Source organism: Topomyia yanbarensis, chromosome 1 (genome assembly GCF_030247195.1).
Source record: "Topomyia yanbarensis strain Yona2022 chromosome 1, ASM3024719v1, whole genome shotgun sequence".
Classification (NCBI taxonomy): domain Eukaryota; kingdom Metazoa; phylum Arthropoda; class Insecta; order Diptera; family Culicidae; genus Topomyia; species Topomyia yanbarensis.
The window spans coordinates 147,564,977-147,636,056 of NC_080670.1; the positions used below are offsets into that span (position 1 = coordinate 147,564,977).

General features: G+C 38.6%; 7 protein-coding genes and 2 long non-coding RNA genes across 11 annotated transcripts; 5 read left to right on the forward strand and 4 right to left on the reverse strand.

The window, feature by feature from the left end:
* Positions 1-8,261: 8,261 nt before the first annotated feature.
* On the forward strand, positions 8,262-9,176 carry LOC131676894 (MICOS complex subunit MIC19). 2 transcript variants are annotated; one of them, XM_058956296.1, is made up of 3 exons: positions 8,262-8,476; positions 8,642-8,847; positions 8,914-9,176. In XM_058956296.1, exons 1-3 carry the CDS (start codon positions 8,356-8,358, stop codon positions 9,130-9,132), a joined length of 546 nt encoding a protein of 181 aa, XP_058812279.1. In that variant the 5' UTR covers positions 8,262-8,355; the 3' UTR covers positions 9,133-9,176. The 2 variants fall into 2 exon arrangements, with proteins under 2 accessions (XP_058812279.1, XP_058812270.1); XM_058956287.1 differs by having other exon boundaries at positions 8,265-8,476; positions 8,603-8,847.
* Positions 9,177-9,248: 72 nt separating this feature from the next.
* LOC131676003 (uncharacterized) lies at positions 9,249-10,060 on the reverse strand. The gene is made up of 2 exons (XM_058955128.1): positions 9,958-10,060; positions 9,249-9,899 (listed from the first exon to the last, which is right to left on the reverse strand). The coding sequence occupies exon 2, from the start codon at positions 9,867-9,869 to the stop codon at positions 9,249-9,251; it is 621 nt and encodes a 206-aa protein (XP_058811111.1). The 5' UTR covers positions 9,870-9,899; positions 9,958-10,060.
* A 15,334-nt stretch (positions 10,061-25,394) lies between these two features.
* Positions 25,395-26,540, forward strand: LOC131676913 (translocator protein). The gene is made up of 2 exons (XM_058956320.1): positions 25,395-25,804; positions 25,866-26,540. Exons 1-2 carry the CDS (start codon positions 25,478-25,480, stop codon positions 26,061-26,063), a joined length of 525 nt encoding a protein of 174 aa, XP_058812303.1. The 5' UTR covers positions 25,395-25,477; the 3' UTR covers positions 26,064-26,540.
* Positions 26,541-27,253: 713 nt separating this feature from the next.
* On the reverse strand, positions 27,254-29,080 carry LOC131676907 (zinc finger protein 124-like). Its single transcript, XM_058956307.1, has 4 exons — positions 28,895-29,080; positions 28,278-28,841; positions 27,578-28,213; positions 27,254-27,524 (listed from the first exon to the last, which is right to left on the reverse strand). The coding sequence occupies exons 1-4, from the start codon at positions 29,009-29,011 to the stop codon at positions 27,351-27,353; spliced, it is 1,491 nt and encodes a 496-aa protein (XP_058812290.1). The 5' UTR covers positions 29,012-29,080; the 3' UTR covers positions 27,254-27,350.
* A 3,577-nt stretch (positions 29,081-32,657) lies between these two features.
* LOC131676924 (protein Notchless) lies at positions 32,658-34,532 on the forward strand. 2 transcript variants are annotated; one of them, XM_058956339.1, is made up of 5 exons: positions 32,658-32,717; positions 32,836-32,997; positions 33,052-33,850; positions 33,910-34,387; positions 34,444-34,532. In XM_058956339.1, exons 2-5 carry the CDS (start codon positions 32,845-32,847, stop codon positions 34,454-34,456), a joined length of 1,443 nt encoding a protein of 480 aa, XP_058812322.1. In that variant the 5' UTR covers positions 32,658-32,717; positions 32,836-32,844; the 3' UTR covers positions 34,457-34,532. The 2 variants fall into 2 exon arrangements, with proteins under 2 accessions (XP_058812322.1, XP_058812313.1); XM_058956330.1 differs by having other exon boundaries at positions 32,683-32,717; positions 32,811-32,997.
* Positions 34,533-40,132: 5,600 nt separating this feature from the next.
* Positions 40,133-40,775, forward strand: LOC131676938 (small ribosomal subunit protein uS14m). The gene is made up of 2 exons (XM_058956369.1): positions 40,133-40,357; positions 40,413-40,775. Exons 1-2 carry the CDS (start codon positions 40,292-40,294, stop codon positions 40,734-40,736), a joined length of 390 nt encoding a protein of 129 aa, XP_058812352.1. The 5' UTR covers positions 40,133-40,291; the 3' UTR covers positions 40,737-40,775.
* Positions 40,776-41,078: 303 nt separating this feature from the next.
* On the reverse strand, positions 41,079-41,716 carry LOC131676936 (iron-sulfur cluster assembly scaffold protein IscU). The gene has a single exon (XM_058956354.1). It carries the CDS (start codon positions 41,617-41,619, stop codon positions 41,167-41,169), a length of 453 nt encoding a protein of 150 aa, XP_058812337.1. The 5' UTR covers positions 41,620-41,716; the 3' UTR covers positions 41,079-41,166.
* Positions 41,717-53,885: 12,169 nt separating this feature from the next.
* Positions 53,886-55,755, reverse strand: LOC131676952 (uncharacterized). Its single transcript, XR_009303262.1, has 3 exons — positions 55,557-55,755; positions 55,230-55,498; positions 53,886-55,166 (listed from the first exon to the last, which is right to left on the reverse strand). It is a non-coding gene; the product is annotated as an uncharacterized LOC131676952 (long non-coding RNA).
* Positions 55,756-61,153: 5,398 nt separating this feature from the next.
* Positions 61,154-62,050, forward strand: LOC131676379 (uncharacterized). Its single transcript, XR_009303167.1, has 3 exons — positions 61,154-61,288; positions 61,572-61,834; positions 61,950-62,050. It is a non-coding gene; the product is annotated as an uncharacterized LOC131676379 (long non-coding RNA).
* Positions 62,051-71,080: the final 9,030 nt, after the last annotated feature.

The following is a 71,080-nucleotide window of genomic DNA, read 5'->3' on the forward strand; positions in this document are numbered from 1 at the left end:
ACTGGGGTCGAATCCTGGCCAAAACTATTTATTGCGGCTATTGCTGTTATTGTACCTTAATATGAACTAAAAATAGACAATAACTAGTTTTTGGGAGAATTTGGCATATATTCACCTACCAGTGCAGGGGTCAATTTTCTATGTCCTTCCGAATACTAGTATTTTTGAGGTGATCCTTGTGAATACATTTGTTTTCCCGTTGCATGAGCAATTGGTCAGTGGAAAAGCAAGATGAAAACGGATGCCTGTGCACATATTCATAGAGATACATTTTGCCAAACATAGTATTTGGCCCTACAGCATTTCGGCGTACCTCAAATTAGTATAAATATCAATATTTTCAAATCGCTTTGAATTTGTGGATCGGACAAGATCGGAAGAGATTTAATGTTTTTTAGATAGCCAGAATCTTGTTTTGTAATGTTGTTTCAGCAACATTGCCGGATCGTGCCGTATCATGTAACTTTTTTCACATTCAAATTTGGAATAAAATGTTAAAAAAGTTTTTTTTTTCAAGCTGGTCCAATATACAGCAACACTGTTTTTTCAGTTATTTTTAAGCTGAGGTTATACAAATAGTTATGTTCACCTACGTTTGTTATAATATTGTCTTATTGAACACAGTCATCATCATATGAAAGCGATTTTGCTGGATACATAACAAAAAATGATTAAAAACCCCTTGAAATATCACTATTTTGCATCCATGCAAAAATTCTTTAACAATTTTTGACATACTCTTTGTTTTGCCACATTATGCAGTATGCTTTTAGGTATGTAAAAAAAATATAACTAATTTAAAAATCGAAAAAAATATTGTGGTTATTGGCCAAGAATTTGTTTTAGTTACTTCTCTGTGCGACGTCCGCCAATATCGTTGATTCGATCCAACCACAAATGAATCGACCTAACGAAAGATGTTTGTCGGACGATTTTTTCTGTTCGCAGGAGTAGACAGAACCCACCGCTGAATTGTCAAACAAACGTCTAATGGATTGCCTAATTGCAACATTTGGGCGATTTGCCGCCATCATTTTTTGCCAGCCTACCTGCACCTAAATTGCCCTCGGAACGCGCCATTTAATCGCCCTCAATTGCTTAATATAAATTATAAATACTTGTTTGCGGAATCATTATCTACTCACATAAACTTATCAGCATACTAGGCTATCACTAGAGACGGTTGGGTTCGGGTTTTTCTCGGGTTCGGGTCGGGTTCCGGGTTTTCAAATTTCAATTTCTAGGGTTCGGGTCGGGTCCGGGTTTTTGAAATTTTAAACTTTCGGGCTTGGGTCGGGTTCGGGTTATTCGAATTTGGAATTTTCGAATTTTAAACTTTCGGGCTTTCGGTCGGGTTCGGGTTTTTGAACAGATCACACCTGACCATTTCTTGACGCTGTTTGCGTCTACACACAACACCCAGTCTCCTTTTGTAGTATTAACTTTATTTATTTTACTTTACTTCGTGATACGAATGGATGACACATATAATCATACTAAATTCTCCCACCTTTAAATCGCTAGAATTCGTTATATTTTCTGATGATTAACTATTTTATTTTTTATTCATGTATGAAATTTCTTCTCGCAAACTATCCGAATTATTTTTTTAAAACGATTACTCATGAGAAAACATTTAATAATAAGTGTTTCGCGTCTAAAATCTCTATGCGATTTACTTTTCATGATAATCATCAACCAAGTCAAAGTAAATTTTTCGGAAAATATATTGGTTCAAGCAAGAATAATCTACGGGAAGTAGAGACAATCTATCAACGATGGCACTCATATGGTAATGGTATGCTAGTGCCACTATCACATCAGTGGTTTATATATGAAACAAGCACTTTCTGTCAGATTGTCCCCGGGCTAGGCCGTTGCATGATTCGGAATTCTTCATGAAAATACATGAATTTTCACGATTTTAAGGAATTGATCGTAAAATATTGTGTGCTCTGTTCAAGACATGAGCGAATTTGTAGAAGTTTGGAGTCGTGCTGAGAACTCCATTGGAGATCTCTACTAGCGCGCACACTGTACTAGTTAATGATGTGACATCAAGAACGCGACAGAGAATCTTGATTGACACCCTTAGACACAAGTTTAAGTTTGACCGTACCAACGTCGTGTAAACTGTCGAATACGACTTGCCAAGTACATGTAATAAATTATACAAAACTACTCTTGCAGGAATGGTTTTCGATAAAAAAAAACTAGAAATTTTGGTTAAGTACGACGGGCAAGGTTGTTTGAATCTTTCATCATTATGCCTCTTGTTTCCCCATGCGTTAGCCGTTAGCCGATTTATCCTACTTTCTGATTAAGATATCGACGATTTATAAGTTTCTCAGAACATTATAAAAGCGACTTAATAATACTAAATATAAATTCCAATTTCTTTTGCCAGTAATTCGTTTTGTCATAAGTAGATATATATGGTGCTACTTCAGGTTCGAGTGATTCTATAACTATTTTGGATGAGCTTTGGATGATACTTTTGGATGATCCTTGGATCCAGCTCGGATGCCTAAATTCAAAAAATTCTCGGGATCTTTGGTTGAATATCCGTATTAACAAGTCCGGTTCAGATAGGGTTTTTCGAATTATAAATTTTCTGGCTCGGGTCGGGTTTTAAAATTTTGAAAATATCGGGTTCGGGTCCGGGTTTTACAAAATTTTTATTTTCGGGTTCGGGTCGGGTTCGGGTTTTTCTATTTTAAAATGTTCGGGCTCGGGTCGGGTTCGGGTTTTTCAAACGTTAATATTTGGGATTCGGGTCGGGTTCGGGTTTTTCAATTTTCAAGCTTTCGGGTTCGAAAAAATTGAAACCCGATCATCTCTATCACCACCGCACTATGCTGCCGCTATACGCATAACTGTCCCATGCGCTATGGGATCGCCTATATACATGGGATAATTATGCGTGGAGCGGCAGTATAGGAAGAATCAATGGTGAAATTGGTACGGCACATTAAAGCTTCCCACTTCGTTAAAACTTTAGGTCAGGGATCTTCTGAGTCAGAATCAATGGTGAAATTGGTACGGCACATTAAAGCTTCCCACTTCGTTAAAACTTTAGGTCAAGGATCTTGTTCTATTATACTTACAAACGATTCCACAATTTTCACATTCGTTGGCTAAATGAAGTGCACTAGACAAACAAAATACAAGCGAGAACGCACGAATTGTTTAAAAAACAATTTTAAGCTTAAGACAAACATGAACCGCCATGTTAGAGAACCGCGAAAAACAACCAAGCCATTTCAGCCGCCAGAAAATTTGTAAGGCTAGTTTACAGTTCGGAATACGTGTCATAGAATTTGGGTCACTGTGTATTGTAAATGAAATTCGCGATTTCAAATCCACAGGAAAATGAGTCTACATAAAAAATGACACTTTTCCTGAAGTGTAAACCCAAACTCGGGAAACATCACGGGATTTTAAAACTCTCCACACAGAAATCCGACCGGGAACAATTCAACACAAATTGTTTCCGACGGGGAAAATAGTATTTTCATTAGGTTTTCAATTCGCTGCAAGTTGGATACTGTTTGTACTTTTAAGAAACAGCAGAGTTTTTGGTTTGATAGTTTGGAGAGATCTCGACGGGAAATTTTTCCTGACCAAATCCCGTGTGAAATCCCGTCACCCATTTCCCGAACTGTAGACTAGCCTTAAGTATAGAAATTGACTTTAAATCGCATCAGCAAATTGCATTTGTTCTTAGTTCAAAGTCACGTAAATAAAAAAACAAACAATTTGTAGCGGCATTAGCACAGGCGAATTGAGTCAAACGTCAATGTGTTTAAATCGTCTGACCATTAAGATTTCTGACTGCTCATTTACAACAACAGATACAAACTCAAGTCAAAGGAAATTGGTTTGTTTTCATCAGGAAATACCTAACCTCAATCGATTTTTGCACGGCAAAGTATTTTGTTTTCATCACGAAATAATTCAGCGCCTTTTCTTTTTCAACGGGAATAGAAAGGTCAATTAAGATTTCTGACAGCTCATTTACAACCACAGATGCAAAGTCAAATCAAAGGAGTTTGGTTTGTTTGCCTCACGAAATACCTAACCTCAACCGGTTTTTGCAGTGCAATTTTTTTGTTTTCCTCGTGAAATAATTCGGCACCGTTTCTTTTTTAACGAGAGTAGAAAGGTCAATATGTTATTGATATGTACTTCCGCTTTTTTTTACTGGGACATTTCTCGACAAACATATATAATTACGGCGTAAAAGCCAACTCTCGAAATTCGCTTTGAGCGGAAATTCTGAACCAAATTCGACATAGATCTTTCATTAGGGCTTAAATCGCAAATGTAAACAAACTGCGTTTTCGCTATTATGACATTATGCGACAAAAATACTACAAGATTGAGGTGAAAATTAGTTAAAATGGTTTTTAGTTCGATTTATAATTAAAGAAAACAAAACGGCGAAACATGCATTTTCTTCGAGATTTCGACTTAGGCCCTTCTTCTCATATGGAATATAAAGGCTAAACTTACATTTTTTGACAGAACCGCGCGTACGGTTATTATTCACAAAATTATTCTTTAAACGGCGGTTCTATTATATAAATGATAAGCAATATCTACTAGGATCATGTCTACTCGATAGTTGTTGCATATAAACATTCGAATATTTCGATATTTTCATGAAATTCGAAGAAAAGATGCACGCGCCCTATCATTTACATTGGGTTTCTATGCGCCCATTTGCTGAGCCCTATTAAAAAGTATACTGTCAAGCTCGCCCATTTACCCAGCCCTACCCAGCAAGACAGAGTCAGTTTAGCCCTTTTACCGCGCCCTTCTGAAAATTATGTACACCGTTTAGCCCTTCCGCAAATGGTGGTTGCTGAAGGGCGAAATCACGACTGGGATGCAAATTGGGCGTAAGCATTTTTTTAGTTTCTACCCACTAAAAGCACATAGCAATTAAATTCTTTAATATATTGTCATAAGGTTTAACCAAAGATGCTTCCGGAAAAACATGGTCGTAAAGTAATTTATACCTACAATAAAAACTACATTTAGAAAAGCATCGCCGTATATTGAAACTGATTTTTCTCCATTTGAGTACATTGCGACTTTGGCCCTATTGAAAGATCTGTGTCGAAATGTTACTCTCCAAGTACAGATCTCGACAAACATATGATTACGGCCTAAAAGCCAACTGTCAAAATCCACTTTGAATGGAAATTCCGGACAAACCGTTACACGCCAATCACAAATGTTGGTAGTAAACGAAAGAGAAAAGTTTTCTCTTTCATAAACTGTTGTGAACTGTGTTCGACTAGTAACGGTTTGTCCGGAATTACACGCCAATCACAAATGTTGGTAGTAAACGAAAGAGAAAAGTTTTCTCTTTCATAAACTGTTGTGAACTGTGTTCGACTAGTAACGGTTTGTCCGGAATTTCCATTCAAAGTGGATTTTGACAGTTGGCTTTTAGGCCGTAATCATATGTTTGTCGAGAGATGTTGCGAGTAAACAATAGAGAAAAGTTTTCTCTTTCATAAAGTGCTGTGAACTGTATTCGGCCATTCGGTTTGTCCGAAATTTCCCTTCAAAGAGGATTTTGACGACAAACATATGATTACGGCGCAAAATCATGCTGTCAAAATTCTCGTAGAGCGAAAATTCCGGACAAACCTTTACTGACGGAATACAGTTCACTGCAGTTAATGAGAGTAAACTTTTCGCTTTTGTTTACTACTATTGTCTATCCCGAGATAAACTAGCATTTCGTCGATTTGTTGCTATATGTTTCTCACATGAGTGCGAACGAAACAAAAATGTTTAAAAATGTCAATTCTTTTTTTCGCTTGCACTAATGCAAAGTGAATAGGTGCGTGATTCGGCGCACGGCTTGGCGGCGTATGGCTGATATGTCACGATGTGGATTTTAGAAAAGATAACAACTGTGATTAACGACTAACGGTTTGTTCAGAATTTCCTCCTAAAATGACAGTTGGCTTACACGCCGTACCCGAATAGAAATGCACAACAGTATTAAAGCAATTTGTATTGTTACATTACATCGAAAAACAATGTTATTCTGTAAAATTTACAATGGAAATATAATCAGATTTGCTGTTTCTACATCCAATTTCATTGTAAACTCGATTTTTACATGGAAAAAGGCGGGTCGTTAAGGGATGTAACAATGAAAAATTGATCTTTTCCAATACATTCTTAAATCAGAAACATCGATTTACATTGTTTTCCCGTTGTAGATTTTGGAGGCACGAAGGACTGCATCATAAGTACATTGATGTTACAAGAAAAGTTGTTGTTAACAAATAAAACTGTTGTAAATTCAACATTTCTACGATCAATTTCGATATTACTTTCTGTTTGGGTAATCATTAGGTTTGTCAAGATTTAAAAAACTACAAGGGGCAGCCCTATGGGGTTGCACGAACTGTAGACGTAGGACTATACTACTTAATATAAAATATTTATTTTCTTAGTATTTAGTGTGTGGGAAAAAAATACCCGAACCTGTGAAGAAAAATCAAATTTTAGACAATATAATCACATCTCATATATAGAACAAGCTTTCTAGTTGCTCTCAAACAGATCCTAAAAGTTCAAACACCCATGGATAACCCCAAGTTTGTAGATGTGTTTCGATGCCACAGGATTGTAAATTGGTTAATATTACGTCATGAAAATTCAATTCTTCCGTGACAATTTTTTTTGGCCTGCAAAATGCGCTGTGTGTATGCAAAGCTCATGATTTGTTGGGATATTAGTATTGATCGGAAAATGCTTTCCAACGCTGCGCATTGCATACATACAGGACATTTTGCAGGTCACCAGAAGCTGTTCATTTTACCACCGCCACATGTTCATTTTACCCACTCGCTATAAACATGTCTCATTTTTGGACATGTTTAGAAATCAAGAATCATGTTTGAAAAAATGTGTTTATGACGAAGTATTTTTACCAGATATGTACAAAATATGTCTAACAAGAAACATAAGGTGATTGTAATATCTCATTCACTTATTAGTTAGAAAATAATGACTTTGCTTAACGTGTTCATTTCACCGCCAGTTCTCCTACCTACCAACACATTCGCATACATACCTACCAAACATTGAACCCAAGCGTACAATGCAAAATGAGTCAACGCTGATGATGATGGGTAGAGCGAAAGAGACAACTAGTACTACCACGACACTATTAGCGCATTTCACCAAAATTCCACGCGGCCTTTCCCGATTGAAAGGAACGGCCGCGCTTAGCCCATCTGTCATAATATTGTGATTTTGCATAGCGAAGGGCTGAATGGTAACACATTTTGTTCCAAAAACAGCCCTGCGTTATGCAACACTTTGTGCAAGTTGATTATACCAGTTGCAAGTGGGGCCAAATTCATCAAGTTCCGTGAAATTCCTTTCAAATTACAGAATTGATAAAATTGCTTAGATGAGCTAAACTAATTAATCAAATCCTGTTTTAAAAACTGTCCTCGCGTTTAAACCAAAATGAGAAGCTTATTACTACCACTACATTACTTAATTTCAAGCGCAAATAGCAAATACATGTGCTAGTTAAACCAAAAATTTACTGGCAACATTACAGCGGCATTTAGGAAGCAGTTGGAGCGGTCGCCTGTTGGACGACACAGGGTAGCGTCCCTCCACAGCCAGTGTAACGGACTTCTAGCTCAGCTACACTGGCTGTAAAAAACACAGCACAGTGATCTGCTTCGCCAGCCGTTCAACAGGGAACTGAGCGTGTCTGGCCAAGTCCGTTCTTTAAATAGTCGATGATGACGTCATTCATAGAAGCGTTGCGCGCTAGGTACACCAATCCGTCGTACAGGGCTTGGGAAGCGCTATCTTCTGGGTGTTAATGCGCGATATTTTGACAAGGTTGTATATTATTTAATTTTTTAATGCTATGATATCAAAAATCTTTGGGTTTATCTGTTGGAATCTATTCTTAGAAGTATTTCGGGGCGATTTGTGCAATAAATTTGAAAATTTATCGTGAGATGGCTGAATTATATTCGTTTAAAATTGGACCACTTTTCGTTACATACCATTTTTGTAGGATTTGCAGAGTGCACCCCCATATCGAAAACAAAGACGTAGTCCTACGTCAAAAGCATCTTCGAATATTCAAATTAATTTTTCTCCGTTTGAGTACATTGGCATGCGACTTTGGCCCCAATGAAAATTATGTCTTGAAATGAGCTAACTTCACGCGATTTTTGCTCAAAAATATCATTTATGTCAATTTTAAGTTTGGGTGCCTTTTCAGGTGTTCAGATGGGACAGTGACGGGATAAAATTGGAAATTAAAAAATTGTGTAATTACTGCTTACGATGGGTTCTTCCTCCAGCACTCCAAGAACCATCACGGTAGACAACGATTCATCGGTTGGTGTAATCGACATCTCGGATGATGTGGTAAAACGCCTTAAAACGGGAATGCCTCCGAAGGAAGGTAAATTTCTTTGTATTGAACTATTTTGAGTAAGTAAATGTCTGCGAGTAAACGATTAATCTCAGTTATGCAATAAGAAAAACAAAATTAGTAAATAGTTGAATCAAATGCTGCTTGTTTCATAAGGTACTCGGCAGCAATCACAAAGTGATCCCCAATTTGTAGATGGCAACGTTCCAAGCTCCTATCCAAACCCTTTGCCACATCCTTCAGCCGGCTATGGCGAACCTTCACTGACATCCCTACAGATACGCCGGGAGAAGGAACAAGAATTGAGGGCAAACGATATTTACTGGGCGAAACGACTACAAAATCTCGAGGCCAATCTACAAAAAACTAACCAAATATTAGAAAAAGAGTATAATGATGCGGTAAATATCATTTCTTTTTATCTTGATTTCGTATTTTATCCAATCTTTGCTTGTTTTCGGTTTTAGATAATAGACGTGAAAAAACGTTTCGAAAGTACTGCGGTTAGTCACCAATTGCCACCGTGCCAGGACCATAAGGCTAAAGTTATTGAGTGCTACCAAAAAAATCCGTATGAGACCCTGAACTGTTCGGCAAGCGTAAAAGCTTTTACCGATTGTGTAAACCTTAATCGTATCCAGCTTTTGCATGAGAAGGCGTCCGATTTAAACAAAACGGATAAATAATGGAAAGGTTTCAAAACAGGAATAAAAGAATGCTAGGACGGTAATTTATACTTGTTTATTTTGTGAACATGGTAGGTAAAAACGAGAATTTTCTGAACTTCGCCTTAGTTTTTCGTTTACCAATGTTTATGGAATAAAGAGGAACGGAATAGATAGAAACTTAACAGGCGATTTAGACCTTCTAAAGTGGCACTCATTTTTCCCAGGTTTTTCATATCATTTTCTTCCTTCTCGGATTTCTTATCTTGTTCAGCTGATTTCGGCGCATCTTTGTCATTGGAGAGTATTTCTTCTAATCTTTCCTCTAATTCTTGCAAAATGTCGTACCCGACTATACTTTTCTTTCCATCATGACCCCAGTAAACGTTTCTTTTATGGTCGGTTAAACATTCGTTATTGTGAGTATCTGAATACCTTGTCCAATCAGAATTGTCCTTTGTTTCCTCTTCTGGTGCACGATTTGCGATAGTTTGTGCGGCTTCCTCGAGAATTTCTTCAGGTGTTTTTGGCTGTTGCAAGATCGAATTACGCTTGATAATTGTGGTTTTTACGAGCGAATCCGTATCATCAACCGTTTCGTAGCTGTGCAGATTATTGAGTTTATTTTGCGATTTTTTACTGTCATTGTCATCGCTGTTTCCGCTTCCAGACGATGAAAAGGGTAGACTGTTCAGTCTACCACGAAGAACCGGAGTCAGTACTTTGAGTAGAGCAGTTTTTCTGGCGCAAAGTGCCATTTTTAGTGTTACCGTAATTTTTGAAAGTTACTAAAATTAGATTGCTATGATTTGCCTTACTTTCAAGCATTTGCATATCGGTCCTTACATGATCAACACCGTTGGTTGAAGAAAATACGACATATTTGTATTTTATTAAAGCACAGAAAAAAATATAAATTTATAATATTTTAGGTGTGTTTCAGTATTCCTTTCTTACCACAGACTAACAGACATAACACTCGAAAGCAATTCTTCGCTCGCTTTAACGGTCAATTTAAATATATTTTAGTTGGGACCAAGGTGCTTAGAGTTCTAAGGTGATTCGTCTTTGGCAGTGAGAAGTGAGGTAAGCGTGCAGGAAACTGCGGGGAAGAATAATGACAGCGAACAACTTTGTTTACATACTGAAATCCAAACAAACATGCATAGGGATGTAGTAAACAATGTTGTTAGCTGTCGTTTCTAGAACCAACATGGCTGATCGGCGATTTCGAGGATCGTATCACCTGAGAATAAAAGCTCCTTGGTTGGGACTGTGGCCGCATTTGAGATTATGACGCCTCTGATATATGCGCAAGGATGCGGGGGATAGACCACTAGTGAAAAATTGTTCCCAAGCCGGAGGGATAACCCTTGCGCAAATGAATGCTTGGGACCGTGTATCACAGGTGCAGCTAGTGTTATAGTAAAAGTGTCGGATCGAAATTTTTTAAGGAATTTACTCATAGTGTTATGTCTGTTAGTCTGTGTTCTTACTCTGAGTTTATAAGAAGTCGCTGCATTTTACACCGTTCATAAGAAAAAAAGAAACGACCACGGTTACATAAAAAATGCAGCATGTCTAGCGAACACCATGCGCGAATTTCAGATTTCTAGATCATCAATAATTTCCAGATCATCTGAAATATTTACACAGATTGTTATGTTGTTCTATTTTACATCATCTACTAAAATAGATCGATCGCAATGCTGAGATGCAGTTTTATTTTTCGAGCACTTTTTTGGATCAGATTTAAAACAGCTCGACTATTTTGTTTTAAATTTTCCATAATTTAAAACACGAATAAAACACTGTTCTATATTTTTTTCATTAGCATGTGTGACGACTGACAGCAGAAAAAAAACCTGTTTTAATCCACCTAGAGGTGCAATTGTGCCTTTCTCATTTCTCCAAACTATGATTTAATAGCTGGTTCGTACAATATAACATTATGGAAATGTCTTTCATTCTTATTACACTTGGTAAGTATATATAAGAGCACCTTTTTGCATTCATCGCGGTACCGGTTTGAATCGGAGTTTTCTATGTGATCGCACTCCACAACCCGTAACTCCGGAGCTGGAAGTCGGATGGAGATGGAATTTAATATCAGTTTCTGGGGACGCCACAAATTTCATTTGAGACTAAGTTGATCAAATCGGTCTAGCCATTTTCGAGAAACCAATATAACCATTATTCTGAATTTGGATGCTTCCGGATCCGTCGATGGTGGTCAGTGTGGCCAAACAGACTTTGAATGACTGTTGGTGACCTAGATCTACAAATTCAACAGTTGTTGGAAAAAAATCACCTTTTTACATTCATCGCAGAATACGTTAGAACCGGGATTTGCTGCGTGATCGTACGTATCACCCTGTAATTCAGGAACCAGAACTCGGATCTACACAAAATTCAACAGCAGCTGATGGACCTTTCATTTAAAATCAAGTTTGTCAAAATCGGTTCAGAAAATTCCGAGAAACTGATGTGGACAAATCAACAAATTTTGTTTTGTAACCATACTCTTCAACTCGTAATCCGGAACAAGATGTCAGTTGAAAATGAAATTCAATAGCAACCTATGGGAATATTATACCTTTCATTTGAATCTTAGTTTGTAAAAATCGGTTCAGCCATCTCCGAGAAACCGATGTGAACATTTTGTTAACAAATCCGCACATACACACCCATACATACACACAGATATTTTGCGATCTCGGCGAACTAAGTCGAATGTTACATGAGACTCGGCCCTCCGGGCCTCGGTTGGAAAATCGGTTTTTTGGAGCAATTGCATAACCTTTCTATATGAGAAAGGCAAAAGAGTAATATTTAATTAGCTTAATTAGCATGAGTTCAATGTTATCTTCTCATACGTCTCCCAACCTTTGAACGGAACGGATCGTTATATTTCACAGTGGTGTTCGGTGTGTGAATTTCAGTGATTGAAGGTCATCCTTTGTTCGTTCGTTAGCTGCCATTCTGCTGGTGCCGGCAGTAAATCCAGTACATTGTTTTCGCTGGTGCGGAACAATCGACGTTGTTTGCAGATAAGTTTTGCTTTATTTTTTTTCCTCGTTTGCTTTCTTTCCTTTTCCCTACTTTTACTCTACCTTGTAATCAAATAATAAGACACATTCCCGTTTATATAACGCTCTGCCCTCGTGCTTAAATGGCCGAGGGCGAAATACCATCTGATGTAATCATGGAAGTCCCTGATCCCCCTAATACTCGCATTGCTCTCCGTATAAAGCAGTACCCAGAAGGTTCCTCTGGGCCATGGGTGGTATATTTTCGGACCGGAGAGAAACCGGTTAATATATTAAAACTTTCTCGAGATCTGACTGCTAATTACCCGGCCGTAACTCAGATAACACGTGTTCGGGCAAACAAGATACGTGTTCTAGTGAATGATCTCGGCCAGGCAAACGCGATTGCTTGCTGTGAGCGCTTTACGCGGGAATTTAAAGCGTACGTGCCTTGTGTGGCCTGTGAAATCGATGGGGTAGTGTCCGAACCGGGCCTGAAATGTGAAGAACTGTTGGAGCACGGGGTTGGCTGCTTTAAGGACCCCTCACTTGAACAGATTAAGATCTTGGAATGCAAACAATTGTATACCGCAAACACCGAGGGAGGTAAGACTACCTACTCTCTATCAGGCTCGATTCGGGAGACATTCGCCGGGTCCTCTCTTCCCAACTACATCCTCCTTGACAAGGTTCGCCTACCAGTTCGCCTGTTCGTACCGCGGGTCATGAACTGCAGCAATTGCAAGCAGTTGGGCCACACAGCCACATATTGTGGAAATAAGAAACGATGCGGCAAATGCGAAGGAGAGCATGAGGATGACTCTTGCGACAAAGAAACTGAAAAGTGTATTTGCTGCGGGGGCCCTTCACATGCTCTTAAATCATGTCCTGCGTACAAGCAGCGCGGGGATAAAATTAAGCGCTCCCTTAAGGAACGCTCAAGGCGTTCTTATGCAGAAATGCTAAAGAATGCTTCGCCATCTGTCCTGTCCGAAAATCCCTATGCTGGTTTGGCTAACGTTGAGCAAGAATCTGACGACCCACGAGAGGGAACATCTTTGGTTAACCCAGGGGAATCCAGGAAGAGGAGAAATCCAGCCTCCCCTACATTGCCTCGTAAGGGTGCCAAGGTGTCGTCCACTCAGAGTGCGCCATCTACAACCAATAAATCCAACGGAAGTGATGCACAAAAGCCGAAGCAATTTGCTCCAGGACTTGGAAATATTAATTCTAACAAGGAGTACCCACCACTTCCAGGGACATCAAAAACCCCAAGTGTCCCCTTTTTTCAAACAGATACTCAGTCCAGTAGCGGACTAATGAAATTTTCTGACATAGTGGACTTAATTTTCACAGCTTTCAATGTTACTGATCCTCTTAAAAGCCTTCTGATACGTTTTCTCCCTATAGTGCAAACATTTTTGAAGCAGTTGACTACTAAATGGCCCCTCCTTGCAGCGATCGTATCCTTCGATGGCTAAGTCATCGAACGAGGTCACCGATTCGATCACTGTTCTACAGTGGAACAGCAGAAGTATCCTCCCGAAAATCGATTCCTTTAAATTTTTACTAAATAGTTTAAAATGTGATGCTTTCGCATTATGTGAAACTTGGTTAACTTCCGATATAAATCTCAACTTCCACGACTTTAATATAATTCGTCTGGATCGAGAAAACCCCTATGGAGGAGTACTTTTGGGGATCAAAAAGTGCTATTCTTTCAACCGAATTAACCTCCCTTCGACACCAGGCATTGAAAGTTTTAATCAAAGGTAAAGACCTTTGCATTGCCTCCATCTACATTCCTCCTAGAGCCTCGGTAGGGCACCGAACGCTTTGTAATATCACGGAATCCTTACCGGCACCGCGACTAGTTCTGGGAGACTTTAACTCGCACGGTACGGTATGGGGCTGTCTTCATGATGATAATAGATCAACATTAATCCAAGATCTTTGCGATAATTTCAACATGACCATCTTAAACACGGGAGAAATGACGCGGATTCCTACACCACCAGCACGCGCAAGCGCGTTGGATTTGTCGCTTTGCTCGACATCGCTACAGTTAGATTGCATGTGGAAGGTGATCCCTGATCCCCACGGTAGCGATCATTTGCCTATCGTGATTTCAATTGCTAACGGTTCAAGACCATCGGAAACAATCAATGTCTCATATGACCTCACACGGAACATTGATTGGAAGAGTTACGCGACCGCGATATCCGTTAAAATCGAATCCACTCAAGAACTTCCTCCGGAGGAAGAGTACAGGTTTTTGGCTGGCTTGATTCTCGACAGTGCGAATCAAGCTCAGACTAAACCAGTACCCAGCGCGAATACCCATGGACGGTCTCCCACCCTGTGGTGGAATAAAGAGTGCTCAGAGCTGTACGCGGAAAAGTCCACTGCATATAAGGCCTTCCGGGAAGACGGGTTACCCGCTAGCTATCAACAGTACGCGTCGTTAGAAAGGCGAATGAAGAGTCTAATGAATGCCAAAAAACGCAGTTATTGGCGCCGGTTCGTCGACGGGTTAACGAGAGAAACAGCGATGAGCACTCTTTGGGGTACGGCTCGACGTATGCGTAACCGTAATAGTACCAACGAGAACGTGGAATATTCAAACCGTTGGATATTCGCTTTCGCCAAGAAGATCTGTCCGGACTCTGTCCCGGTACAGAAAACGTGCCGCGCCGCGTCTCCTCACGATACCGCGAACGAAACACCGTTTTCGATGGTGGAGTTCTCACTTGCTCTCTTATCGTGCAGCAATAACGCCCCAGGGTTAGACAGAATCAAATTCAACTTGCTGAAGAATCTGCCTGACACTGCAAAAAGACGCTTGTTGAATTTATTTAACAAGTTTCTTGAGGGTAACATTGTCCCTCATGACTGGAGGCAAGTGAAGGTCATCGCCATCCAAAAACCAGGAAAACCAGCCTCCGACCACAACTCGTATCGGCCGATTGCAATGCTGTCCTGTATTCGGAAGTTGTTCGAGAAAATGATCTTGTTTCGCCTCGACAATTGGGTTGAAGCAAATGGCTTACTGTCAGATACACAATTTGGCTTCCGCAAAGGCAAAGGAACGAACGATTGCCTTGCGTTGCTTTCTACAGAAATCCAAATGGCCTATGCTAACAAAGAGCAGATGGCATCAGTCTTCTTGGATATTAAGGGGGCTTTTGACTCAGTTTCTATCAACATTCTGTCAGAGAAGCTGCACCAGCATGGTCTTTCACCAATTTTAAATAACTTTTTGCTAAACCTGTTGTCTGAAAAGCACATGCACTTTTCGCATGGCGATTTAACAACATCGCGATTTAGCTACATGGGTCTTCCCCAGGGCTCATGTCTAAGCCCCCTGCTCTACAATTTCTACGTGAATGACATTGACGATTGTCTTGCCAATTCATGCACGCTAAGGCAACTTGCAGACGATGGGGTGGTCTCTGTTACAGGGCCCAAAGCTGCCGACTTGCAAGGACTATTACAAAATACCTTGGACAATTTGTCTGCTTGGGCTCTTCAGCTGGGTATTGAGTTCTCCACGGAGAAAACTGAGTTGGTTGTTTTTTCTAGGAAGCGTGAGCCAGCGCAACTCCAGCTTTTATTAATGGGTGCAACGATCAACCAGGTTTTCACATTTAAATATCTCGGGGTCTGGTTCGACTCTAAAGGTACCTGGGGATGTCACATTAGGTATCTGAAACAGAAATGCCAACAAAGGATTAATTTTCTCCGAACAATAACTGGAACATGGTGGGGTGCTCACCCAGGAGACCTGATCAGGTTGTACCAAACAACGATATTGTCGGTGATGGAGTACGGGTGTTTCTGTTTCCGCTCCGCTGCGAACATACACTTCATCAAACTGGAGAGAATCCAGTATCGTTGCTTGCGCATTGCCTTGGGTTGCATGCACTCGACCCATACGATGAGTCTCGAAGTGCTGGCGGGCGTTCTTCCGCTAAAAAATCGATTTTGGGAACTCTCATATCGATTGCTCATCCGATGCGACATTCTGAACCCGTTGGTAATTCAAAATTTCGAGAGGCTCGTCGAGCTCAAACCCGTTTTATGTCCTTGTACTTTGACTACATGGCACAGAGTATCAATCCTTCTTCGTACAATCCCAACCGTGTCCGTTTCCTAGATACTTCTGATTCTATTTTATAATAAATTCCGAGAAGTCGACTGCGACAAAATGTTTTACACTGACGGATCAAATCTCGATGGGTCCACTGGCTTCGGTATCTTCAGTAATACTATCACCGCTTCATTCAAGCTCAATGATCCTGCTTCAGTTTACGTCGCAGAGTTAGCTGCAATTCAGTACACCCTTGGGATCATCGACACTCTGCCCACAGATCACTACTTCATCGTTTCGGACAGCATCAGCTCTATCGAGGCTCTTCGTGCGGTGAAGCCTAAAAAGCAACTCCCGTATTTTCTGGGGAAGATACAGGAGTCCTTGTCCTACGTTATCTGAAAAATCTTATCAGATTACCTTTGTTTGGGTCCCCTCTCATTGTTCTATCCCGGGCAATGAAAAGGCCGACTCATTAGCAAAGGTGGGCGCATTAAATGGTGACATATACGAAAGACCAATCTGCTTCAATAAATTTTTTTGTATTTGTCGTCAGAGGAGGCTCAAAAGTTGGCAAACCTCGTGGAGCAATGGGGAACTTGGACGATGGCTACATTCGATTATCCCAAAGGTATCAACGAAGCCTTGGTTCAGGGGGATGGATGTGGGTCGGGATTTTATTCGTGTAATGTCCTGACTTATGTCCAATCACTACACCATGAATGCGCATTTGCGGCGTATTGGGCTTGCGGAAAGTAGTCTGTGCGCTTGTGACGAGGGCTATCACGACATCGAGCACGTTGTCTGGGTATGCGCCGGGTATTGTGACGCCAGGTTTCAGTTAAAGGATTCCCTTCGGGCCCAAGGTAGACCACCCAATGTACCAGTCCGAGATATGCTGGCAACTCGTGATTTCCCCTATATGTCCCTTATTTATACTTTCATAAAATCGACAAATATCCCAATTTAGCCCCTCTCTTTTTATTTCTCGTTTTTAGAGTTTCCTCCTGCCTTGTGGAACCGATCAGCTCCAGAGTGCCACTATGTAACCGCCGTCGCCCTTACCACTACGCCTGCATAGAAGGAAACTGAAGCGAGAGCGACTCGAGGTCCGATGACTTTTGAAGGATTCCCCGCGGGTCCGAAGAATACCATCCGCCAATCCGGTACTCGACGACTTACTAGACTGAGGCGCAAATTTGTTTCGCTGATCCCCCCCCCTCCCGTTTGAGCGAAAGTTGCAAGTTTTGCTCTTCTTTCCCTGTCACCATACGCCTTCTCTCCCCTGTTCTTGATACAACTGCTGCTACACTGATGTGGAAATAAGCCACCCTCTGAATATCTTGACCAAGCATAAGTTTTCGTTAAAAAAATCAAATTAGTATTCTGTATTCCTAGTTTTAAGATAGCTATAATTTTTACTCTTTATTGAAACTCTTGTCCTCCATCTTGTAAATAGAATTGAATCCCTAGTTTTAAGATTTCTGTGAAGTTTCTCAAAAAATATTTGTTCCCCCTTTTGTGTACTAAACTATATTGTTAGTTTTAAGATAACCGTAAAATATTTCGTAAAATATTATTACTCCCCCTCTTGTATATCAAAGTGAATCCCTTGTTTTAAATTTTTTCATAAAAAAAACTTTTGGCCCTCTCTTGTATATTGAATCTTATTTCTAGTCTTAAGATAGCTGTAAACTTTTTTTTTCCTTTGTAAAAAAAATATTTCAACATTGTAACCTCCTAGTTTTAAGATATCCAAAATGTAAAAACATAAGCATTTGGCACCGCCAAGCTAACGCATTTGTGCCTATCAAATAAACGAAATGAATAAAAAAAATAATGTTATCTTCATGTGATTATATTTTGAAATGTTGGTGGAATGGGTTTGAAAGTGGAGGGAATGGGGGGTTAGTAGAGTGGTAGTGGAGGATCAGGATGCGTCAGAAATCCTTCATCTTATTTCGGTATACGGGGTGGATGAAGGAAATGTGGGCGTGAGGGTGGTCCAAGGGGAGGGGAGTGATGAAGGAGGGTGGTGTAAGGGCAAGGCGGGGGGGGGGGGGGGGGAGGTGAGGCGACGCAATACTCAACTGAATATTTTTCCTTCCATTTGAGACTTGGTTTGAGAAAATCGGTTCACTCATCACCGAAGAACCGATGTGACTTTAATTGTGGAATATGCTCGGAATTCCGGACTTCCGGAATCGTCGATAGTGGACAATATATTCAAAGAATGTTTGATTGGCAATCAGTGATCTATATCTGCGATTAGAAGTAATTTGGTGACCATTTCAATAGTTTTTAGCCTCTGAGGTATTACGATTGTACCGATTTATATGGGAAATTCCAGTTTATCCTTACTAACACCCCTGTTCCGGAAGCAAGAGTCAGAACCGAATGAAATTCAGCTGCAGTCAATGGTATTACTGTATCTTTCATTTGAAATCAAGTTTGTAAAAATCGGTAGAGAATTCGTTGGGGAATGGGTGTGATATTAGCTTAGGAACTTGGCGGGTTCCCCGGGGGCGTTATGAACCGTCATAGGTGGCCAATGTGGTCAAAGCTGCTTTAATTGATCATTAGTGATCCAGACCCGCAAACTAGAGTAATGTTACATCAATTTTAATATGTTTTACAACATTTTAACATCATGGTGGTACCAGTTTATATGGGAATTTGCTGTGTGACCGCACTCTTCAACCCGTAACTCCGGAACCGGAAGTCGGATCGACTAAAAATTCAATAGCAGCTTATGGGAGCATTATACCTTTCAGATGAAACTAAGTTTGCGAAAATCGGTTCAGCCATCTCTGAGACAATTGTGTGAGTTTAAATGACACACACACATACATACACACAGACATTTACCGATCTCGACGAACTGAATCGAATGGTGTATGACACTCGGCCCTCCGGGCCTCGGTTAAAAAGTCGATTTTTACAGTGATTGCATAGCCTTTCTTTGTATGAGAAAGGCAAAAAGGTGCAAAATCGGCAAAGTCTCAAAAAGTCGATTTTTATAAAAAAAATTTTTTTCGAGATAACATAAAATCTCGACGTTTCATGCATTTTAAAGATGTTTGGCATCAAAAATACGGATTCGATTTCTGAAATTTCATGTCATGTTTTTTCCCCCCTTTGAAAAAAAAATTTGAGTTCCGGCTTATATGGGAATTTCATATGTGACCGGACGGTTTAGTCTATATTTCCGGAACCATATAAGCGATCCGTACGAAATTTTATAGACATCTATGGGGATATTATAGCTATCATTTGGGACTAAGTTTGTGAAAATTGGCCCAACCATTTCCGGGAAACTGATGTGAGTTCGTAAATTTTGAAAGATGGCCGCTTTTCCCGGGCACTTCCGGAACCGTCTATGGTGGTTAATGTAGTCAACGAAAGTTTGGTTGGCCGTCGGTGACCTAGAACAGCAAATTTAAGTTGTTTGAGAGACATTTTAGCGAAATTTTTACCTTTTTTTTGCTTTCATCGGAGTATCGGTTTGAATCACAATTTGCTATGTGATCGCACGCCACAACCTGTAACTCCGGAACCGGAAGTCGGATCGGGATGAAATTAAATAGCCATTTACGGGGACGCAATACCTTTCATTTGAGGCCAAGTTTAGTCGAATCGGTCTAGCCATCTCCGAGAAACCGATGTGACTGTTATTCTGAATTTAGATACTTCCGCCGGGGCTTCCGGAACCGAGGATGGTGGCCAATGCGGCCAAATAGACTTTGAATGGATGTTAGTGACCTAATACTACAAATCGAAGCAGTTGTGGTCATATTTTGGAAAAAATTTCACCTTTATACATTCATTGCAGAATTTATTAAAATCGACATTTTCTGCGTGTTCGTACTTATCGCCCTGTAATTCCGGAACCGGAAGTCGGATCCATTAGAAATTCAATAGCAGCCTATGGGAACGTTGCACCTTTCATTTGAGACTAAGTTTGTCAAAATCGGTTCAGCCATCTCTGAGAAAAATGAGTGACATTTTTGGTCACATACACACACACATACACACACACATACATACATACACACATACATACACACACACAGACATTTGCCGAACTCGACGAACTGAATCGAATGGTATATGTCACTCGGCCCTCCGGGCCTCCGTTAAAAAGTCGGTTTTCAAAGCAATTGCAATACCTTTCCATTGAGAAAGGCAAAAAGGTGCGAAATCGGCAAAGTCCCAAAAAGTCGATCTTTATAAAAAAATTTTTTTTCGAGATAACATAAAATCTCGACGTTTCATGCATTTTAAATATGTTTGGCATCAAAAATACGAATTCGATTTCTGAAATTTCATGAGGTCCCCCCTTTGAAAAAAAATTTGAGTTCCGGCTTATATGGGAATTTCATATGTGACCGGACGGTTTAGTCTATATTTCCGGAACCATATAAGCGATCCGTACGAAATTTTATAGACATCTATGGGGATATTATAGCTATCATTTGGGACTAAGTTTGTGAAAATTGGCCCAACCATTTCCGGGAAACTGATGTGAGTTCGTAAATTTTGAAAGATGGCCGCTTTTCCCGGGCACTTCCGGAACCGTCTATGGTGGTTAATGTAGTAACGAAAGTTTGGTTGGCCGTCGGTGACCTAGAACAGCAAATTTAAGTTGTTTGAGAGACATTTTAGTGAAATTTTTACCTTTTTTGCTTTCATCGGAGTATCGGTTTGAATCACAATTTGCTATGTGATCGCACGCCACAACCTGTAACTCCGGAACCGGAAGTCGGATCGGGATGAAATTAAATAGCCATTTACGGGGACGCAATACCTTTCATTTGAGGCCAAGTTTAGTCGAATCGGTCTAGCCATCTCCGAGAAACCGATGTGACTGTTATTCTGAATTTAGATACTTCCGCCGGGGTTTCCGGAACCGAGGATGGTGGCCAATGTGGCCAAATAGACTTTGAATGGATGTTAGTGACCTAATACTACAAATCGAAGCAGTTGTGGTCATATTTTGGAAAATTTTTCACCTTTATACATTCATTGCAGAATTTATTAAAATCGACATTTTCTGCGTGTTCGTACTTATCACCCTGTAATTCCGGAACCGGAAGTCGGATCCATTAGAAATTCAATAGCAGCCTATGGGAACGTTGCACCTTTCATTTGAGACTAAGTTTGTCAAAATCGGTTCAGCCATCTCTGAGAAAAACACATACATACATACATACATACACACATACATACACACACAGACATTTGCCGAACTCGACGAACTGAATCGAATGGTATATGTCACTCGGCCCTCCGGGCCTCCGTTAAAAAGTCGGTTTTCAGAGCAATTGCAATACCTTTCTATTGAGAAAGGCAAAACGTATGTGTTACATAAGTGACAAACAATAACAAAATCAAATAAAACATAGCATTGGAAGCACCGTGTTCTAGATGTATTTTGACAGATTCGAATTATCCGACGGCTTGTCATTTTGAAACAAATTTACATCATAGCATTGCGAACAGCCTGATGAAAAAATTTAGAACAGTGTTCTCAACGTAGCCTTTTTGTTTGATGATTCAGAATAAGTCAGAGTGTCGAAGTGATTAGATGGCAAATAAAGCTCTTAAAAAATCAATATATTTTGTTTCAAACTTAATAAACCAGTCATGCCATTTTTGTTGAAAGCTACGAAGACAAGGTTTAATAGCTTACCAATATAGAAAATAGCGTTCTTGAGCCAAAGCTATAAAAGCGTTTCCTTCCTGCAACAGGCGGGATAGATTCGTAGTTGCTGTACGTATATGCTGAAGAATCATTTGTGCTACTCTAACCCCTCTAACCATACTCGATCACAGCACTACATCATTTCATCATCAGTACTTATTATACAGCAGCTAGAAGGTACCAAACACATTGGCCTATAATCGCCTATAACAAACACCGAAATGGGTATTAGGGACATGACCATTTGAATCCCACAATTTGCTTGGAAATAAACGTCCACCTTGCCAGAGGTTCGCTTAACACAGTAAGGTTAAGACCCACGACACTCCGTGCGCAACTAGCATATTTTAGTTCTGCCAGCCCCTTCAGTCTTCGGCACGGAGAAACACCTTGACTTGAGGACTCTTGTTTTAAGTCGCCTCTTACGACATGGAACCCAGTGGATCAATTCATGGTTGAGATACTTCAACAAAAGAGATTATAACTACTAGAGGTCGCTTGTCGCTGCTAACACTGAAAATTTATCATCTCGCTCTCACATATGCTAGGCCCATTATTTTGACACATTTTACCCCGAGTACACATGTCAAAGTAATGGGATACAACATGCTAGAGCGAGACCCCATGTTTCGGTCCGTGAATACATGGAGACAGTAGCGCTTTGCTCTCTCTAGTAGTTATAATCTCCCCCATAGGAAATTTGACAGTTGTGAAATTTCCCAGTCGACCGACTAAATCGGGTGCTTCGAGGTCGACCGATTAGTTAACCGACTAAGTTGGGTTTCGTCGGTAAACAAAAACAACATTCGTCGGCATATTAATCACCAGATTTAATCTGTGTAAATCTGGTTCCAGTTTTAAACTACCAAGTAATCGACCGATTTAGTAGGTTGAAATAGACCGATTTCAACAGATTTCATCGGACATATTTATTCGGTTGTCGCGTCGTCAGACTCCCATGTTAAACTCCCATAAACGTCGGTTAATCAATAATCGACCGATTAATTGGTGGCATAGTCGGCCGATTGTGCCAACACAAGCCGATTTAGCCGATTCTGTCACGTTCGTCCGAATGACATTCGCCCGGAAGCCATTTACCCGAAGGACATTTGCCCGAATGTCACATAAACCCGAATGTCATTCATCCGAATGCCACGAACACCCGAAAGACATTCGCCCGAATGCAACATAAACCCGAATGCCATTCGCCCGAATTCCATATACCCGAAAAACATCGAAATGTCAATTGAAAAAATTTAATTTATTAAGATGAAATACAAATTTTATTACATTTGATGATATGAAGAAATTAACACTAAAGCTATACCAGTCAAATAGTTAATCCAATCACCTGGTTTGTATGATTTAACTAGGGTTTCCAGTTTTAAGTCCTTTCGTGAGTTCTTTTTAGACTTTTTAGCTGTTGGCACCGCTTGTAGTGTACGTAAAACATACGTACTAGGGTTTTTCTCTTCAAGCTGCAACTGCTTCAACACACCATAGAATTTCCACGGCCTAACAAACCGTTCCATTTATTGTGCTAGTCTTCCACATTATTGGTGGTTCTAGGAAACTTTGTCGATACATTTTCGAAAACTGACCACGGAGCGGGGGCAAAGAAGGGTTATCGAAACTTTTTGATTAGTTTCCATCCTACCAAAAATACAATTTTTACTAATGTAATCCAAAAAATCGTCGAGAGCCTTTGGACAACTTTTCCTCAATTCTTCGAGTGCCATTGGAATACCTTGATGGGGCAAGAAAGCCAAGGCAACAACTTGTTTGTAAATTAGTTGTATTCGGTGATCTTCCGAATATTTTGTCTGACGATCAAGTTGTTTTTTTTTCTGAAAAAACTTGAACTGTCTCGAAATCCAATATTACGTAGAGAGCTATTTGGTTGGTATATAGATTCAAGAAATTGCTCTTGTTTTGAAAGAAGGAATCAACCCTTATGTTTGAGTATGCCGGGCAGACGAGTGGATCAACAGTTTCTTTGCAGACTTATTTGGCATCCAAGGATTTGTCATGTTTGAAAGAAGCAATCAACCCCTAATTGTGGGCAAAGAGCTGCTCATGTTTAAAAGAAGGAATCAATCCCTAAGTGTGAGTAAACCGGGCAAACGAGTAGATCACCGGTTTGATTGCGAGGGCTATTTGGTACACAAACTCAAAGAACTGCTCATATTTAAAGAAGGAATCTACCCCTATATTTCAGTTAACCAAGCATACCAATGGATCACAGGTTTGCCGAGTAGAGACCTCCGCTTCGGTTCCTCGACCTCGGTAATTGTGGCAAAGCCGCATCACACTAGCTTCGCCACATAACATTTATGAGCTACTATTTACTAACGGTGTAGTGCCAAATGGACTCCCACCATGCAAGATATAATTACTAATTTAATTGATTCAATTCGTTAACGGAACATCTTAATATATATTTACCCCGATCGGTTGTGTTTCCGAAAGATTTCTTATTATTTTGTCCGGTTTATCACAAGATTTCACCGCTCGAGCTGACAACTGCGTCCTATATGCATCAGTTTGCACCTGAAGAGCATTTGTGGCGTTGGCAACAGAACCTCAGTGACGTCGGATAGAACACCTAAAAGCGATGTCGCATGCCACATTGGTCAGTTTACGGTTGACTAATGTAGCTACGCCACATCGCTTTCTGGTGCACTGTCCCACTTCGCCGCCGCTCAGTCGGCTTTAAACTAGCTTTAGCCCCTATGTTTGAGTAAACCGGGCAAACAAGAGGGTCACAGGTTTGCTTATAACTCCGGCGACGGGTGGATCAACGCCTCGTCCAACGGAACCTCAGCGGCTTTGCGCCGCTTCGGATCCTTGGCCTCGGATATGCGGCCAAGCTGCATCGTACTAGCTCCGCTGTATGAGCTCGCTTGTTATTGTTCGGTTTATCAAACTTTAGTTAAAGATTTCACATTTCCCGCTCGGATTTGGTTTATTTAGGTTAAAATACATCCTTTTGGCAAAAAAACCGCGTTAAAGTCGGACTTCTATCACAAAAGTCACTAAACTAGACAATTACCGATTTTATATTATGCTTGAGTGAATGTGGTCCATTCGGGTTGATGGCATTCGGGTAAATGGTCCATTCGGGTTAATGAAATTCGGGTAAATGGTCCATTCTGGTAAATGGTTTTCGGGCGAACGTCATTCGGGTAAATGACTTTCGGGTGAATGTCATTCGGGCGAATGTGATAGAACCGTTTTAGCCGGTGTGAAAATCGGGAGGATTTTCTATGGGGTCTTTTACTTCAACCCGCCGAATGACACACGGCCAACGATAGACGTTCGGTCAACGGTTTGTTGGATATCGTCTAACGTTGGTTCAACGAACGTTCTTCATTGGACGATTTGTTAGCGGGAAATGTCATTCCAATCGAGCTGGGGCTCGGAAAGTAACGCTATGTAACTCAGCGTGTTTTGCATCATACTGACTGAATCTAGTCGAACCGATACCGATAATACATCTATCGCGCAAATTGCCATCCAGTTCCCAATAAAATTTAGGCAAACATGGTTCAATTCGACGAAGTTGCAAAAGTTGTTGGAGCAATAGTACTACCTCAACTGGGCGGATGGGTCAATGGATACCTCACACGTCAGGAAATTAAAGGTTGGTATCAGAATCTAAAATTTCCATCATTTCGACCACCAAACTGGGTTTTCGGTCCGGTGTGGACCTCCCTTTACGCCGGAATGGGTATGGCTTCGTATCTGGTGTGGAGAGATGGTGGCGGCTTTGAAGGTGTCGCCCGAGGACCCTTGATACTTTATGGAACCCAGTTGGCTTTAAACTGGGCCTGGACTCCAATCTTCTTCAAGCGACATGAGTTGAAATGGGTGCACATTTATAAAGTATGTATTGATAGATAACCCGAAATAATGAAATCTTTCGTTTCAGAGTTTTATTGAGCTTGCAGCTTTGACAACTACCGTTGCAATAACAGGAATATCTTTTTTCAACGTAAACAAAGTTGCCGGTTATTTGTTCTTTCCTTACTTTGCATGGTGTTCGTTTGCGACATTGCTAAATTATAAAATATTCAAGCTAAATCCTACGGCCACCAATGAAGAGATAAAGGAAAGCAAACAAAAATGAAATGCCAAGATTGAATGACATCATCACCATTGTCAATTACGCATCAAGTCTTCCAACAGTGCAATTATATCTATATAAGCGGTAAGGTGCTAAATTAGACAGTCCACAAGACGTTGGTTTCACAAATCAGCGGTGGGATGCTCTGGTTCTGTAAATAGAAAAAAGTCCACGAAATAAATGGAAAAAAATCAGCTGATCAGATACCGTGTCTAAAAGTAATTAATTTACGTTATTGAATCAGAAGCGTCTTATGGATTGCCCAATTTTCATTATCAATGAATGTAATATATTGTGGATAAGAGCACACATAAATTTTTACATATCAACCATACATGTTAGTACGATCGTAGGTGTAGCCCTGAAAATGTCATGTACCAAATGCCTACCAAAATAGGTTATGTTCCGTAATATTATGCATTGGTAGAAAGGGAAACATGGGATACGATAAAAGGTATATAGAAATTGACATCAATAAAATGACTATCAGCCATATTCTGTGCTATATCACCAGTTCAGTTTTCTAGCAGTTAGAATAATCGGTCAATAGTTCATTAAACTTACTGGGTATTCGTCAAATGCTCATAAAACCGGCTTTACAAGCATTTCATGTCTCTAACGAATGTGGTTCGAATGAATCATATTGAGCAAGGTGCTTAGAGTTAATTGCAAATAACTTTTGTTCGAAAAAAAAAATCCTTTCAATGCAGAATTCGGTTGCCTTAGCTGCGTTCGTTTACTCGGTGAATTTCGAGTGGAACAAACAACCTCTGGGTTTAAGGACAGGGCGGTAGTGTAAAAATGTGAGATCATATACTGCACTGAAGACTCGTTTTTATCAAACCCTTGGTGTATACACCAAGGGCTGACAAAATCGGGACTTATTTTTTCTGTTTAATAAACCAAAGCTGTTAAAATAGTATTGAATATCTAGACATAGCCGTATAACCCTGTCTGATTATTTAGCATCAATGGAAAAAAAATTGTTGCATTTTGCATCTTAAAGATAAGAAAAATATGCTCAAGAAAGGATTTACTCGTATTTGACTCGGTTCGCCTGCTAGAGCCCATCAAACGAATTTTCATCTTAGGCTGACAAAATCGGATCTTCACTATATATCTTCGGGGCCCTAAATAATACGTCAAATGTTGGGGTAGCATCGCTTTTCTTTCATGAGAAGGGCTACGACATATCTTTGAAATTTGTTTATTGTGCCGACGAATTACAATCGGATCGAGGTAAAGTCCAGTTTTAACTTACCCGTGCAGTAATTCCACCAAGACAATTTCTTACACTACGGCGTAATCGACAAACTGCTGCTGTTGCAATTGCTCGATTGGTTTGACAGTTATCTTTTCGCCAGTTGAGGACCAAGTTACCGGATCACTGGAGTGAAGTTTATAATGTTTCTTAAGCGATTCCTTCTTGGCAAAAGATTTCTCGCATATATCGCAATTGAAAACCTGCAAAATTTCCTAGTAAATAAATAGATATCTGCTTCAACAACTGAATATACCTTAACGCCCGTATGAACATGCGAGTGCTGAACCAAAAGAAGCTTGGTTCTGAAAGATTTGTCACATAAATCGCACGAGAATGGCCGAATGTTAAGGTGACTCATATTATGTGATCGAAGCGCCTTATGGGAAGTGAAAGATTTTCCACACGTGTCACAAAGAAGATTCAGAATTTTGCTATGCGTAGCAATATGATCATTCAGTTCACGTCGTGTTGCGAACGTTTGTTCGCAGCATTTATATACATAGCCTAGTTCTTCAACTTCTTCCCCATGTACTTGACTTTTATGGTTCTCCAGGTTAAATGAGTTAGTGTAAACTTTACCACACTGATCACATATTAGTTGTGGCTTTGGATTGTGCGAAAGTCTGTGCTGATAGAGCGCTCGGCGACTTTCGCAAAATTTTCCGCAATGTTCGCATGTACAGCTAACTTTTTTGCAGGCTATGTTCTGATTAATATGGGATTGCAGCTCTTCAAAGCTACTGAATTTCGATTTACAAGTAACGCACACGTAATGACATGGATCGGTGAGATTGATGACAATTCCTTTGGGATTTGATTGGCGAACTTTGGATGATACTTTTTTCTGCGGTAAACATGGTTTGGATGCTGAAAGGCGTTTTTCTGAAATCTGCAAGAAAAATCATCGCGATTGCAAAGAAATGTTTTAAATAACAGAACCTTTCACATCTTACCTGCTTTCTCCTTGGGCTAGGTTTATTGGGAATATAATCTTCGTCGGCATTGTCTTGAGCTGAATCCGAGTCATCAGTTGAACCAACATTTTTCATATCAACCGATAAAATCTTATGGAAACTGGAACTAAAATGTTCATCATCATCATCATCCGTATCATTATATTGAACAAAATCTTCTGCAGGCAAATTTTCTATCTCTTCATCCAGAACTTCCATTTTCATTTTGAGGAAAGGTTCCTCATCTTCTAGCTCTCCGATTCCACCCAAAGGATCTATTAGGGATGGGACTTTGTGTATTTTTTTCACAACAACTGACGTAGTGTTAAGTTTTTGAAGTACTTCCTTAACACTTTGCGTCGGCGGTTTGACGTTTTGAGCTACCACGGAACTAGCTAATGAACGAATCTGCGCTGCTGATATAACGCTTCCTTTGGGACGTGCCGCACGCTTTAGTAGGTCTTTCTCGACTTCACGTGCCTTCAGGACAAAAGCTTCCATTTGTTGAATGGTACTGGCGCATTCGGTACAAGACATCTTTGGAAGAGGATCGCTTGGTTCAAACTGTAAATAGGAACATTAGCTGGAAAGGCAAGGAGTATATCGGAATAACTTACCTTAAGCGGGAAATAGCTGATCAGTTTTTCACTTAACAATGTTTCAATTAGATCAACAATAACATCATTGTTACTACCACAAAAGCGGCATATTTGTATCGAAGCCCAGGATGCCATTAAAATAAAATCTTCATGCGATTTCAAATCGTAACTTGTTTTTATTTCAGCCAGACATTAAACTGTTTCAAAAATGTACACAATATTGGGTAAATATATGAATTACACATCGACGTAGCGCAAAACTCTAGGCCGCCTGTGTTTCATTTCACGAACCAATAAAATGATTTTGAATTCAGCACGCATATACGAAAAACTCGCGAAAAAAATATACAAAATGGAGTTCTTTTGACTCAATATCGTGTAATAAGGTATTGTGGTTATCTCTGGAAATTAGCAATTATTACAAAAAAACAAGGTGTCGACAAAAATGCGAAACAGCCATTTTTTAAATTAAACATTTTCAATCCAGCAATGTTAGAAACTAGGGGCAGATCAGTTGTGATGCATTTTTAAAAATCAGCGAAATTAAATGCATTTCTTTCTATCAAAATAGAAATTCGTCATGCATTTTGCATTGTGTGCAATTTATTTTGCGTTGCGAGAAAGACGTCAAAACCCTGCAAAAAACAGCCCCACATTCAACAAAACATCGAACAAAGTGGATCAGCGTAGGACGATTCTTAAGTTATCATTTCTGCAAGGGAGTGCAGTTGATGCAAAAATGGAAATTAAATGCATTTTTTCTAAGTTGATACAAATTTGTTATACATTCCTAGAGTGATCTGCCCCTAGGTTAGAAAGCAAAGAATATCGATATATGAAGTTTTTGAACGACTATTGGTCTTGAACCAAGAAAACACCTTAGGAGGATGCAAAGGAATGGAATGGGGAATAAAAAAGCTCACTAATGGAATATCAGCTAGGGGCATATCACTTGAGATGCATTTTTAAAAATCAGCGAAACTAAATGCATTTCTTTCCATCAATATAGAAATTTCATAATGCATTTTGCGTTGCGTGAAAAGCGGCCCTTACACGTTCAATATTTTTTTCAATACGAGTACTGACGATATTGCTTCAATACGTCAATCCCATTTGAAATGTTCATCGTCAATACAACTTTTTTCATTAAGTATTGACAAAAGTATTGTACGTGTAATGGAAAAAAGTTGTATTGACGATGTGGATTTCAAACGGGACTGAAATATTGTAACAATATCGTCAATACTGGTATTGACAAAAATATTGAACGTGTAAGGGCCGCTTTACACGTACAATACTTTAGTCAATATCCTACAAAAAACTAGCCTTACATTCAAAGTCTCTCTAAACAAAGGTGCATCAGAACTGTTAGTGGTAGCAAATACAAATTTGTATTTGGTGGTATTAAACAGAGACAGCCTATAAAACGTGGTATTAATCTAAAACAAGACGAGACACTGGCTTATTATTTTTGGTTTTCTTGTTTTCCCAGTAAAGGAATTCCGGTTCATTTCCGGCTAAGCTTAACTGGGTTGTTGTGCCCTGCTGAATAATTCATGACAGTTGACTGTATGCGGCTAGCGATGTTGTCAGTGCGGCCAATTTCTTTTTCAAATTTATTTATTACTGCATGTATTGAATTTTCAAGATACATAAATGACGAACTTGCACTGATCATGATGCCAACACTGCAAAATGAGCCCTGTGGCAACAAAAACAGTTTCCCATTGAGTTCTTGTCGCCCGGTCTCACGAATACTCCTGCAGCTTCCTGGTTGATTTTGCCGTCTTTGTTTATTATTTTCCACCAGCTAGTGATGTAGTGTTTGTGTCATGTGACGTGCACGTACATGAGTCGTAGGAAAGACTATTAGTCAAAATTGAAGACGTCAAATTGGTTCCACGCTGGCTCCAGAAATCGCTTACTAGTTTTGTCTTAAGCACTATTTAGACTCTCAGTGAAAATGAACGTGAACATATGTTGAATGCCTTCCATTGTTCACGGCGGAGGACGTCGTGAACAGTTTCATCAGCGAACATCGATTTCACGCTCAACTGGCAGTTTACAGTTTGACAGAATGCAATTTGGTATTCGAAGGTGAACGTTCACCGTGAACAGCGATGACATTTATATTCACCACTCCGCATCAATTCCGCCCATCGTCGCGTTTACACTCCCGGTGAACAAGTGAATTATCCACTGCGGACATATTTCGCCGTGGAATATTTAAAATGATCGGGGAATACGAATATTATTACATTGGTTAAATTATATCGAATAATTGTGCATGGATTCGCTAAGTATATTAATGAACTATCGTTTAGATCCATTTTCATCAATTTCTATGCATTAATAAGTGAGATATTGGAAAAAACAATTTGGTTCGCATCGAGTTCACGTTCATTTTCACCTAGGGTGTAAATAGGCCTTTAGGTATTAATGACGTAGACACTACCATTCACCCTTAGAAACTGTCACACATACGAGCACAGAAGCAGTTTTCGTTTTGACGCATGCTAGGACGTTCCTATATAAGGATTTTGTTCTATATTCCACAAAACGTCGAGCACAGTGGATCAGTGTAGGACGTTTGTTAAACAAACTATTATGCGAGGGATTCCAGAGATGATGCACAACTCAAGAAAAATCCCATATCCCATCCCATTGCGACGAATCGCGCGCCGAATAGCGCTACGAATCTTGCTGTGACGAAAAATAATCGTCGCGTCTCCTTTGGAAAAGCACGGACGCCAATTGACTAGTCTATGTGGAGTTGTGTTAGTGCAAGATTGAGGTTAAATCGGGTAGTTTCTTTGCCATATGAGGTTAAATCAAATGGCGAATTGAAAACATAGCGTTATATGTATGTTGTCTATACACATTGCAACTGTGTTGGTGTCCTAGACGTCAAATAAGTCAATTCAATTCGTCGCCTCAAAATGATTGGTGCGTTTCCAATGAAACCTCGATGAAACCTACACGCAGAATTTTATTTATGCATCGATAGCATACTTTTCTATCTGCCTCTCGTTTCTTCTGCTGTAAATTTTATGCATTGAACATATTCGGTCTATCCACTCATTGAATGCTTACTAGAAGTATATGCATGAAAATGCATAAAAATCACAGCAGAAGAAAAGAGACGGGAATAGAAAGTATGCTAACTATGCATATTTTTGTTTCTCAGTGTACAAACGTGTGGATTATTTTCAGTTATTGCGCACTTTCCACCAACCTGGACTCCGCACTTTCGAAGTGCGAGTGATCAAACTGCTACTCAAAACTGCGAGCTGTCAAATCACATGTATTTCAAGTGATAGAGATGGTATTTTCATGGACAGACCAGTCGAGCTAACCAGTCTATGAGAAGAATTCAATAGAAGAATAGTAAGTGCGCAGTGTGGTTAGAATCCAGTTTTTACTGCCACAAGCAATAACATCATGATCATTTTGACTGCAGCGCCCCCCATGTGTTATTTTGTTGTTAGACAATAAATACAGATTATCAGATTTTGTGGTTTGCTTCACCCAAGCAGAGATGCCAGATTTGCAGACAAATCTGCAAATTCGCAGACTTTTAATTTACGCTGAAGATTTTTTCGATGACGCAGATATTTGCAGATTTTTTAGTTTGGTTGCAGATATTTGCAGATTTTTTAGTTTGGTTGCAGATATTTCCAGATTTTTGAATATAAAAGCTTTTGGTTACACTAGCTTTCCTGACATTTTTTGTTCTTCCTAGACTTTTAAAATTATTATTGCAGACATTTGAAAAAAGTACCTGGCATCTCTGCACCCAAGTTTTTTGATACGTCAAACCGATCGCACGTGTTTGACTATGGTGTGTTTATTTCAATGATTTTACAATAATCGTAAATTATTAATCATTTAAACCTGTTTAAATTGGCCAATTTATATTTTCGGTTCACTATAGCATTAGTTCTATACGTTTTCCATAGTGATACAAAATGGATATAGACGAAAACGTTGAAACGCCTCAAACACACACCATTCAGGCGCGATTTGTTAACGATACCGGTGAAACAGCAGGACCTCCGTTAGATTTACCGATCAATGTGACTAAACAACAGCTTGAACTCATACTTAACTCTCTTAAGAATGTATGGAGTATTATCATGCATTTAAACCTATTCTTAAGTACATTATTTTTTTAGGAGGATCAAACCCCGTACCTGTTTTTTATTAACGATGATGAAGTTCGGGATACGATAGAACAAACACTCAATTCAAAGCAATTGGATGTAGAAAATGTGTTGGAAATTGTCTACCAACCGCAGGCAGTTTTCCGTGTGCGGCCGGTTACCCGATGTACCAGTTCCATGCCAGGCCATGCAGAGGCAATCGTTTCATTGGCATTTAGTCCCAACAGTTTGCATTTAGCTAGCGGATCGGGAGATACTACGCTTCGTCTGTGGGACCTAACGACGGAAACGCCTCATTTCACGTGCACGGGGCATAAAAATTGGGTTCTTTGCGTAGCTTGGTCACCAGATTCCCTGAAAATAGCTTCAGCTGACAAAGGCGGCGAAATACGAGTGTGGTGTCCAGAAAGCGGAAAGCTGCTCGGTCGACCATTGATAGGCCACAAAAAATGGGTTAACTGTCTTAGTTGGGAACCATATCACAAGAATGTAGATTGTCGATTGTTAGCTAGCGCAGGCAATGACAATGATGTGCGAATATGGGACACGGTGTTGGGCACTTGCACCAAGGTTATAGCTGGTCATTCAGCTCCAGTTACCGCTGTTCGCTGGGGTGGTGCTGGTTTGCTCTACACTTCATCGCGAGATCGTACTATCAAAATGTGGAGAGCCGATGATGGTGTGTTATGCAAGACGTTCACGGGACATGCTCACTGGGTAAACAATCTGACTCTTAACACCGATTATGTTCTTAGAACTGGACCGTTCCATCCAATCGTGGATAAAAATAAACAGTACTCCGTTTCAGATAGTAAGTATTTTGAAAAACATATTAAACCAACACATCTATCACTGATTGTTTTGATGCAGAAAAAGAGCTCCAGCGGTTAGCTTTGGAACGCTACGAAAATGTATGTCCTGACTCCATCGAATCGTTTGTATCGTGTTCCGATGATTTCACCCTTTATCTTTGGAAGTCAAACCAAAAGCAGTTTATAGCACGGATGACTGGTCATCAAAATGTTGTAAACGATGTCAAATACTCGCCGGATGTTAAACTCTTTGCTTCGGCTTCGTTTGACAAATCCGTTCGAATGTGGCGTGCCAGTGATGGAGCGTTCATTTGTACATTTCGAGGACACGTGCAAGCAGTTTACACAGTGGCATGGTCAGCCGATTCTCGTCTGCTGGTAAGTGGTAGCAAAGATTCCACGTTGAAAGTATGGAGTGTAAAGGAGCGCAAGTTGGCTCAAGAATTGCCCGGCCATGCCGACGAAGTTTACGGAGTCGACTGGGCACCTGATGGCTCGAGGGTGGCATCTGGTGGGAAGGATAAAGTGCTCAAATTGTAAGTGCAGAATCACCACTAACTTTTATAGATGCTGACTTTGCTTTCTATTTCAGATGGTCATACTAAGCACAGTCTTGTAGCTTCCTTACGGCAAACGAAAAGAATGTCAATTTATATTACCTAATATAATGAGATCGTGATACTTGTTACATTATTCATCAGTTGAGAAAGCTCCAGACTCAACCGACAATTAACTAAAAAGAAATTAAACTATGAGAATCGACTCATTTTATCTAACATCTATTAGAAAAATACTCGGAATTTGTTGATATTAGTATATTTAAATCGAAAATATGCTTGCTTGTTGAAGATACTTTCCATAAGATTTGTTAGTAGATACACGCCAAAAATTTGATTGTTGCTGGTGTTTGCTCTATCTGCTCTCGCAAAATGCATATTAGTTTGAATTATGTAAACCGTGGTATATAACTCAAATTAATGAGCGTTTTACGAGAGTGAATAAGATAGAGCAATTTATACTACTAGCGACAATCTCAATTTTGCGTTGTGTATTGAACGGCGACATTTTTCGAAAAATTGACCAAAGTGTATTTATATGTTATGCTTTGATAGGCTGTTAAACCTAATGTCGAGTTACAGCGAGTGAATTAAATGGCCGCCAACGTCTTCAATATCTCAGAGGAATACTATAAATTTTATTCATATTAGTTTAAGACATATAGACTGACCGGATGACTTGAGAAGTTTTGGATCCTATACATTTGGAGCAACATTGTATGCCGCTGAACTTGAACCTCTATTCGGCAGTTTTCACACCGCCGTCCGAGATACTGCTTGGTAAGACCATGTTCAGAGGTTAACTGTAACTTCCTCGAACTTGGGAGATGGACTTTCGAACCTAGCGAACACTTGTTTGGAGGGTCGAATTGCGATTAATACCACTTACCTTCTTTCGATGCTTCTATTTAACAAATTCAAACATTTTTTACTTTAAATATATTATAGCAACTTTTAATATGACTGTTTCCTTGAACCGCTATGTTATATTGCGCAAAGCGCGCCAAAAATGCCCAGTTAAGCTCAGCCGGAAATGAACCGGAATTCTGGCTGGTTCCAGTTCGTATACCGGCTCCAGTGACACAACCGATTCTAGTTAGAATCGGTTGTGTCACTGGAGCCCGTGTACGAACTGGAACCAGCCAGAATTCCAGTTCAATTCCGGCTGAGCTTTACTGGGTGGGCACCCTCTCTACTTCCCAGTCACCAAATTTTCTGGCAGAGCCCGGTCAAACCATTCGGAATTTGATTCGGAATCCTGAATGGAGTCAGTATGGATTCCAAATCAAATGTAACAACCGATTCTGAGTCGGAATCGGTTGTTGCATTTGATTTGGAATCCCACTGAGACGTCCAAAAAATTGTTGCAAAATCGTTCAACGCGGGTCCAACGAAGGCCTTTCGTTGAACGGTTATTTGGACGTTGTCCAAATTGGTCCAACGAACGTCCTTCATTGGACGATTTTGAAACCAACCGTTCTTAGAGGGATCCATAATGACTCCATTCAGAAATCAGAACCGGTTCCGGAATGAGTTTAACTGCCCTCTAAGAACGGTTGGTTTCAAAATCGTCCAATGAAGGACGTTCGTTGGACCAATTTGTACAACGTCCAAATAACCGTTCAACAAACGTCCATCGTTGGACCCGTGTTGAACGGTTTTGCAACAATTTTTTGGACGTCTTAGTGGGTGGGCACGAGAATCATTACCCGGTCAGCGTCTACACGCCACCGAAAAACTACCTAAAATTCAGTACTTTTGACTCAATCTCGTGGTATCGTGCAGGAAGGTAAAATTAGGTAAATCGTGTTGAAGGTAGTTTCCATTTAACTACGGCAAAAATAATAACTCTACGTTGAGTTTAATTTACTTAAATTTAAGTTGAATTTACCTAATTTTGAGTATACCCCAAACAACTTATAAGTACCTTACTGCACGGAAGACCTCGACTGAGTCGAATCTCTCGTTTTGTTTTTGACAACACTAATAAGTGCGAAAGCGACGCACAGCTCAAAAGTACCTAATTTTAAGTTAAAAGAACTTATTCTGTAGGTTATTTTCTGGTAGCGTGTAGACTGCTCTGCTAGATTTCTGCAAGTCTTGGTTTGGCAGCCCTGTCAGATTTCTGCGCACATCCTGTCGGGCTGGTTGAACTAGGGCGAACTCAGTGTCGCTCGCGTTTTCTGGCAAATATTGACAGGAATCGAGCAAAACCCTGGCATAACTCGGAAATAAATCGTGCAAAGATTCTGGCAATTCTACCCGGTAGAATTTACCACGAATCGAGCAAAACATCTGACAAAGATGTAGCAGGAAGCGTACAGAAATCTTGGCCTTACATTCCTGGCTGGATTCTGGATAAAAGGGAGCAGCATCGGTTGGTTTAACCGCTTCTGTCAGAAACGGTTGTTGCATTTGAGCGAATTCTTTGCCAGAAATCTCGCACAAATCGTGCAAAATACTGGCAGAAATGCTGCCAGAGTCAATTACGCTTTGCTCAACTTTTGCTAACTTTCTGCTTGCCACGTTGACCGGGTAATGATTCTCGTGGTAGTCTTCGTCGATAAAACCTGAGTGCATATAAGGAAAGTGACGACACTGTCAAAATTGGAACAATGATTATTTGTCAGTGTCATTCCAAACGAGACAAATCCATGTATTTTGAGAGGTCATTTGTTCGTTTGGAATATTACTGACAGATAATCATGACAGTTGTCTTCACTCTCCTTACATACACTCTGGATAAAACAACAGTACGCGCAATCCAAGGTGTATCGACGTTGTACCAGGTATGCTAGAAAGAATAAACTTTCTTTTATTCATGTTACAGATCGTTTTTTAAGCTTTTTATTATCTTATGTATGCACTATTTCACAAAACTGTCTATTAAAAACAAAAAAAGTAACAATGCATGTATTTTCAATGAATTCTGAATACAGTGGTAACATGCATCAAAGTAGTATTCAGAATTCATTGAAAATACATGCATTGTTACTTTTTTTGTTTTTAATAGACAGTTTTGTGAAATAGTGCATAAATACGCAACTGAGGGAATTGCAAAACATCATTGCACTCTTGTGCCGTCTGGTGGTCGACTTCCAGCATAGATCGCGAATGCGAAAAGTTAAATCGCGCCATCTGTGTGCTGACATGCCCAGTAAAGCTCAGCCGGAATTGAACTGGAATTCTGGCTGGTTCCAGTTCGTACACGGGCTCCAGTGACACAACCGATTCTAACTAGAATCGGTTGTGTCACTGGAGCCGGAATACGAACTGGAACCAGCCAGAAATCCGGTTCATTTCCGGCTGAGCTTAACTGGGTGTGTTTGGATCGCTCACTTCAATTGGCGATTCTACGTTGAAACCGCTCGCAGACAGCGCTGGAAGGAAAGTGTTGCTGATTTTATTCTGTTCTGTCATAGTTCATATATTTTCTGTAAACATTGGTAAAAAATGACTTTTATACACCAAATTACCGATCAATTTGTTGATCATTGTTTATGAAAATTAATGAAAACCATCATTTTATAAGATGATGAGTAAACATCTTGCGAAAAGAGTGTAAAACATAGTGGTTTCTAGTATTATTCGCAGAGCTATATGCGCGCTGTTTCGGAATGTAATTTGTTGAGCACCGTAGCTGCCGCAACAGCATTTCCCATTCGTCCTAAGTTAAGCTAAACCTTCATGAGATGGTGTAAATTCATGAAACTCTCCAGATCCGGCGAGGAAAGAATATATCCGGCTAATAGGAAAGTGTGAGCTTTGTATCATGCACAGCCGATCCTTCTCTCCGATAGTCTTCACTGAATCTCCTACGTAGTTCAAAATATGAAGGAGTTTGACATTAGTACTGATTTTTTACCAATGGTTACAGAAAATATATTCACTATGACAGAACAGAATAAAATCAGCAACACTTTCCTTCCAGTGCTATCTGCGAGCGGTTTCAACGTAGAATCGCCAATAGTCTTCACTGAATCTCCTACGTAGTTCAAAATATGAAGGAGTTTGACATTGGTACTGATTGGGTCTCGGTTTCGAGTTGGAACTTTATTTATGGAACGATTTTTTATAACCACAATAATACCCCGATTACATTTCGAAGAAATGTATGAGTCAAATAGTTGCAAATGACTGTAATTTCAGAATAATTGCAAATAAAACTAAATTTCTTACTCGTTTCATTCATATTTTGGCTGTGGTAAGCTTTTTCCGAGAAGATAATGAAGATTTTGTTGTAAGCTACGACTCACTTACGGGTGAAAAAAAGCAAACTGTATCACTTTGCCAGTTCATGAGCTGAATCATAGGTGTCGCATGACTAATTTTGGTTTTGCCGCAAATCGCCAATGGAGAATGTCAAAGAGAATAGGGAAAGAGACGAATAGTGTGAAGCCAAAAATACCTTATTGAGCAGACCAATCGTGCAATGTAAATAAACATTACTCATGCCTGAGTTGGAGGAGATAAGTATTGTACTTCTATCAAAAAAGAAATTTGAATTTTCGTCGGAATTCTAGAGTATATGTATGAGTAAAAATAAGCTTTAGAATTATTTCATCTCTTTGTTTCGAAATGCACATCGTTTGATAAACAAATCCATCGATCGACATACGGTTTGTTTTCAAAATATAATAGGAGTCATTTAAAGTGCTGCCTGTAGAAGCGGTTGCCAAAATTCTAGTGTTGAAATCATCATAAAGGGAGTGTTGCCGTTTTGACTGATTTTCACTCTTCGTCTCTTTCACTATTCTCTTTGGAGAATGTTATATCGTTGGTTATATGTTGCCAGGGATGCCAAGCATATTTCTAAGAAGTCTGCAATAATTTTCATAAATGTCTGGAATTATCTGGATTGCCTTTTTTTTAAAAAAAAGCTTGAGGATTGAATTTGATGTGAGATTTTAGCATCTTGGATTGCTGAAATTTTCAGCTGGTGAAAACTCAACAAAATTTATTTGCTTTCAGCGAATTTTTTTTGCTAGTTTGTGTCTCCAGTTATTAGGTAATCCATTAGACGTATGTTTGACAATTCAGCGGTGGGTTCTGTCAACAAGTATACTCCTGCGAACAGAAAAACTCGTCCGACAAACAACTTTGTTAGTCCGATTCGTTTGATGTTGGATCGAATCAACGATATTGTCGGACGTCGCACTCCTCGGAGTAACGTCAGAATAAGTAAAGAAGAAATAATCAGCTGATCAGAAACGTCTCAAGGATTTCCTAATTCTAAAAATCTTTGTTTTCAAAATCGTAGCTCAAAAAGGTGGTTTAAAAATCAAAGAATGCATTCTTATCCAGCTTTTTACGTGACATAATGGCGGTCTAAATTGTTCAGTTCGTAATACGTTTAATTGCCCTTTTTTACAATAACCGTTTACGCCAGCTTGACAGCAACGCCCAGTTGAAGATGTCGGGCGTTCATTGAATAAACATCCAACGCATTGTACTAACGTAGGATGACTTAATCTCGCTGGGCGGTTGACGTAAACGATTATAGTCAAAAAAGGGCCATTAAACGTATTACGAACTGAACAATTTATAACGCCATTATGGCACTAAAAAGCTGGATATCTCATTATTTTGTTATTTTTCAAATTGTCTGGATGAATCTGTACAAATTTGCTGAAACCTGGATAAGACAAAACTTAAATCTGTATGTCTGGACGACGCTTAAAAATTTGAAAGAATCCAGATAAATCTGGAAGTTTGGCACCCCTGTATGTTGCATAACCAAAAACTCATGTTGCTTTCCGAGCATCGAAGGGAACCAAAATAATTTCCTATAGGAATTTCCTTTTCTATAGAGTTTATGAGGCACAGTAACTGTTTCTCTAGCCAAGAGAACAAACTATAACAAGGAGTTACCAGTGTTACCTAATGATGTCGTTTGCTAATATTCTTTCTCGTTTTACAATTACTAGCAAAAATCTGACCGGATGCGGGGTAATGTTAAAATTGAGATTTTTCGCGTGATGTTTAAAATTATTGTTCAATACAGTTTCAGCAAGTACGTAACAAATGGACCGACTGGCGTATGATCAAGGATGCTAAGAGGCGTCGGTGTGTGGTTGAACATGCCAAGGACCGTCTTCGGGTTAATTCGTTGCGCAAAAACACTATACTACCGGTAGAACTTCGAGAACTGGCTAGTTCGGAAATTCACGCTTTTCCACGGGATACTTCGCTGGTACGGGTTAGAGAACGGTGCGCTGTTACTTCTAGATCTCGGGGCATTGTACACCGTTGGCGAGTTAGTCGAATTGTATGGCGTCATCTGGCCGATTATAACAAACTGTCTGGGGTTCAAAGAGCAATGTGGTGAATAAAGATGCTTCTAATTCAGTTATGAATTTCGTCCTAATGTCTATTAGTAAATTTAATCATGTTTGTGCATTACGGTGTATTTGACTCGCTTGATATACACCCATGTTGTTTACGACGAATGCGATATTCGTTCGAAATCGATTCGAACAAATAATAAGCCAATTTGATTTTAATGTTAACGGGAATACAAACCACTTCCGACGTAATTGGTTTATTTCGGTAGTTACACTAATGCCGTAATACGCATAGCAACCCACTTTTTGGGATTTCCGGCTTTGCGTATTATCTGATATAAACGCAAAAGCTTTGAATTCGCATATTTTCTGTAATAAAACACTCCTTTTATTATTCAGAACGAATTAATTTAATTTCACATCCATTATTATAACCAGACTAATGAGTTTGAATGCTAAACTATAAACAACAATCTATTGCTTGTCTTGCTTTTTCTTGTAATCCTCAAGAGCTGCTTTGATAGCATCTTCCGCTAGCATAGAACAATGAAGCTTTACTGGGGGTAGGGAAAGCTCTTTGGCAATATCCGTATTTTTCAGCTTCTTCGCCTCATCCAACGTTTTTCCCTTAACCCATTCAGTGGCCAGCGAGCTGGATGCAATAGCAGATCCACATCCGAAGGTCTTAAACTTTGCATCGATTATTTTTCCATCATCGTCGACTCTAATCTGTAACTTCATGACGTCACCGCAAGCCGGAGCACCAACCAGTCCTGTTCCGACGTTTTTCTCTTTTTTATCCATCGAACCGACGTTTCGCGGATTCTCGTAGTGGTCCAGCACATTTGCATGATATAGCACCACCGGAACACTCTGAGCACGACGTAGTTTTAGCAAAGAATGGAAACTTTTCTGCAGCGCAGCCATTGTTGCTGTATTGCGACTTTGAGATTTTGTTCTGAATTTCGCAATCTATTTGCTATATAGCTGGTTAGGTGTTTGACAACAGAATATTGAATGAAATTCGTAACAGATGATTTTGACGTCTTAGATTTTGACGTTGGTCGCTGCATAATAACAATGCCGTTAAAAGGATAAAATAGGTGGAGCAGTTTCGTTATCTAATGCCAAAACAACACATATAGGGCGGCGCTGCAGTCAATTAAGTTTACTAACTAGCAATCTAACGCTAGATGTCGACCACCAGATGGCACAGTAGTGTAGTGATGTTTTAATAAAAGAGATTATAACTACTAGAGGTCGCATGTCGCTGCTAACACTGAAAATTTATCATCTCGCTCTCACATATGCTAGGCCCATTAGTTTGACACCTATTACCCCGCGTACACACATGTCAAATGGGGTTTTTCATTTAGAGTTTTCGATTGAAGGAACTGGTGTAGTTTTCTGCACTGAAATTGCACTTTTCTTGCAGAAGTGTTGTCAAAACACCGACACCATGTTCCATTGATAGGAACTGCAATAAAAAAGTGCAATTCCAGTGCAATTTCGGGGCAGAGATTTGGCACCGAAAATTTTGTCGGTGCGAGCCAGTGCACGCACTAACACCAATAACGGAAACGTCAAAACCACGATCAAAATGGATGAGTAAACAAACCGGTCATCGCAGGTAAACGAATATATCTTTATTTATTTCATCTGAAATACTATTATTTGTTATAGTTACAGAAAACGAACCAAAAAAGGAAACCGACGAACAACAGACGAAACCGTTGAACGTTATCACTATCAACGGGAAGGATTACCAATACCAGGTTCTGAAAAAGTTCGGTTCCGTTGGCTCCAGTCCAGTGTTTTCGGCCAAACAAATGGGGACGGGCGTTGAATGTGCCTTGAAGGTAGGTGTTCGGGAAGGAATAATTTCAAAAAAATACCTCAAACTCATTGTTTTCAGTTGATGAATCTCGAAGGCGATTCCAGCATAGTGGAAGGCTACTTAAACGAAACGAAACTGTTGGCGAAATTGCAAGGGGATGAAAACGTTGTAGCGCTGTATGACTAGTGAGTATTTATAGAAGAAAATCAGTTCCGTGTAATCTAATCGAAGCGATAAACTTTTAGTTGTCATGTTCCGGAGTCTAACCAACTTTACCTGGTTATGGAAAAGGGTAATAGTGATCTGCACAAAATCGTGCAAAGCTACCGCAAGGATATCCCGCTGTACACGCTCATGCAAATTTCGTAATAGATGGTACAGTGTGTGCACTACATTCACAAGCACGGTGTCATCTATCTGGATCTCAAACCGGCTAACTTGGTGAAAGGTCGCGTGAAGCTGATTGTTAAGTAACTATTTATACAAATGAAAATGTACAAAATTATGTTGTAGAACAATCCATCCACCCGAGTCGGAATCAGTTTTGTCATTTAAACAGAAATTCCTTCGAAAGCCCAACGTGCCCTGTATATCATCTGGCCGTTGTCTTCCCTATTGAAATTTTGCTTTCTGCCTTCTTTCGACAAAATTCGCATCTGATTCTTGACAACCGAGCTCAGCCCCAATAAAGTAAATGCCCGCATAAAAAACATTAGTTGCACTCAGCATTATACACTAACCATTCAAGTAATATTTATCGTAAAGCTTATTGTCGGGGTACCTCAATAATTGTCGTTTTAATAATATGCAGTATGATAACAATACTGGAAATCCTCCGATAATTATGCAATTTTCAACTAAGTTGTTCCTTATAAAAAAAGCTACACAACATGAAGCTTTGAGGTATGGAGAGTAGATGTGGGAGTTTTAAGGGGCCATACACTAATTACGTCAATATATCAATCAATAAGAAAAATATTATTTTCATGAGAAAAGGGTACTATTTCTTATTTCTGCTTTAAACATGTATATTACACAAAACGAGCATATATTGTACATCATGGTCAAGGAAGGGCGGACCTCGAATTAAAGTATTTTCCGGCAGGATATGATTCCTAAATTAGTTATGGAATTTTGTTGATTGTGTGCAGCGTGAGGAGCGACTTAATTGTCGATGATGTTGGAGCAGTTACAAAAATATCTTGACTCTTGATGGTACATTGTTCTGTTCAGGAACTAGAGTCACAATATGTCTTACAAGTTAGGAAGAGCATGCCGTATTAACATATTTGTATTTGGTAAGATCTTACGTAGGGGGAGGGGGAGTTCACAAAAATCTTACGAATTCTTATCAGAGGGGAAGGTTGAAAAGTTCTAAAAAAGCCTTATGTAATTAGTGCATGGCCCCTAACTGAATTATAATTTTTTCTATTTTCGATTTTTCATATATTTCACCATATAAACTTCTAAATTCTTGTGTGGGAGCTAGAGTTATTGGAAAAAGCTCATATTTGGCATATGGTTTGTACAGCTAATGCGCTATATATAACTAAAGAAATATACTGAAGGATTTCACTTTTTAAAAAAGATTTAAATCGAAAGTATGACTTCACCTCACCGACGTTACAGACTGAATAAAATTTATTTTATTACTCGATAACTTGAAGGCCCTGGCTTAGTCCCTAAAACTGCTGTTCTTGCACTTGGTGACGGTGGCTCACACGACGGTCCGATGTCCGGGCGTTCGCGTGTGTTCCACATACGCGACGCTAGCTCAGCGATTCCAGAACTTACATTTGTTTCCTAGGTGGGCTTGTTTAAGTCATTTTTGGTGCTGGAGACGGCCTCGCGCTTAACATATATATATATATATATATATATATATATATATATATATATATATATATATATATATATATATATATATATATATATATATATATATATATATATATATATATATATATATATATATATATATATATATATATATATATATATATATATATATATATATATATATATATATATATATATATATATATATATATATATATATATATATATATATATATATATATATATATATATATATATATATATATATATATATATATATATATATATATATATATATATATATATATATATATATATATATATATATATATATATTTGGCATACATACGTTAGGCATAATGGACGATAGGCATAATTCACAAAAATATAGAAGTAATCGCAAGGCTTTCTTTATTGTAGAGATTTTAGCCTTATTCTCGTTTTTTCGGACCAGAAAAAAATTGCTTTGCTGTGACATGCCTTCTTATAAGTTTAACTAGAAACTGCAAAATGAAAAATAAGATAGAATAAAAATATTTTTTTCTGCTTTTTCTGTGGATGAGCTGGATGCTTTCTTCATTTAAGTTAACAGTTTTGGTTCAAGCACATATCAAGCCTATTAGATGTATTACCAATACAAATGCATCCAAATATTGAAAAATAAAGCAAAATAATCTAGTATAGTCTACACATACACAGCCAATACATGTATGGATCCTGGAAAATTGCAGACGTTCGGCCACAATTTTTCTTGTCATTATTATTGTTTGTGGCATATATTGAATATGACACAAGCATTAGAGCGGCCAGGCCAACTATGCAACGTACAAAATAATGATGATTCAAAATTATACGGCAATCAAATTATTCATTCCATGAATAATTTAATCAACGGATTATTTTGAACCTTGAATAAGGAAGCAACGTGGACAACCGTATTTGTTTTCGAATCTCGCCTCTGGGGGATTTTTTTTCACATGGTTGCTTAGCTTCACTTACCATTTTCGAAACAAAAATTGTTTTTAAATACTTTTTTTTATAAAATATGCGCTTTGGATAAGTTCTCGGTGACGCACGCTCGTCCAGTTGGCATGAATATTAACAGTGCAAATATACCAATCAAATATTTTTGAGATTCACTCCAAACGAAGACAATTTATTTCTTGTGTATTTCGTCAATACAGGTGATATTTACTTTGGCCTTTCGTCTGAAAGATTTTGAAAATTAGCTTTTGAATATGCAGTACACTGCCGCTAGAAGCATAACTGTCACATGTGCTATGGGAATCCCTATACACATGGGACAATTATGCTTCTAGCGGCAGTACACGTCGGAGTCAAAATGCCGGGGTATTGAGATTGAAATGCAATGACAAATGTCGGGTAATATACAGTTTTATAGATGATATATTCAGCGCTTTCCATTAGGAAATCTGAAGAAATTGAATTTTCATTTGATTGCTTATTTTCTGGCGTACATATAACTCTCAATATCAAAGGCAACATTACACACTTCTCAGCGGGCCTACTGCAAGTATCATCCGCATGGCCTTTTCCACATTTACCGCACCGTTGCTTGTTGCTACAGTAGGTGGCCGTGTTACCTACTTGTGTGCTTGCAATTCATGACCCGCGGTACAAACAGATGCACAGATAGACGAACTCCTCCCACTTCAACGTAGCTCGGAAGTGCAGATCCAGCGAAGGTTACGCGAAACGAGTGTGATGGATAGTAATTCCCATCTTCGATGGACTTTGAGTGCATTTGCTTGCACTCCAAAATCTTAACTGATTGAAGGTTAGGGTCATTAAAGCGGCCAACCACATCATTCATTAGATCATCGACAGTTAGACCCGCATCACTTACCACACCGTCGATCTCCACATCACGAGAAGGAATGTAGACGCGATACTCCATCGTAAAGAGGCTATTACTAAGGATAGCATTGGCCTGTTTCAAGTCAGTAACGAATAAGCGCAGTTTATCTAACTGTACCCTTTTAATTTCGGTTACGGCCGAGTAACGTTTTGTCAGCTCCCGTGCAATAGTTATGCTGTTTAACGGTTTATTTTTGGGCCGAAAGTATACCACCCAAGGACCAGTGGATCCATCCTGGTAAACTTTGACTCGAGGGGGGAGGGGGCTGTGAGACATTGGGGGAAAGTGGGGGAAGTGGATCGTCCATAACATCATCTGTCTCCTAATCAGATACACGTTCCTCTTACCCATAAGATTCGTCTTCGGTGGGTGATCCTTCTGTTTGTTCCATGTTGTTGCGGGAGTAACACGCTCGACCGCACTATTTAACTTAAATCAAAATAAAAAAATAAGAAGAATCAAATACAATAATAAAAACAATCAATAAGAAAAGTAAAAAACGAAACACTTCACCAGTTGGCTCCTGATGAGCTGGTAGGTGAATTGATCCTTCGTTTGATTTATCCGTCACCCGCGTGACGTTCACCTGGTGTATAGCTCGTCTAATGGCGATTTTGCTTGAACCTGAAACTGAGTCAGGTTCTAACCCCAACCGCTGTCAGTTCATACATTTTGACAGCAGTTGGGGTTAGGAACTGACTCAGTTTCGCCTCAAACGAAAACCACATAAACAAACTTATCTTTCAGGCAAGAAAACTGTTTAGCACCGCACTACTACTTATACTACAGCCCTTGCTGTGATAAACACCTTCACCGATATCGCCTAACTCAAGGTAATGTTGCAACAAACAACGCGCGTGTGTAACGAAGGAACACTCGGTTACGAATGTTTCTTACTCTTATATTGTGTATTATAGACTTATAGACCATAAGTCCTTACCTCCATAGTTTTTGAATGACTTGAAAAAAAATCTCTTTCAACTGGGCATCCATGAGTGTATAACGACTAAGAGATTACTGTTTACGATTATAAAACTGAAGACTTATGTTCAAAAACGTTCATGGATTACTTATAACAATCGTTGCAATCAATTCAATATTGAATTCCCTAAACCTCAAGGAGTGTATACAATATTCCTTGGTTGGGTATTTCGGACCTTTGTTTGATTTGCTTGGGAATGTCCATACACAATCTAGTAAAAGAAAAACTACCTAAAGCAAATATGAGTGCGGAGTCGGAAAATCGATTAAGGGAAGCCGTCACTAGCGCCGCATAGTAGGAGTTTCCTAATCTTCTAAACTAGACTAACCTTCGGGCAATCCTTAGCCTCAAAAAGAACTATGCTGAAGACCATTCTTAATTATCATGATATTGAAATGCAAAAAATAAAAGAAATGGCATGTTCACTAGCGCCGCACAGCGGATGAAATCCGAATGAATCTTCTTCCATCCCCAACTTTATCGGGAACAACATCGACCTAAACCATAAAACCTTGGAGATAGAACATAATTTTCCAAATACTACGCTAAGCTATTATGTACTTTAGCGCAGCCTAGTGGACGAATCTAAAAATGAATTATTCATTTACGTGCAGCATTTGATCTACTGATGTTGTATTGTCAAATTGAGTCACTAGCGTTGCCTGGCAAGTTAATTCCAAAAATAATCCATAGGTATACGGGTTGATCTTGGCCTACTGAAAACCTTTTCAGAAAAGATCATATCTTTCAATTAACAGAATATTGACATATACCATTATATTATGTGCTGTGTGTGCTCACTAGTGCCGCATAGAGAATTCCAAACTAATCGGTCACCATCGCAACGTTGCGATAATTACATGATCTACGGAAATCGTTTTTGTCGGATTCCTTTCAAGCGGCCCAATTAACCGTGCATTATGAGACACAACTCTACGTGTTGTTCGGTGTGGAATTTGTTTATTTTCCCGTATAAGTTGGTACCACAATGAATCAAATTGTTCAAAACCGTTTTGATCAACATATTAAGGTCTGCACTCCGGTTGTCCGCGATTTGACTGCGCCGTATAACAATATCTACACATTTTGATATATTTTATGATTGCACCTAATGATTAATCCGCTTAGAGCAAAACTTATTTCTTATTTAAGTGCTTTATTTTGTAAATAAACAAACATCAGCTGTTAAATGACAGCTCGGCCATCTACACGCACACATTCAAGAGTGCACTCGATTTGCATTGGAGTGTTCCATTGGCACCGTGCCAGTGCAAAACACTGGTGCGGTGCCAGTGCCATCAATCGAAAACCCTAATTGAAAAACCCCGGGGCGGTGTATTGGCTTTCAAACGTGAAACTTTTTCGCTCGATGCGCCAACTAGATTTCATTTTTGGTACTAGTCAAATGATGATGAAAACATTTTCTTGCATTGATGATATAGGAAGGTTGTTCCACAGATAACAGACATTTAGGCTCGATTTGAATCGTGTGTAAATACCCGCTACTGAAATTCCGAATAAATAAGACGCATGAAATACGTTTGGCAAACGTTTGTAGATGTCGCAGTGATCGATACAATGCAGTTAGAGTTCAGCTGTCAAACATGTGTAGCAAACAGTTGCGCAGATGGCAATAGTGAAACACGGATTTCCAACGTTTATCAATTTGAAAGTTTACACAGGTTTTTGCAGAAATTTTGTTCTAGCCTAAACGTCTGTTATCTGTGGTTGTTCTATTTTAATTGTTTTAAAATAAATATTTCATAGTTTCACAAAAAGCTTGATTACAAATGATAAGAAAACACTCGTTCTTTCGTTTGACACCAAAACATTCAGTTGAACTCAATATTTTATTGCGAATTATTGAGATCCGGAATTATTTTTGTATTGTTGAGGTTAGGTTGGTTGTTTTAGATATGGAAAATGTTTATCTTAAAATTGGATTTATCAGTGGATAACCTCGACTGCCAACAACTGCTCTCTTTAATCCAGTGATTTTTGCCCACCATCGTGTTTTCTATCGAAATTTCAATCTCTGAATTTCATTTTAGTATACATTGAAACCGGAAGAACAAATGTGAGTGAAGTAACAAGAAATTTACCATCTGGATATTTTTCAGAGGTAGGAAACATATTTTCTTCTTAAATATTACTTTTCATTAGAATCTGATTGATTTTAAATAATGTTTCAAAGATTTTCTTCCATTTAATTCCACTATGTTTTTATAGTTAGATGCACTTGCACTTCACTATTTAACAGATACCGGTATTTCGATTACTACTTGTAATCTTCTTCAGTGTTTGTATCAGTCTATATATAGACTGATACAAACACCGAAGAAGATTACAAGTAGTAATCGAAATACCGGTATCTGTTAAATAGTGAAGTGCAAGTGCATCTAACTATAAAAACATAGTGGAATTAAATGGAAGAAAATCTTTGAAACATTACGTACATTCCACTAAGACCTCCGTTCGCGTATATATTGTGATTTTAAATGTTTCAGAATTTACTTTCCAATGTGTTTTGACAGATGAAAATAAAAACATCATCATTGCACTTCCGTGCTCTCTGGCGGTCGACATCTAGCGTTAGATCACGAATTGCACTGGTGTTGCATTTTCTAGCAGAAGAGCAGGCCACTAGACGGGTTTCATTCCCACTTCTGCTAGAAAGTGCACAACCAGTGCAATCCAGCGCCCCAGTGTTTTTCAATGAAAAACGACAAAAGTAATGGGATACAACATGCTAGAGCGAGACCCCATGTTTCAGTCCGTAAATACGTGGAGACAGTAGCGCTTTGCTCGCTCTAGTAGTTATAATCTCTTTTGTTTTAATAAAAGAGATTATAACTACTACAGACACTTTATACACAGACTAGCGAAGTGTCAAAAATTGCAGCTAAACGAACTGTCAAAAAGTGCAGCCAAACGAACATGATGGTTTTGAGAGGGGAAATGCAAGAGGGAGCCCATGCAAAGCTTATGGGAGCTTCCGTGATGCCACTTTACATTCGTGGTTGCTAGTTTTACTGTGTTTCTCTCCGCTAGTCTGTTATATAAAGTGTCTGTAATAACTACTAGAGGGAGCAAAGCGCTACTGTCTCCATGGATTCACGGACAGAAAAATGGGGTCTCGCTCTAGCATATTGTATCCCATTACTATGACATGTATGTACCCGGGGAAGGAAGGTTGTTCCACAGATAACAGACATTTAGGCTCGATTTGAATCATGTGTAAATACCCGCTACTGAAATTCCGAATAAATAAGACGCATGAAATACGTTTGGCAAACGTTTGTAGATGTCGCAGTGATCGATTCAATGCAGTTAGAGTGCAGCTGTCAAACAAGTGTAGCAAACAGTTGCGCAGATGGCAATAGTGAAACACGGATTTCCAACGTTTATCAATTTGAAAGTTTACACAGGTTTTTGCAGAAATTTTGTTCTAGCCTAAACGTCTGTTATCTGTGGTTGTTCTATTTTAATAGTTTTAAAATAAATATTACATATTTTCACAAAAAGCTTGATTACAAATGATAAGAAAACACTCGTTCTTTCGTTTGACACCAAAACATTCAGTTGAACTCAATATTTTATTGCGAATTATTGAGATCCGGAATTATTTTTGTATTGTTGAGGTTAGGTTGGTTGTTTTAGATATGGAAAATGTTTATCTAAAAATTGGATTTATCAGTGGATAACCTCGACTGCCAACAACTGCTCTCTTTAATCCAGTGATTTTTGCCCACCATCGTGTTTTCTATCGAAATTTCAATCTCTGAATTTCATTTTAGTATAAATTGAAACCGGAAGAACAAATGTGAGTGAAGTAACAAGAAATTTACCATCTGGATATTTTTCAGAGGTAGGAAACATAGTTTCTTCTTAAATATTACTTTTCATTAGAAGAAATAATATTTAATTATAATATTGATTGATTTTAAATAATGTTTCAAAGATTTTCTTCCATTTAATTCCACTATGTTTTTATAGTTAGATGCACTTGCACTTCACTATTTAACAGATACCGGTATTTCGATTACTACTTGTAATCTTTTTCAGTGTTTGTATCAGTCTATATATAGACTGATACAAACACTGAAGAAGATTACAAGTAGTAATCGAAATACCGGTATCTATATATAGACTGATACAAACACTGAAGAAGATTACAAGTAGTAATCGAAATACCGGTATCTGTTAAATAGTGAAGTGCAAGTGCATCTAACTATAAAAACATAGTGGAATTAAATGGAAGAAAATCTTTGAAACATTACGTACATTCCACTAAGACCTCCGTTCGCGTATATATTGTGATTTTAAATGTTTCAGAATTTACTTTCCAATGTGTTTTGACAGATGAAAATAAAAACATCATCATTGCACTTGCGTGCTCTCTGGCGGTCGACATCTAGCGTTAGATCACGAATTGCACTGGTGTTGCATTTTCTAGCAGAAGAGCAGGCCACTAGACGGGTTTCATTCCCACTTCTGCTAGAAAGTGCACAACCAGTGCAATCCAGCGCCCCAGTGTTTTTCAATGAAAAACGACAAAAGTAATGGGATACAACATGCTAGAGCGAGACCCCATGTTTCAGTCTGTAAATACGTGGAGACAGTAGCGCTTTGCTCGCTCTAGTAGTTATAATCTCTTTTGTTTTAATAAAAGAGATTATAACTACTACAGACACTTTATACACAGACTAGCGAAGTGTCAAAAATTGCAGCTAAACGAACTGTCAAAAAGTGCAGCCAAACGAACATGATGGTTTTGAGAGGGGAAATGCAAGAGGAAGCCCATGCAAAGCTTATGGGAGCTTCCGTGATGCCACTTTACATTCATGGTTGCTAGTTTTACCAACGACACGACTAGACACTGGCATTCCAAAACTGTATCCAAAATCTGACTACCCCTCAGTGACTCAGGTAACTGGTACTGTCAAATTTGATATTTCATGAGAAAATGCATGAAACTAGCAACACTTTGGAATCTGTTATTTATTTCAAATAGTTACCGTCGCAGTTCGTGACAACAAAACAAACCCAAAGCTTTGCAGAGGAAAATATCTTTTCCATTAGTCCTTGTCTTAATTGTGCCTTAATGTACAGTAAGAAGTACAAAAACGGTGAAGAACTCGACAAGAAATGGTTCACGTAGTCCGATACGTCTGATACACTACTGGACCCGACTAACAGCAGGATGGATTTCGAATCGAATTGATTCGAAAACCCGCAACAACCACTGAACAACGCCAACAAATCTAGATCCATATTATAAACAATGGAGCGAACCTTGTCAGTAGCATGGCGCAGTAACTGTACGTCAATACAAGCCAGAAGAATCCAATCAGATGCAAATCCTGCGGTTTCATGACCCAGAGTGTACACCAATTCCAACGCTCGTAGTGGGGCAGTACAAGAAAATCACAAAACTTATAATGCCAACTTCCACAACCCTAACGACCACATTGCTTGAATATCGCAAAAGACCTGTACAAGAAAATTTTTGCTTTAATTCCCTGTTGAAGCAACAAAATGCTCTGGAACATCAAAATACTGAAATCAAGATAGTCGAGCATGATGACCAAGCATATCATGCTCAAACGTGGTGTCAGTCTGATGTGATTCGTACCACGCCAACATGTTTCGAATAATACGAAAAATAAGAAAAATGCGGTATATGTTACGTTATACAAAGCGCCACCGCAGCTACGAACCCAGTATATCACTCATCAGCAATATCAACGACATCAACATTAACCATCAGTATAGACACGAGACCAACGCAATATGCTGATCGATGAAGCTCAACGGTCTACGATCGCTGAAACGATCGATGTAAACTCCTGCAGCACATGGTCCCTGACATTCCTAAACGAGAAACTATGCTCAACTCATGAAGATATACTGGTGTGAGACTGGTGGTTCCCCGGCGCCGTTGATTTCGTCAAACGTGCAGGGGTACGACCATCATCACCACCATGAAAATAGTCCGGCACTACCAGCAAAAAATTGGTCGGCAGTTCCTGTACAGAATGCTGCTTGCCCTCGGCGCTTCCGGAACGATGTTCAAGAGCATATTCGAGAAAATTCACTCTGAACCCTGGCAAAAATACGATCATCGACAGTCAGGGCCCGGGATAACGCCACTGATATTAGGGATCATCCATAAATGACGTAGCATTTTTTGAGTAATTTTTAACGCTCCCTCCCCCATCGTAGCATTTCGTCACAAACCTCTAAATACCCCCTGGTAATTACGTAGCTTGACGGTCCCTCCCCCTGTCCCGTAATCTTTTTAAAAAAATAAAAAACGATGTTAGTTATTCCCCTTTAAAAAGCTTCGTAGCCTGACATGACCTCCTACCCCCACCCCCCCGTCGTCGCACATTATCACAAAATGCAAAACTCCCCCCTCCCCCATATAATTCTACGTCATTTATGAATGATCCCTTATCACGTACAGCGTTACGTTGGCCCTTCAAGGCCAGTGGAGACAGATGTACGTTCAGCACAGGAAACTGAGCATTCCGACAACCGGATGACACTCGATAAAGAACAGTAACATTTATTGCCCAATTAATGAAAATTTACCTAAATTACTAAAAAATAAAATCAGAATCTGAAATGAAGGCAGAACTCTACGATTTTTTCTATTTTTAATGATTCATTATGAATATAATTTTAGATAAACATGTGAAAAGGGCCTAAGGGTCTGAGCTTACTTTATCTTTCGATTTTTACGGTAACCAATTTTGGAACCCTAAAGAAAGTCAAATTACATTAACGTCCAAAATTATTTACTTGCCTATGTTTTTTAATGCAATACATTCACGAGGTTGCTCCAAAATTACTGTTTTTGAAAGAAAACTGTCAATGAATTATTCCTTGACATAAATGGTAGATTATTCTTTATATGACTGCATGAAGTATTTTTTTTTTTAGTTCTATCATTTTGGGAAATAGAAAGACTTAACAAAGAAGCATTAAATATGCAGTAGAATTAACAATAATCTATTTCGTGTAACAATATTCACCTGTAATAGTAATATGGAGTAACATCCTCAAGAGGATGATAAATCAAGGTTCAAAGTTCGCCAGGAATCTTCTTGTACTAAATATTATTTTTTAATTTTTTTGTTTGCGAGTTGGTTTCTTGTTATTGTTTCTATGCTCTGCTTTTTCTTTGTTTCTCTTCCTCTACTTTCTTTTTTTCTTCAGTTTTTTCAGGGTTCAAAATATGTAGGGTTGAAATAAGATTGGTTACACTATGGCATCATCACAAAACATTCCAACATTGTTTCACAAAATATCGCAAGGCTGATGCCGTCTGGGATATTATGCTAAGAGTTAAGGAACAAACGTAAAGGCGGCCGAGTTATTAACGGAAGAGAAAGTAAACGAGGAGAGACTCTCATTTGCACTTAGGGCCTATGTCCACATGTTTGTCTAGAATTGGTCTACATTTTTCTAACATTAAAGCACCAAAATAACTCAAAAATATCTATATGCTAGATTTATATTCAATCGAAACATGGTAGACATTTTGAAATTTGTTCCAATTGTTTTTTATTATCACAGCTTTTGAATAAACTGGAATTTGCATTAATTCTATCTGAAATGAAGTTTGCTACACTAATCTAGCTTTGAATCTGTGTACGTTCGTGTAATGTGCATATTGTCGGTTGATAGTTGGAACCAGGACTTTCCAGCCTCAACATATTGCTTTGCATCCTAACCAATACGACAAAATACTCAGACCCACAACATTGCACTGGATTTAGCGTGAGTTCGGGCGACTCGAGGTCAGTGTTAAGTCGCTTCGGCCAGCCATTAGCTGCAGGATGTTCTGTTGCTGGATGTAAGCCGATATGTAGCAGCTTCAAACCGTGTTCCCCAGAAAACTGGTATCATCAGTCACTGCAGAACCAACTCTCCAAAAAGAAAAAGGTAACAGTGCACTAGGCGTAAAAGAATTAGCGAAGAAGTATACTCACTTCTGTTCTTATCGTTATCGTCATCCGAAGAAATCGTTAGTTCGATCGGGTGATGATCCGGAAAGTCATAGCGTCAAAATCGAACAACCTGATGCGTTCCAACTTGCACTTGTTGATCATAGTCGGGTAAATCACAATTTTTGGCTCAAATGTTATCCTTCCTACTTCCAGTACTATCCCTTAGCGGGTGATCCATTGGACGAGCAGAAGAAAGTGTATTTCATACTTGGTATATCGTTCAAACACATCCAGCATTAGAATATGCGAATCTATCGGATTCGAAAATCGTGATCCACAAGGATGAAAAGAGGAATCTACTCTACCTACTTGATACAGAAAGCATAATCCACATTTTCACCACGCAATTCCACAAAATATTTTTTTTAGTGAGAAAATTTCTGTTGATATCGTTGTAAACAGAAGATGGTTGCTATGCATCCTAAAAATCCAACAAAAGTGTTGCTGGAGAAATTATTTATTTGTTGGCATCGAGGGGCAACTCAATGTAATGGTAACTGGCGGTAAATGACTCGAACACTTTTTCTCCAGGATATTGCATTAAGTGTCTGGTCGTGTCGTTGGTTTTACTGTGTTTCCGCTAGTCTGTTATATAAAGTGTCTGTAATAACAACTAGAGGGAGCAAAGCGCTACTGTCTCCATGGATTCACGGACTGAAAAATGGGGTCTCGCTCTAGCATATTGTATCCCATTACTATGACATGTATGTACCCGGGGCAGTATGTGTCACACTAATTCGCTTAGCATATGTAGGAGCGAGATAATAAACCATCAGTATTAACAGCGGCATGCGACCTCTAGTAGTTATAATCACTTTTCTTCGAATCCGATTAGTATCGAACTTATATCCTACACCTTCGTGCTCTATTGGAATGCCACTGACAGATACATGGTAGACAAAAGCGGTAACAAACGATAGACGATTCGAGTCTTTATCCAGAGGAACTCAGCATCGTTAAATGAAATATTACAGTTGAAACCAGGAAAGTCCTACCAGCGACAAACGGTTTTTCTCTTGTTTAGTGCTAATACATGATATCGGAAGTAGTGCACTGTCCCGCTCGGACGTGCCTGGTAGGATTTCCCCCAGATAGCCGGCAGCAAAATAAAAACTCTGGCAGAATTTCTGGTGGTCTGGCTGGCAGAGCGCTGCCCAGCCGGCCTGCTCAAATGCAACAACCGTTTCTGGCAGAATTTTTCGCCTTACGGTTATTACGGTTTTGGATCGCTTCAGGTTTTGCTTGTATTTTTCTTTATTTTTTTTTAATTTTATGTAAATTTATAATAAAAACATGTCTGGAGACATGAAATCCATATTACTTACCTTGTTTGAAACCAAAATCTTTGTTTCTTCCTATTTTTTCATCTGCCAAAACTATCCTTCTTGGAAAAATTTAAATATTGCGAAAATGAAACAACGATAAACAAAACCGAACCGGTGAGGCGAATCTGCCTGCCATAACTGGAAGGAGTATAGCTGAATTCTGGCAGCGCCATTTTGATAATTTTGACAGCTGCCGGAATCCTGACGGATTTTTGCTGGCTGCCCGTTTTTCTTCCAAGCGGGGTATAGCGCATCATTGTGCGAATACAGCGCACTACGTTCGACCCGTTCGACGTAGAGCACTCTAGTTAGAGTGTGGCCAAGAGGCCATGACGTATCCAAACGAACATGAAATTTGACGTATTTCTATTGTGTATACGTCAAATTCCATGTTCGTTTGGATACGTCATGGCCTCTTGGCCACACTCTAACTAGAGTGCTCTAGTTCGACGTGATTCCATCGTTTAGAACCAGATTCTACGATTCTGCGTTGAAACCGCTCACAGATAGCGCTGGAAGTGAAGTGTTTCTGATTTGATTCAGTTCTGTCATAGTGCATATATTTTCTGTAAACATTGGTAAAAAAATAAAAGGACTTCCGGTGAAAATTTCAACGTGTCGACATGTTGGTTTTCACCGAGTGCTAGATAATTCGCTTTTTTCACCTTGATTGGGCGAATTACTCGTGCTGTGGTGGACCAATTTTGTGGCGCTGCGAGTTTATCGTCGGTTAGTCACAAAAAGTAAAGTCCATTGGACTATAAACGAAAATTAACTGGCAATATAGCTTTATACGCTGTGCCATTTTGGGCTTTGTTTCACAAACAAGCCAAACAGAAGCGAAGAAGAAGAAAAAAATAAAAATAAATAAATGTTTCCCCAGAAACACATTCCAGAAAGTACTAATACTCAGAAAACTGATTCCCAGGAAGTACCTAAGCCCAGAAAACTTTCACCCAGAAAGACCCCGAACACAGAAAACTGTTCCGCAGAAAGTATTAAAACCCAGAAAGTACCAAAACCTAGATTTTTCTTCTATTGTCTCACTAAACAATTCGTTACATTTAGATCATGTGTACTTAAATACTTGTTATAAGTTCGCTATTCACAGTATTTTTTTTAATATTTACGCATTGTGCTTAAATTTAAACGCATTAAAAAAGATGGAAAGATCTACGAGTGATGATTATTTGTTAAATGAAAGCTTTCAATTCCTTTTTGTTAGAAAAAATATTATAACTGGTTTTGAACCATTTAAACCCGCTTGCTCCGCATGTAGCAATAGTGGCGCAATTGGGTCATTAAATGAGAAAAAAAGTCGTTTTTTTATTACTTACATCGATAAAGCTGATTTTCGTGATTGCAACAATGTTTTTTTTCCAACTCAGGAAACGTGAAAATAATATTAAAATTTAAAATAAAGAAATATGTTGAAAGTCTGGATTTGACACTATAGGAAAGATTTGACATATCAAATTTCACGACAAATGATGCCCTGTCAGAAAAAACTAGGGCATGTTTTCTCGGTTTTCCCAGAGGGTTATTTTTATTTGACATAAACACCATCCATTGCACATAGTTTTTTTTTTCATTTTGGGTGTTGTCCTGATAGGCCAGATGTAAACAACCGCAGTTTTCCTACACTCAAAAAAATGTAAACGTTATGCCTATTGATTTTACACATAGATTTTTGCAATTAACGGAGGCATATAGACACCATTTGCTGGCACATAAACCTAATGTGTGTATTTACAAGAAATATTAATCTTACATTCACATTTCATAACTATTAGGCACATAAAACCCCATTCTATAACAATATGCACATATAACCTATGTGTGTGCATACATAGTTTATACAGTTGACACATAGAAGGTATGTGTGCGCGTGATAACAATAGCATTTCTTCTTCATATGAATTTTAAGCGGTTTGAAGCAAATAGAATTAACCTTTGGATTTTTTTCAGTGTATGTATGGTTGCCAACTTTACATAAGATTTATTTTAAAAAACAAAAAAATCGTTTTTACGTATTACAACGAAATTTATTTTGAAATAATGTTTTATTATGTATATTGGACATAAAATTTATCGAATGGAACGGAAAACTATATATAGCCACTGAGAACTGACATACAAGTAAAGTTTTCAACTTGTGTAAGAAATTAAACTGTAGCTTTGAAATGACAACAGCAAGTAGCAACTTGCCACTGGTCGGCGCTTCGATCGGCCAGCAATCGCTATACGGGACTTGTATGCAAACTTGGATACAATGGTGACTAACGCATGCAAACCTGTATGCGATGGTGATTTTCAACGTATTTTCATTTAAATATTTACACAGATTTTTCGGAAAAGTTTGTTCTAGCTTATATGTCTGTTCTCTGTGATATAGCTTAATGACCCAATTGCTAATTTCGGCTCCTATAGATGCAAAACCTATTGATTACTTTGGAGCATGAAACTCTAGGTACATTTGGCCCACTATAGCTGCAAAGGAGCTCAAAAATCAAGGAAATCTCACTATTTCAGTTGTTTTTTGCAGCAAATTTCTATGATTTCCTTGCGAGTTGGGTGCGAACTAGAAAGCAAAAAAAAATAACGGCGGTTGGCTTGTTTAGCCTACTACTGCAACTACTGTTGAATATTCAACAATCGTCGACTTTGCGGCATCGCGCCGCGGAAATATTCTAAAACTATAATATAATTGAGAACTGACATACAAGTACAGTTTTCAACTTGTGTGAGAAACTAAACTGTCGCTTTGAAATGACAACAGCAAGTAGCAAAATGCCACTGGTCGGCGCTTCGATCGGCCAGCAATCGCTATACGGGTCTTGTGTGCAAACTTGGATACAATGGTGACTCACTCATGCGAACCTGTATTCGATGGTGGTTTTCAACGTATTTTCATTTAAATGTTTACACAGGTTTTTCGGGAAAGTTTGTTCCAGCTTATATGTCTGTTCTCTGTGATAATACATTTGAGTTTTAAAGGCATGTAATATTAACTGAAGATCTAGAAACATAAAAAGAGTACCATTAGGTTAGATACCTAATTGAACATCTCAAACTTCTTTCGCATTGCGTGTTATTGACGGTTAATGATTGAGCACAAAACTGTGGCTGCCTACAACTAAAAACTAAATTTTTATCGATATCCTGGTACAATGGCAAGCGATGTAGGATTTTGCGAAATGGCATACTTGTTAATGAAAAGGCGCTGTAAAATTCATTAAAATAGACGCAAATTTAGAAAAAAAAAACTATGCCAAGAAAATCTAAAATTCTATGTACATCGCTGCAGATAGGAATTCTGAATACACTGTGAAACTACAAAACTACCCAAAAAGAGTTGTTTGACTTGGATTTCCGACCAGCTAAAAAGTCGTCAACAGTTTTTACGGCATTTAATTAGCAAGGGACTGGAAGGTGAAGTATATTTTTCAATATTTAGAGCCATAGTACTCAAGGGAGAGCAAGGTGTTGAAGGGAGAAAGTTTAGAAAAGCGTGGAAGGATCATATATGCAAGCTTAGAGCTCACCGGCGACTTAACTTTTTGTCTGCTACCGTAGGAGTCAGGGTCTTTTGGCATTAGAAATGCGAATCACCTGAGTCTACGGCATGTCCAGACAAGCGTAAAATAACTTGTTACTTCATGCTGTGGGAATCGACAAAAAGTTAAGTCACGGTAAACTTCCACACTAAGCATTTGCGACGTTGAAACTCATTGAATGAGCCAGACTCAATAGGTCGTTAACAAAAATGGTTAAAAAAAATGGTAAAAAGTGGTTTCGAAAAAATCGCGTTTAAAGTTTTCAGTACGCGTGGGGTATACATAAGACGCGCTTCGGTGACATATCATTTTCAAAACTATTTAAGCACATTTTCAGTCATTGATTTTTTTTTTGATTTTTTGAAAATTCTAATGATGTAACCCCTTAATAACTCGATACTTTCAACAACAGAGTACTTAGCATAGATCATTAACAACGTTTTCTAACTTAATAATACTTCATTGATTGCATAGTTTCAATTTAATAAAAACTGTTGCATGCGGCCAGTTTTTAGAAGAAATGAAGCATTTTTTTGGGAATCAACTGTTAGGGAGTGAGTAGATTTTAAATATGTTTTTTATTACACAGATACGTGTTTAGCTTTCGAATTTCAGTTTTAAAGACGAAAAAAGCGCGTTTTCCCGATAGTAGTATTTTTAGCTGTCGAGTCTCCTCATAGAGCTATTGGTCTGATTTCAATATTTTTTAATTGTTCAGAAATCATACCGCTATGTTGGACCGAGCACGATTTGCAAATTTTTTTTCAAAAAATAACGTAATAATTGGAAATTTTTACAAATCGTTACATAAAATTAAAAAAAAAACAATTAAAAAACCCGATAAAATATAGCCAACGTAGCTATGATTATAGAGAATATTGGTTACTGATTGCCCAATTAGCCGAAACTTTACTTAAGCGGGACCCATGTAATTTAAACACAAGGGCGTGACACTCTTTTATAAAAATATTTCGCCTGGTTTTATATTTTTTATATCCCTCTATATTTATTTATAATTGTCTATAAAAGTTATACTGTAATTCGAATTGTTATAAGTTCGAAAATAAGATTCGAACAGCCGTTACCATAGTAGACGTAACTTAGTTACGCGTATATGAGTGAAAACAATGAAAAAATGGTGTTGAATAAACAAGAAATGGTAAGTACCCAAAATATTTATACATAATTCGGGCTGGTTCTAGTTACTCCAGTGATTAGAGCTGGTTGTATCACTGGATCCGGGTACTAACTAGAGTCAGCCGGAATTTTAGCCCGTTTTCCGGTAGGACTTACTAAGAGGCGGTGCCACAATTCCAACCTACGGAGGTTCTTCTGGTGTAGTAACGCACCTTCGTCAGATATCAGCCTTGATTCCTACCAGTTCCTTACATTAAAATGTGTCTATCTTAACACGGATAGTAATTCAACCATTTCAACAACAGCAAACAACCTCTTCCAGCGCTTATCACCAACATTTCTCAGCAGCAGCCGCAAATTGAGATTTTTCATCGTTCGACCACGACGATTCTGTATCTGGGTTCGACGCAAGCCAATCAGAACCAAACGCAGATGATCATAGGCTAACAACTATCATCACCCAGATTCCGCATCAGCAGATACAGCAACGGCTCCTTCAGGCACAACAGGAATAGTATACAATACAGTTCCAAGCACTGGGAGCACTACAAGTAGCAGCAGTAGCAAAGTGAGTCATTTTGGATTATTTTTTCATTTTTGAATGGATCGGTGCCGTGTAACTGTAATTTAGAATTCTATTATTTAAAAAAGGCACGTTCTAGAAAAAATCACATCACTTTCAGATTGAGTTGGCCACAAATAGCTCAACAGCACTAACAGGACACAGCCGATCAATCGCCAACAACAACTACAAGGTGCTCGGAAGGGACTTTTTTTTCTTTCGGTAAGATTCACCTACAAATTACTTTTCCCCAATCGTTCCTTTTAATATTTAAATTACTTTGCTGATTTACAGAACAAGCAGGTGTTGGAAGCGCACCATGTTATCAAGATATTTTGGATACATCTCTTATATGCGCATTTACACGTTCTGAACATCAAAACTTTCGATGCCGATGATGTTGTGCAGGAACTTCTCCAAAGGAAATTCGTACAACTAATATTGACGTTCTGTATCAGAAATGACGGATTGTGTCAATCGTACTTTATAGATTCAGTGGTCATAACGTACTTATAATGGAACACTAAGCATGGATTCCTGGTGCATGGTTCCGTAAATTTGATCGGAACACTGCCTTCACGGTATGCCAGAAAAAGGTGATACTGACAGGGTAGTCTACGACCGAAAAGCAAAAATTATTTGAAGAGCTTCTACGAACGAGAATTTCATGTTGATGGATGTTATTCGGAAGGAAACAGACCATTCCATTCTCAAAGATGAAGAAAACTCGCAGCCCTAAAATATCTCATTTGGCTCCGACAGCTAAAGGAATGCAACGAATATTGAAAACATTAAAAGGTGGTAAACTAGTGTGCGATATGAAGAAGTTGAAATGAATTGAAAGAGAAGTCAGGTGAAAGATTAGTACATGGATTTGCTGGTACAGCTTTCTTTTCAAATAGCGTTTTTGCTTGAACCCGAAACTGAGTCAGGTTCTAACCCCAACCGCTGTCAGTTCATACATTTTGACAGCAGTTGGGGTTAGGAACTGACTCAGTTTCGCTTCAAGCAAAAACGACATAATCCTGCTTACGGTGATCTGGAGTGTGAGTTTTTCTATGTTCTTTGAAACAACGGCCACTGAAATGTACCTTTCTGGATAAGATACAATCTGAGGGCCCTTTTCGTGCTGAACGGGAACTTACAATTTTACGGATTATCTTCTACTCGTACTGTACGACTTTTACAGTACCGCGTGGCAGGTGTAAATATTAGAGATAAAATATACTGATATTTATTCATTCAATCTTTGGATAGTAGATCAGTACATAGGCGACTAGTCCAGTATGGATTCCATCAAGTTACATTACGTCGAGCTTCCACGTTTATCCGTGTTGACCAGAGTAACCAGTGCAGCGTACTTCGCCTGTCCAAAGATTTTGGCCACATGGAAACCGTGTATTCAACAACAGCAGGAAATACTCCTCTAATAGGAACCAGCATTGTCAGCAACAAATTAGCTTGATCTGAAACATCATCCCACGTGTCATAAATGCAGTCACATGATTATTAGTACCTAGGACCAGGGCTGGAAACGTGACTTTTTTTTATGAACGTCATAAGCTTACAAACTTTCACGCTGCTGCCCGAGCAGGAAAGTCATAGACGAATTTCATGGTTGGTGTACGTATGAATGTCGTTCAATGAATGTAATCTCTTTGGTGTGCGTGAATGCCGCCACACAGCAGTTTTGTTTCCCACCACCAAGGCTGGAAGAAGTCATTTCGAATTTCATTTTAATGCGAAAGTTCGGGAAAAAACCAATACGACAGCACCGATGCTAGTTTGACTTCGGCTGCTGTGCATGTAAACGGACGAGAGAAAAGCAAAAACGTTCGTGCTGCTGATCGTGCCTGTTACATGTTCGTGAAAGTTCGGTTATTCGGCTTGCTGCCGTAGTTGGGTTTCGTTCGCTAGCTGTTGCGAATGTATGTGAATGGCCCGTATGTTTTACTTGCATCATCCGTTGCGTTGGAACTGTTGCAAATAAATTTCATAGCAGCGGCTCAAAATGAATGTAGTGAACGACATTCATGGCTCATATTTGCAAGATTGGAATGTGCGGCAGTTCGTTTTTCGCTTGCTATAGGAAACGACTGCAAGCAAAATGTTAGCGGTCACATAGTATCGTTGAAAGGAAAGTTGTTGGCCATTGAAAATCTATAGTTTTGTATATTTACAATTCGCTGATGCGTCAAAATAGAAATATTTTCAACTTTTTAGTAATGAGTTTTATATTGAAGGAGAAGTTGTTGGCCGTTGAAAATCAGTAGTTTTGTACATTTACAATGCGCAGGGGGTCTGCCGATGCGTGAAAATGGAAATGTTTTCAGCTTTTTGGTAATGAGTTTTATATTGAAGGAGAAATTGTTGGCCGTTGAAAATCAATAGTTTTGTACATTTCCAATGCGCATGGGAGTTCGCCGATGCGTCAAAATGGAGAAGTTTTAAACTTTTTAGTAATGAGTTTTATATTGAAAGGGAAATTGTTGGCCATTCAAAATCAATAGTTAAGTAATAATAGTTAAATTATGCGTAAATAACCACAAAACTGATTTTTAGTTGAACAACAGTCTAACTAGTGGAGGTCTAACTAAAACACGGTCCAGTCAAAGAGTTACGAACCAGAGAATAAACCCCAATAAAAAAAAATTATACATAAACTTTAACCCAGTCCAACGATTCCACATATTGTTTGGATGATACCCTGAACAGGTCGTTAGGCTCTTGGATCATTAGATGTTTATTAGGGAAGACTGTACAGATTTTTTTTATTAGGATGCACATTTCCAACAAAGCTATCTGACAGCTCTGGAAAATTTTAATATGGAATCAAGATGTAAATGTTAGAAAGGTGTGAACATTGTCGCGTCTGGGTCAGGGTTACCATATTCACAGATTTTTCTGTAATGTCACAGATTTTTTTTCACAATTTTTGATCACAGATTCTTTTTCACAGATGACAGATTTTTTGCATTTTGTCATCACAGATGGTAAAAAGATTTTTTTCGCCGAAACACAGATGTCAATGTGGCATCCCTGGTCTGGGTGTGTTTCTTGATAGCCAAATTGTTCGATGTTAGGTCAACACTAAGACAAGACGTGACAATCGGCTTCTTATTTTTCCTTCGATATTCTTCTTTTCGCGCATTTTCTTCCTGCCATCTTCCGAACAGTGTTGCTATTTTTATTAATGAAAATGAAGGCTTGTTAATTTATTTTATGCCGGCAATATTTTGTATCTTGAATCCACTATATTGGTGAATGGCACCGTTTTTCTATATCATGGGTGTTTAGTAAGGTTTGATGAAGCCATTTTCTGAAAAAATTTAGATTATATTGTGGTTTCTGTCTTATTTTTGTTAAAGATAATATACCACGTATACGGTAAATGCATGATAAATACTTGTTTCACTTTGCCGTACAATTTCTTTTCAATTTAGTCATTTTTTCTTCTTTAACGATAATAATTTTATTTGTGAAAAGTAATGACAATCTTTTTTATAAATATTGCAACACTGCCAAACATCATTTCGCTATCTCTGCAGTAACATTGCGTACGGTAAAAAAGTCAGAATCAACCAATCAGGAGCTGGACCATTCTGACGTAAAATTGGAACAAAACGCCCCCCTATTGTCATGTCACGTGTGAACGCTGTGACATCGAGATATTACAAATTTACATATATTCAGTTTTAAATTTTAGCGAACTCTGTGTTCACGAAGGACTACCCTCCAATGATCATTCTCTTGCATAGACCGTTTACAATATTAAATTATAGTCTCGTCAAACAGCAAGTGGCATAAACCCCAATATGATAACGGATAAGATTTTTACATATGTGACGCCAGTGTTTTGATTTTACATCCGACAGGATTGGGATGGCGTAAATACTACATCATTCTAAAAAACAAATCATTAATTGGAACAAATTGATTTGAATACAACAATTTAGCATTTTCAAGTTTTCTGAGTTTTTCAGAGTTTGCCACCAATAATCTTATTATACACATGCCTACACCTTATGATGATTACCTTGAAACGACTTTGTGTTTGTCAAATTGGTCACTCTTCGCATTTTTCTTTTGATACGCAATTCTCACTTCGACATAGATCTTTCATGAGGGCCTAAATCAGTGATGCCGCAAGTCCAGATTTATGTAGAAAGGTACAGATTTCTGAAGCATTTTTGGCACAGATTCTGTACGGTACCCGAATAAACATCTAATGATCCAAGAGCCTAACGACCTGTTCAGGGTATCATTCATACATTATGTGGAATCGCTGGACTATGTGGGTTAAAGTTTGTGTATAATTTTTTATTAGGGTGCAGATTACAGATTTTTGTAAAAAAGTACAGATTGGTACAGATTTTTTACATTACAGCAAGGTAAAATAATTTAACCCTGCGATGCATCCCAGTAAACAGTTGAGTTAGGCAGCAGTGATGGCAAGAATCTGAAGTGGAGCTGGTACTAATTGAGCTTGAACTGAAGCTGACATTATAATGCAATATGCGAGAAACATGCTTCTAGCAAATCAAAGGGATGATGTCTAATAAAAGCTGAGCGAATCTTCTCGGAGTGCATACGTTTACTCTGACGTACTCCATTTGAATTCCTGCAAGCCGGTTTCTCGCATCTTATTGATATTTCCAACCCCATCTCAGCTTCTCGCCGCTACTCTGTTGGCCACCATTGGTTGGCAAACAAAGTGGCAGTGAAAATTTGAGCTGGAGCTGATATTGACATTACCCAGTCAAACTCATCCAGAATTCTAACTGGTTTCCCACACTACTTTTAAAGTGAACGACAAGTTACGGCGCCGCCTTTTAGTTTACTGGGTTCTTGCGGAATTCCAGCTCAAATAAAACAACCGAGTCAGAATGTCTGGTTTGATTTCCCCGAATGGAAAATATGTAGAAGAAAAATGATTTTTTTAACAACCTCGTTATTGTTTGGGTACATAATCCGGTCCTTCTTTCGATAGAAGAGTGCAGATAGAAAGGATCCCGGTACAGATTTAATTGTGGCAATACTGGCCTAAATCGCTAATGTAAGAAAACCGAGTTTTCGCTACTATGATATTATGCGACTAAAATACTGCAAGGTAGCGGTAAAAATGATCGAAAACATTTCCTTTTGAGATTTCCACTATGGAAATATGCCAAAATGTAATGGTGGATTATGAAAAAAGAATATTTTTGTTCATTTAATTGTTTCTTATGTATTGGCACAAAATTATTAATGAAACGATTTATTTTCCTGATGAAAGGAGAAAAATAATGAAAATTTTGTCTTGCAATACCATCATTCTGTAACTTGATTATGCTACTACCGCATAAAAAAGTTTCTATTATGTCACATGGACGGTTGCCCGTGTGTATTGTAAATGTCCAAAACTATTAATTTTTAACGGCCAACAACTTCTATTCATTTTCAATGGCCAACAATTTCCCCTTCACTATAAAACTCATTACTAAAAAGTTGAAAACATTTCCAGTTTGACGCATCGGCGGACCCCCCTGCGCATTTTAAATGTCAAAACTATTGATTTTCAACGGTCAACAATTTTCCCTTCAATATAAAACTCATTACTGAAAACTTGAAAACATTTCCATTTTGACGCATCGGCGGACCCCCCCTGCGCATTGGAAATGTACAAAACTATTGATTTTCAACGGCCAACAATTTCTCCTTCAATATAAAACTCATTACCAAAAAGCTGAAAACATTTCCATTTTAACGCATCGGTGGACCCCCCTGCGCATTGCAAATGTACAAAACTATCGATTTTCAGCGGCCAACGAATTCCCCTTCAATATAAAACTCATTACTGAAAACTTGAAAATATTTCCATTTTGACGCATCAGCGGACCCCCTGCGCATATTAAATGTCAAAACTATTGATTTTCAACGGCCAACGAATTCCCCTTCAATATAAAACTCATTACCAAAAAGCTGAAAACATTTCCATTTTAACGCATCGGCGGACCCCCCCTGCGCATTGTAAATGTACAAAACTATTGATTTTCAGCGGCCAACGAATTCCCCTTCAATATAAAACTCATTACTAAAAAGTTTAAAACATTTCCATTTTCACGCATCGGCGGACTCTCCTGCGCATTTTAAATGTCAAAACTATTGATTTTCAACGGTCAACAATTTTCCCTTCAATGTAAAACTCATTACTGAAAACTTGAAAACATTTCCATTTTGACGCATCGGCAGAGCCCCCTGCGCATTGTAAATGTTCAAAACTATTGATTTTCAACGGTCAACAATTTTCCCTTCCATGTAAAACTCATTACTGAAAACTTGAAAACATTTCCATTTTGACGCATCGGCGGACCCCCCTGGGCATTGTAAATGTTCAAAACTATTGATTTTCAACGGCCAACGAATTTCCCTTCAATATAAAACTCATTACTAAAAAGTTTAAAACATTTCCATTTTCACGCATCGGCAGACCCCCTGCGCATTGTAAATGTACAAAACTACTAATTTTCAACGGCCAACAACTTCTTCAATATAAAACTCATTACTAAAAAGTTGAAAATATTTTAATTTTGACGCATCAGCGAATTGTAAATATACAAAACTATAGATTTTCAATGGCCAACAACTTTCCTTTCAACGATACTATGTGACCGCTAACATTTTGCTTGCAGTCCTTTCCTATAGCAAGCGAAAAACGAACTGCCGCACATTCCAATCTTGCAAATATGAGCCATGAATGTCGTTCACTACATTCATTTTGAGCCGCTGCTATGAAATTTATTTGCAACAGTTCCAACGCAACGGATGATGCAAGTAAAACATACGGGCCATTCACATACATTCGCAACAGCTAGCGAACGAAACCCAACTACGGCAGCAAGCCGAATAACCGAACTTTCACGAACATGTAACAGGCACGATCAGCAGCACGAACGTTTTTGCTTTTCTCTCGTCCGTTTACATGCACAGCAGCCGAAGTCAAACTAGCAGCGGTGCTGTCGTATTGGTTTTTTCCCGAACTTTCGCTTGAAAATGTCATTTGAAATGACTTCTTCCAGCCTTGCCTAGGACATTAGTATTGGTAACAATAACAGGTATAGCCAGTTTGGCGAATTCTCTAATTTTCGTATCTTCACTCCTTTTTTCAGTACAATGCAGATCTCCAATCGAAATGCTGGCACACAATATTGGAAGAGAACAAATCGTTTGTCAAGATAAAGAATCCATCATTGTTCAGCAGTGATGGTTAGTTAAGATTAGTGTCTCATCCAAGACTCGCGAAATTTTAAGAATGTTTAAGATCATTCCTCACGTGTTATTTGAAAAGGGCCAATGAGCAAGCTATCTGTTAAAATTAATCTACCTAAGAGGTCACTACTACTCAGAAAAGTTCAGCCGGAAATGAACTGGAATCAAACTAGAATCGGTTGTGTCACTGGAGCCGGAATACGAACTGTAACCAGCCAGAACCAGGAAAATCGGTATTGCTCATTTCACTCCAAATTAGGCTATCATGCAAGTGTGCATCTTCTTTCAGAGAATAATGAAAATGCACATTTTCGTCGGATCGCTTGAAAGTCTTCGATGCACTTATTCTTTTGTTTATAATATTCTAGTTTTTACAGGCGGATTGTAGCTTATGTTAATTGTAAAAATATTAAAAAGGACAAACTTTAGCTTTCAGTAAAATAGATAAAATAAATTAATCAGCACATGCGATTGGCGGTTTGATAAATATATTGCACATTATGCTAGCTTAATTTTTAACCCTTATATGCATACTGGTGCCATTTGGCAATATACCGAATTCTGTGATACACGCAGAATTTTATTTATGCATCGATAGCATACTTTTTTATCTGTCTCTCGTTTCTTCTACTGTAAATTTTAAGCATTGGACATATTAGGTCTATCCACTCATTGAATGCTTACTAGAAGTATATGCATGAAAAAGCATAAAAACCAGAGCAGAAAAGAAGAGAAAAGAGACAGGAATAGAAAGTATGCATATTTTTGTTTCTCAGTGTATAAAGCCTCAATATATATATATATATATATATATATATATATATATATATATATATATATATATATATATATATATATATATATATATATATATATATATATATATATATATATATATATATATATATATATATATATATATATATATATATATATATACATCGTATCCATCTCGAAGAGTGAGTACCAAGGAAAAATGAATCATACATTTGATCAGTTCCGAAAACGACTCTTATAGCGTTTTCGTTTTTTCCTGGTGCTACACCGGTGTAGTGCAAAAAAAAGACAGACTGATTACACCCAAGTTTTAATGCGTGTAGCACCGATTACACTCTGTAGTGCACAGTCAAAAACGAAAACAAACGACTGTAAATGATGCATACGATACCCGTTTTAATATCGATTGAGGTGTTTCGATATTCAAGGATTATAGACTCTTGAATATCTCCAATGAATCTTCAGTGTTCTCCATTACAACCAGGATACAGAAGTTTTTTAGCAGCATAGAATTTGGAAGATATATGTAGAAATATTTAAAGGTAATTTCTCAAATTATTGCGGACTAATATAAATATGATTAAGCACTATGGTAATGACGGCCGAATGCACAGGGAACTCGTAGTCCCAGCCAAGCAACCACTACTGCTCGATTAGTTGCTTCAGATTAGGTCTTTGGTCCTCATTAATTTCCCCGTTTAAACTGGAATTACCTTGTTCTAAAGTAGCGGATGTTGTCGCAATAATTTAATAGTTTTGAGATTGGTTGAATTGCCTGTATGATCGACATTTTCAACAATAAAAAATGACAACTCATAAATTCACCGCACACTGAGAACATGTTCGAAAGCAAGTTCGAAAATTCTTGATTGTATATGCTTATAAAAGATATAAAATTATAATGTTGCTCTATAATTCTACAAAAACATTATAATTTTATAACATTTTATAATTTATTGGAAGTGTCACGCCCCTTGTTTAAACATCAAGGTCGCCAATGACGTTTCAAAGTCGCAGAGATTTTTGTTTTCGTCGTTTAAAGATAAATTGAAAAGCCGAAACATGTATCTTCAAAATAAAAAAATCAAGATCCATTCAGTAGATCTTTCGCAATTTATTCCCAAAAAACACTTCAATTTTACGCCTCGAAAGTAGAGGCCCCCTTGAAATTTCGATGGTACATGATGCAACAAACATCGAACAATGTTATAAAAAATCTTTAATATG

What these genes read in the sequence shown, in the direction of transcription:
- LOC131676907 (XM_058956307.1), bottom strand. Translation starts at nt 29,011, where the DNA reads ATGGCATCCTGGGCTTCGATACAAATATGCCGCTTTTGTGGTAGTAAC. An exon ending in TCAGCTATTTCCCGCTTAAG is followed by an intron (nt 28,842 to 28,894) that starts GTAAGTTATTCC and finishes TCCTATTTACAG; the next exon opens with TTTGAACCAAGCGATCCTCT. An exon ending in CTAGCCCAAGGAGAAAGCAG is followed by an intron (nt 28,214 to 28,277) that starts GTAAGATGTGAA and finishes TTTTTCTTGCAG; the next exon opens with ATTTCAGAAAAACGCCTTTC.
- LOC131676936 (XM_058956354.1), bottom strand. Translation starts at nt 41,619, where the DNA reads ATGGCTGCGCTGCAGAAAAGTTTCCATTCTTTGCTAAAACTACGTCGT.
- LOC131676913 (XM_058956320.1), top strand. Translation starts at nt 25,478, where the DNA reads ATGGTTCAATTCGACGAAGTTGCAAAAGTTGTTGGAGCAATAGTACTA. An exon ending in AGCGACATGAGTTGAAATGG is followed by an intron (nt 25,805 to 25,865) that starts GTGCACATTTAT and finishes CTTTCGTTTCAG; the next exon opens with AGTTTTATTGAGCTTGCAGC.
- LOC131676938 (XM_058956369.1), top strand. Translation starts at nt 40,292, where the DNA reads ATGATGTCGTTTGCTAATATTCTTTCTCGTTTTACAATTACTAGCAAA. An exon ending in AAAATCTGACCGGATGCGGG is followed by an intron (nt 40,358 to 40,412) that starts GTAATGTTAAAA and finishes TGTTCAATACAG; the next exon opens with TTTCAGCAAGTACGTAACAA.
- LOC131676894 (XM_058956287.1), top strand. Translation starts at nt 8,356, where the DNA reads ATGGGTTCTTCCTCCAGCACTCCAAGAACCATCACGGTAGACAACGAT. An exon ending in GGGAATGCCTCCGAAGGAAG is followed by an intron (nt 8,477 to 8,602) that starts GTAAATTTCTTT and finishes TTGTTTCATAAG; the next exon opens with GTACTCGGCAGCAATCACAA. An exon ending in AAAAAGAGTATAATGATGCG is followed by an intron (nt 8,848 to 8,913) that starts GTAAATATCATT and finishes TTTCGGTTTTAG; the next exon opens with ATAATAGACGTGAAAAAACG.
- LOC131676003 (XM_058955128.1), bottom strand. Translation starts at nt 9,869, where the DNA reads ATGGCACTTTGCGCCAGAAAAACTGCTCTACTCAAAGTACTGACTCCG.
- LOC131676924 (XM_058956339.1), top strand. Translation starts at nt 32,845, where the DNA reads ATGGATATAGACGAAAACGTTGAAACGCCTCAAACACACACCATTCAG. An exon ending in TACTTAACTCTCTTAAGAAT is followed by an intron (nt 32,998 to 33,051) that starts GTATGGAGTATT and finishes TTATTTTTTTAG; the next exon opens with GAGGATCAAACCCCGTACCT. An exon ending in ACAGTACTCCGTTTCAGATA is followed by an intron (nt 33,851 to 33,909) that starts GTAAGTATTTTG and finishes GTTTTGATGCAG; the next exon opens with AAAAAGAGCTCCAGCGGTTA.